This window comes from Phodopus roborovskii, unplaced genomic scaffold, assembly GCF_943737965.1.
Source record: "Phodopus roborovskii unplaced genomic scaffold, PHOROB, whole genome shotgun sequence".
Lineage (NCBI taxonomy): Eukaryota > Metazoa > Chordata > Mammalia > Rodentia > Cricetidae > Phodopus > Phodopus roborovskii.
Window position 1 is genome coordinate 1,798,213 of NW_026125546.1, and position 72,089 is coordinate 1,870,301.

The following is a 72,089-nucleotide window of genomic DNA, read 5'->3' on the forward strand; positions in this document are numbered from 1 at the left end:
CTCCTTTCTTAAGTGCTTTCTGGTTAGTAAACAAGATACTCAGTTCTGGTCCCTAAGATTCTTCACTATGTATCATTTCTAACTGCAGTGTCCGATAGAGAAAATGCATGCCACTGAAAACTTGGTCTCTCGATGAATTTTCAAGATGTCCCACTATCAGTGGATGAAGAACCTGAAGATTCTGACTTCCCTGCTCATTCTTAGGTTACTTAAGCTTGTGGGTGTCTTCTCAGTTGTTTGTAATACTTTTACAAACATTCTCTTCTGTATTCTGTGGTCATCTAGAAAAGACTTTAGTTTAGACATGTCAGGATGTGGAATATGGGCTAAAGGAATTACCCCAGGAGGAGTTACAAACTATTCTGTATGACCATTTGTGAGGGACAAAACTGATGACACAAATAACTTCACAGAACTGAGTGAATTTCTTATATTTTTAAACAATTTTGAATACAATTAAGTAGGTACCAGTTCTCTAATGTGTGAAGTAGGGCACATTTCTGCCCTGAGCATTAACACAGGCATTGGCGGCCCATATCAATACATCAGGACCAGCAGACCCTCTCTGAGAACTCTAGCTCACCAGCATGTATGCTGTACCAGGAAGTGACTCTAGTTTTGGCAAGAGTCAATTTTTGATGGGGTATTTTATTAGTAAAGTGGTTTTGATCACGTATCTTGACTTTCCAAGTACTAATGGACCAATATTGTATCAAAGCATATGTAAGCATTAATGTACACATACATAAAGGACAATGAAATAAAAACAAACAAAATATCCCCACACACCAATGGACTATTTGAAGAGCAGTACATAGAACATGGCTGAGAAGGCAGAAATTACTTCTGTGATGATCTAGGATTAATTCAAAGAGAACAGGTTCATTAAGTAAATTCCAGACAATAAAGGTGTACACAGTCATTGAATAGAACTTACCAGGAAAAAATAAAAAATAAAACAAAACACTCAACTGGTCAAGAGTTCTTTTCCTATTGCCCCTTTATTAAACTTACAGTATATAATAGTGATTAATAATCTGTTTCATTGACTTAAAATGTTGATCCTGCTACTTGTTATCGATTCAGACCTGGATAAATTACTTCATCTACTACCAGGACTATGATTGAATATTATCATCCAGTAGAATAATATAAAGTAGCTAAAGTAGACTGGATGTATAATCCTAGTGTGTAACTACCTTTAACTTTTTTTTTTTCCATTTTATTCCTTATAGAAAGTAAATTCTCCGAGACGAACAACAAAAGAAATCATTTGCCTATTATATAGTTAGGTGCTTAACTTGGAGAGACACTCAAATATTGCTTAAAATGTTTGATTAGGAGCTGAATTTGTGTGCAGAGTTAAATATTTGGGTAATAAGTATCAGTAAACAATAAGGGAATGACATGGTAGGATCAGACTGTGGAAGATCATAGCATCTTTAAGTACACTGTGATAATGGAGCTGGGCTAGGTGCCACAAGCTTGTAATTCTAGCTGATTAGGAGATGGAGGCAGGAGGAGCACAAACTTCAACTCCACCTAGGCTACAGAGTGAATATTTAAAAATACAGTACTATAGGTGTAGTAGGTTCAATATCTAGTGAAAAAAAATGAGGTAATACAGCACTGAAATTTTGAGAGGACAATCTTAGTGCCAAAGACTTTAGTCTTGTTTGTCTACAAAGGTTTTTCTCTCCCAATTGAGATAGATTACAATGCATGTGTATTTTTGTCCTTTATACCAAGAGATGTTTCACTCTAGGAAACAGACATTCTCCTTTCTGGTTGTTGTTGTTTGCCAATTTCCCCCAGTCTTTAAGATTAAACTTAACCTGCTCCATGATGTTAGATAGGGCTCCAGGCATTTCAGGAAAATGACAATGTGCTAATTAAAAGAAATGTATCTGAACCAATGAAACCAATGCACAGCTCCTTGAAACCAGACGGACCGCAAGGCTAATTAGATTTCAAATTGCTTCCCTTGAGAAGTTGCACAGCTCCCTTCCCATCGCCTCGCCTCTATATTCCTCAGCCCACCTGGGCTTAAATCAGATACCAGGCCCTCTGTAATAGCCAGAAGACAACCTCAGGCTTCTTGCTACCTTCCCACCTTCTGTCTGAAAAAGCTAGCCATGCTTCCTTTCAGCTGGGGAACAACTGCCTCTCAAACTAACAGGACTGCTGATAGTGACAGGAGTGTCACCTTCCTGAGACCCCTGTTTCAGAATGCCAATCATTATTTTCCAATGTGGTGTGAATGTCACCTCCAGCAAACCAGAGAATAGTCAGCGTCATTGTTTCAAACAAGCGGGAAAACATGTCTGATGGTGTTCCTGTGAGCTCCCTTTAAACACAGTGCCGATTTTGCCAAAGAAGATGGTATCAACTGTAGTTTTAAATTAAGTTTATCTCACTGGGTAGTATGATTTTAAGTATACATATGTTCACTATGTGAGTTTTAGAGACATTTCTGCTGGGAAGAAGAAACTCTAGATCCTATTAGCAGGTATTCTCAGCCCTCATTCAGTGACATAGGGAAGCTGCTTAACTGCATTTCTCATTTAACTACCTAATAAGGTATAATTTCAAAACCAATCTTCAAAATATTCCTGCTGATAAGAATGGGAAAGTTATAATGTTAGCAACGAGAAGACAGCAGGGGTGGTGCTGGTGGAGGTGGGAACAGGGGGTGAGGTTTTAAGGAGCAGAAATCAAAAGACCAAGGGTAAGGAAATTCAGCTGGGCAAGGCTTCTAAAAGTTGCTTTGTAAGTTATCTCTGGCCAATTTTTCTAAACATATACATCCACCTATTGAGAAATCTGGTTGAGGAGACAAAAAGGGCAAGTTGTTTTAATATTTTAAAGAGAAATGGAATATTTAAAACAATCACAACCATACTTGTAGTGGTTTGAATGAGAATGCCCCCCCCCCCCCCCCCCCGCTCATGATGCTTGGTCCCCAGTTGGTGGAACTGTTAGGGAAGGATTAGGAAGGTGTGGCCTAGTTGGAGGATGGATATATGTCAGTGGGAGTGGGTTCTGAGATTTCAAGACTCCTGTAAGATTCCTAGATCTCTCTGCCTTGTCATTGTGGATTAAGATGTGAGCTCTTAGCTCTTCTTGTCACCATGCTTTTGCTCTGCCATCATGGGCTCTAACTAGATATAGTAGTTTGATGAGAATGGCCCCATTTCTTCATGTTTTGATATTTAGTCCCCAGTTAGTGGAACTGTTTGGGAAGGACTGGGAGGTGTGGTCCTGTTGGAAGAGATGTCCCTGGGGGTTGGCTTTGAGGTTTCAAAAGATGTATACCATTACCAGTGTTCTCTCTACTTCCTTTTTTTTGGATTAAGATGTGAGGGCTCAGTTATTCCTACTACCATGCCTTTGTTCCATCATGGACCCTAACCCTCCCGAACCACAAGTCCAATCATGTGCTTTCTTTGTAAGTTGCCCTGGTCGTGGTTCTGTCACAGCAATAGAAGAGAAACCGAGACAATACTGTCTCATACACCCATATTATTAACAACACAAGAACAAGATGACTTTGTGTAGAACAGATGGAAATGTTAAAATGTTGAATCATGCTCTCCCTACTTCTGGAATTTATCACTATATTTCCACATTGTAGCAATGACAACATCAGTGGAAAGTAAAAATCCATCCTGGAATTTGATTCTGTTACTACACAGAGGGGGAAGGGCAATGGAAAGTGTATCTATGAGGTGTACAAAAATCCAAACAAGGATTTTTGAATGGCAAAGTACTGTGACTCTTTAACTGGGGATTCATTAGGAAACTCAGACAACTAAAGATCTAGGGCTTAATTTCATTTAAAAGTGTGGGGAAATTTTTGTTACTACAACAGAAGGTGTATTCAGTTGTACCAAACAAAGATAAACTTTCAGTTATGGAAAAAAATCAGAACACAAAACAATAAAAACCTCAAATCCCACTAGTAACAGAATGTAAGAGAAATAGTTTTAAGACCAAAGTTCTTAGCAATTGCATAAAATTCACTCATTAGTAAGAATTAATCAAACTGTTGGAAACATACTTCCATGTTACTAGTACAGAGTTATCTGAAGAATGCTAAAGTTGCTGAACTTAACTTTGGTTGTTAAATGTCGGTTAGGCCTTAAAAAGAATTTCTATTGCATAGTCTATACTGTCAGATATACTAAAAAAATTTCTACTGGATAGGCCATAGTGTCTGATATATTAACAATGTATTGCAATATATCTTTAAGGTAAGGCTCCTTCTTTTAGAGATGAGATATACTCAGTACTTCTGTATTATTTCTAGTACTATAAAAAATTGAACAAAGTAAACCTGTATGTATTTATATAAATACTTAAAAATGACTTAAAATAGCATCACAAATTTATTAATTGAAATATTTTGGCATCTGAGTAAATCATTACAACCAAATCACCACAGTTACAAGGCAGTATGAGGGTATGTATCTCTACCTTTCCAAGGCTGCTACCGAACACACACAGGTATGTATGGCAATAATGAACATATGGCTAGTGGGATATAAATGAGTTACACTGTTTGGACTCAAGGGCTCCATGAGCATTTGCAATGTTTGCCTAGCAAGAATATGAAGTCAGTTTTGATTTGACTTAAATATCGTGGACCAATTTAACATTAGTAGACCTGAGCCTCATATGAATTCAGACCACAAACACAAGTACGCTGGGCCATCATCACATCTCAGTGAGCTCGCACATGTGTCCAAAGAAGTCAAGCAAAGATGGCAGCCTATTTTTATATACCAAGAACAAAGAGGGCTGGAGGGATAGCTCAGCCATTAAAGGCTAGGCTCACAACTATAAATATAAGAGTTCATTCCCAGCACCCATTGCTGTCCCTCCGGCTACCTTTATTTTTTGTCTGGCATCGGTGACACATGCCTTTAGTCCCAGCACTCGGGAGGCAGAGGCAGGCAGATCTCGGTGAGTTTGAGGCCAGTCTGCTCTATAAAACTAGTTCCAGGACAGGCTCCAAAATAATACAGAGAAATCTTGTCTCAAATAAAGAAAAAAAAAAAAAAATGAAAGGCATAGACAACTTCAGAAACTCACAAAATGTCTGTCATTCATGTTAGAGTTAACTTTCTCTGAGTTGAGACAACTGTTCAGAATACTGCTTTTTTTTTTTTTTTTTTTTTTTTTTTTAAATCAGTCTTTGTTCTCCCAACACCTATTCCCTCTACTGGCTTATCTCCTGGCTTGAGAATGACAACTGGAAAACAGGGAGTCTTCATGTTCTACTTGCCATTGTATTTCTGTTGATAGTTGGCATAATTATTTAGTGAATAAACGAATCCCTCGGTTTACACGAAAGATAAAAATAATTAACAGGAAAGTGATCTTTTTCCTCTCCTTCCTTGCGGTCTCTCATTATCTCTCCCCCTCCCCACTTCCCTTCTTTCCTGGAGCAGTGAGTAGACATTCTAATTTTAAAGATTTGTCATGTGTGGAATACTTTGTTTCCGTACATAATATACATTCTAGAACAATTAGGGAAGTTATACAAACGGAAAAGCTTTGATAGAGAAATCCCCAAAACTATCCATAAAAGGTATCAACCCCCTTATATCAGTTAAAAATACGCAGATGAAGCAATTTTGAACATGGTCATTTATTTTGTTTGAATCCATTGTTTAAAAATTTTCAAAAGGCACTTTAAAAAACATTTAAAAATACATTATTTCTGACTTAGGGGTGATCACTTAAAATAAGCAAGTCACCAGTTAAACCCTTCATTGACACTATTACTTTAAATAATTTTGAAATTCCCAAACACAAACATTCACTGTATAATACAACACACTGCTTAGCAGTGAGGTTAGTTCCCCTCTGATATATTTCCTGTAGATCATCCCGTTATAGCGCCCTGCCCCTGCAAAGTCACTCCGATGTAACTCCTGTACCTGAAAAACTTAGGAGGTGAGGAGTGAACTGAGTCCACTCAACTCAAACGCTGCTTTTAAGTTGCTTCTCTGGAGAGGATCTGTATGACGTCCTCATTTCAATACAGCTCTGATACATAACCGTAAGTCATCTTTAGTCAATAGAGGTACATTAGTGTGAAATAGACCACAGCTTGTCTACCAGATTTCCCAAGTATGTTTCCCTCCGGCCTAATACAAAATGAGAAATGAGGGTATATAACTTTACTTCCTTTAATTATTGATGTAAAATTGTTTTAGGTTTACATGTTCAGTTAGGGTATGTAGCCTGAGAGTCAGCAAATACTACTGTTGTACTTTTAGTCTCAAGGGAAAGCTAAATGTAGTAGGCATAAAACCATCACAAATGATAGACACACTCTCATCACCCAAATCCACAAGGAGACAGCACTGTAAGGAGCTAGAAAGTGGAGGGTAAGTACAAAGGAAATACCAAGACAGAATAATGACCTCACCAATTCAAAGAGCAAGTACGCAGCTAGGTAGGAGCTGACAAACCAAGTGATGTCTTTCAAGTGTAACAGGGCCTCGATCTAGCAATATAGTTTGACAGGCTAAGAGGGTAAAAAGTTCAAACTCAAGAAATAACTATAAAAATAAGTAGTTAGCAACTCAATGCTCAAACCCAATTACCACATTCAAAACACAGTATGATTTATTTTGTCATCCTTTATAGTAACAAGTTGATCTCTGAAATTTAGATATGTTCAAATGTTCAAATAGTAAAACCCTGGGTCAAAAAAAAAAAACAAAAAACCCAGCTTTGTATCTATGAATTTCCCACTAGAAAATCATAAGCATATTATTAATAGAGAACATAAGACTTTATTAAATCTTATGCCTTGAAACCACACTACAATCAATTATTCACAAGGCAGATCTTAATCTAAAAGATGGCAAATAAATCATTATCACCATAAAAATCTTGTTTAATGTGCTTTATCATACATACACTTAGAAGAAAGATTTAGCTTCATTAGATCATCGTATAGGCAAATGATGGTTGAAAATGATAAAACTTAAGCTGATGGCATAAACTAGCAGAAAATACTTGGCATATTATGAAGTAGCATTTTCCTATTTCTACTGGAAAATTTTAGCAGCTAGTGGACATTTTTCATGATATTAATTTATATGTTTTAATGAATCCATATATACATATTAACACTTATTGAACCCGTTCTGCTCTGTGTGGAATGACTAAACTTGGAGAATTATAGATTTTGAGGATCATGGTAATAGTCACTATAGGGAAGTAAAGAATTTTGCCCAATCCAATGATGCATTGACCCTTTAAACTCCATAGCATTTTACTTTTAATATGGTATGTTCTAGGACTATACTGATTTAAAACATGTTTTAGTCTTTGAAAAATGCCTCTCTCCTGGGCAGAAATCCTGAGTGTGTTTGTTCCAAAGACTATTTGCACCAAAATCACGTAGGTAAACAGGCAATAGTTCTCAACATAGTATTAGAAAAACCAACCTCCAGGACCTCTTTAAACCAAACAGCTAGCCTCTATCTTGGAGTTTTTGACTTAGGCGATCTAGGTGGGGTGAACAGGGGCTACAAACTCCACCAAGCTGCCAGGAGTGCTAATTTAGTAATTCTCACTAGAAGGCATCTGGTTATGAATACTCCAGGGCCTCATGCAAAAAATCAACACTTAAGATCTTCATCTCAAACTCCAGGTAAGGCTGTGAGGATCACAATTTAAGAATCACCATACCAATTTAGCTGTTTGACCACTTAGACTATTACTGGAGAAAAGTACCAGATGTTATGCATGTCTGTGTGCATGTGTATACATAACTCATTAATCCATCCATCCATCCACCCACCCATCCACATGACTAACCCTAGAGCTGACATAATACAAACAACATACAGGTTTGGATTACAAATCCCAGCCTTCTTACTTACTAGCATTGTGACAGTGGAAACATTATTTGAATTCTTTGAGCCTCAGTTTCCCCATCTAAATATAGGAATAACACTCAATTTTTTAAGATTAACACAATTGTACTGAATAAGATCAGTACCTGACATAGAGCAAGCACTAGATGAATAATACATATTACTTATTGTAAGAAATGCACAAAGTATTTCTTTGAGATATAATTTGATCATTTCATTTATCTGAATCAATTATTTACACTCCAAGGTAAATGCTTAAGACCATGTCCTATCCTGAGACAATGTTCTCATAACCTTATGCCCAGTCATTTATATACTCATTAATATCTTGTGAGGTAGGTAGCATCCTTGTCCCTAATTTATAGATGGGGAAACTGAGGCACAGAATAAGTAAATTGTTCAAGGTTACATGTGATGGAGGAGGAACTTAAAAGCCAGGCTGCTTGGCTTTGTAGCCCAGAATTCACTGCAGCATTCATATGAATAAAGGTTAAGGTTTTTGAAGAAAGCATTTACTCTGCCAATAAAGAAGAGTAACATAAATGGAACACATGGTAAAGAGCTGTTAAAGGAATAAACTAGAAAGCCTAGGGTATCAGAAGATGACACTACCATGAGAACAACCCAAACCAAATTAGGACAGAGTGATCCATAACTAGTCAATGAAATAAATACCTCTTCAAATATATCATCTATAGAGGTTATGGTTTTGACACAATAAATATAAATTACTTATATTTATTATTTAGCTCAACTATAATCAATGGTGTAATAACCATGCAAAATTAGCATAATAAAATGTAAATCTTTTACAATTAAAAATAATTTTATGGAAAAATCTGTAAAATATTCTGCTCTACACTCAGAAGTTTTTCTACCCTCTCAGAGACTCAGCAGCAACTGGAGTTGGAATGATACAGATTATTCTGATAGCAGTTCTGAATGGGACTCTGTTCTTAGACTTATACTGGCAAGACAATTATCTCCAAATAAGAATTCAGCATGAAATAGTTATTTATAAATAAAGTGTATGATATGTTAGCTTGTCTAAATGTTCTTTATTTGCTAATGTTTTGAATTAACTCTGGCCAAAAGCCACATACAAAAATTTTTGCCAGTGTTACCAGGCACATCAGACATAAAAATTAATTTTAAAAGTGCTTTAAGCAAGTTATGAAAGGCACAACAAATTTCATCTCCACAGGATGAAAATAAAAGGAACAATAATTATGTAGTTGGAAAGACTTTGAAATAATCAATTTGCAATGTCATGAATAATTCGCGAGAGTGGTACCAATACAAGAAAAGCTTGTCCAAATAGCATTAAATTCAATTAAGTTACCCACAATTAGTAATGGGTGAATTTGGAAACAGAATATTTTTAAATGCCCGTTTTATAGAATGCTTCAAGTAAATAAGCATTAATAGTGAGAATGGTATTCAAGAGTTAAACATTTAGGAAGGAGTCAATGGGGACTTGGTACAAGGTTGATTATATATAGAACTAAGCACATAATGTAGTCAAGGCCCATAATAATCAGAAAATGTGGTTTATTAGTGAACTTCTGGGTAAGTGTCATTCTTATTCTACTTCTTCTTGAGGAAACACTGCCAATTATAAGTAATATAATCACAGAAAATTTCTCATTCGATAATTGGGAGGCTGGTTTGTATCATATACACGTGAGCAAGGTGTATACTGAGCAACAGTTATTTCTTTCTAGTTTTAAGGCAGATCTGTTCAGCATTGTGTTCTAACAGTGCAATGCAGCAGGTGGTTCAAGCTGAACCACTTCAGCGTTAATGATAACACACGCTGTCAGGAACAGGGACAGAGTCTTTCCAGCTCTTCTCTCTTTCACCATTTTAAAAACACAAATTCTTCATATACAGAGAGTTATATATTACTGTATCAAAACACATTTTAACAGACTTCACAGCTCTTTAAATGCTTCAGATTATAGTCATCCACTGGAAAAATTTCTATATGGAATGTTCACTGCAGATGAGTTCCTCCCTGGTATTTCAGGATTCTGTCAGAAAGGCAGGAGTCCTGCAGTGCAATGAGACCATTCAACCTCAGTTCACTCCCGTTCTGCTTTCAAGGGTTGCCTAATTTTACTTTTGAATCTTCGTTTTTGTTTGCTTGATTAATTTCTTTTAGTATATCCTCAGGTAAGGCAGGTTGATATCTATATAAATAACCATATGGACGAAGATGATAAACGAGGTATTCTAATTCATACATAGTTGTGGAATCAACGTAGTGAAAAGAAACTGCAATATCAGAACAGCAACCAGGACCCTAAAAGATAACAGAAGTGAACATTGTTAATAAGGGGCACAGTGGTATACAGTCACACTCATTACAATACTCAAGCATCAAGGCTTGAGAGAGAAGGCAGTGGTGCCTAGCCCATCAGATGGTATAAGATGCTAATAGTTCTCTCAGTTCCCAAGAATTTAAAACCCAACCTGGAAGTGCCTAAGCACTTTCAACTAAATCTGAGTTTTCTTAACATTATTTAGTGCTGGTCCATTTAAAATTCTTGATTTCTTCAAGTTAAAGGGGAAGCTATACAAAGAATAAGGCTTTAGTCTGACGTTTTTAGTGGACAGCTAAAATATTGCTCTTAAGTATTATAAATAAAATACAGTAAGTAAAAAAGAAATATAATTATTGGAAAGAAAACAAAGTGGCCCCTTGTAGGAGACTATAAGTTACTGGAAGATGGCAAGAGTTTCAAGTGGAAAAAAAAAATCACCAGCTATAAACAATGTCACAACAGATGGCTTCAAAACTACTTTTAAACTCAGATGAAGCAGATATAGTAATGCTAATATATCTCAATGTGAAAAAAAAGGAAATTTGTAAGAAGATGTGTTACAACTGAATTTCAAAATCTACAAAACAATGCTGACTCATTATGCATGTATCAACATACACGAAAAATATAAAAGTTCGCATGATAACGAATGACATGTAATTTCTGGCTTAGTTTAGGGGACAGAGATAAGAGAAGTAGATTGAAAGGGTACACAGGACTCAACTGTCTGCAAGACTGTTGTTCTCAATGTGGCAATAGATTTATATTTGGTAAAGCTGGATGTGCACACGTGAGATAGTTCACAAAGGTACAACTCTGAGAAATATACATTAAGATACAAACTAAAGCCATGCTCATCATTAAATACTGTCATAGGCTATAATACATTGTAAATACAAGTAAATACAGACAGATTACACCCTTTTTGCAAATGAAGAAATTGAGGCTTCAAATCTTGTAAACCAAGATGATCCAACTATGAAGTGGAAGAATAGTATATGAACCTAGTCTTTCTGAACATTTTCCCCCCACTCCTCCCCAGATAACTATAAGGTATGGTTCAGGGTCACCTCTGTACGGCAGCCCACTCCACTTCAGGTTACAGTCTCCCTGATTTTCTTTATGGCAATGGTTCTCAACCTTCCTGATGCTGCAACCCTTTAATACAGTTCTTCATATTGTGACCCCCCCCCCGACCAAAAAATTACTTTCGTTGCTACTTCATTAACTGTAATTTTGCTACATTATGAATCATAAATATTTTTGGAGATAGAGGTTTGTCAAAGGGGTCAGTCCACAGGTTGAGAACCACTGCTTTAGAGCACCTGGCATTGTCCAAAGCCTCATCTTTATAAGTATGCCCATTTATGCTGTAGTTCTTTGTGTAGAAAATAAACCTGGAACTTGATGTATTGACTTTCTGTGTGTTAGCAGCTGGCATGCAGAGGTCTCAACAGATGTCTACTAAATGACTGGCTGGGCCTCTATTCTCATCTGCTTTGTTATACTGCCAGTCTATACACTAAACACATTCTAGTTATTGACACTAATAAAACACATACATATTAACTACTCTGTTCTTTATATTTTTTTAGGTAAACAAAAGTCAGACCCAAGTTATTTACATAGTAATTATAATTTCTAGACTTACCTCTACAGGAGGATAATAGTTGTAATTCCAGTACCAAAATGTTTTTGGTAGATAACCTTTAATTAAGTGGTGTTCTGGTACAAATGGGTGGAAAGTTTCTTTCCCAGTGGTATCTCTGGAATCTCCAGCTTCTACATTTATAATTTCCATGCACCTTCCTAGTGCTAAGTCTTCGATGGAGGAACTATGTGTACATTTTTCTGTTTTAAATGCATCAACAAATCTTCTCAAGGCTTCTTTGCTTAGTACATATCCTGCCCCTCCACTCATGTAACCCTGCTTCACATAGGGCTTAAACCTTCTCCCAAAGTAAATGGGTTGTTCAGGGTTATACTTTGACAGAAGCCATCTCAGATTGTCCAGGATGACATATGTGTCATCATCTGCTTTCATAAACCAATCAGCATCTTCTAAATAATGGTCATGTACGTACTGAAAAGCTTTGATTGTTTTCCAGTACAGTTGCTCTCTGCCTTCTTTGGTTTTCAGTCCCACAGTGGGGAAGTCTTGATTTTCTTCTGAACTCATAAATAACACTTTATTACAACGCTGGGCCCATGTAGCTTTGACATGTTTGGCCTTTTTCTCTAGATTTTGAGGACTTGTCATAACCCAACAAAGAATTTTAACTCTCTGATAGAGCTTCTCAGCAATGTCCGTGTTCTCATCTATCAAACAAACATTTTTAAAAGTTACATTTACACAGATGTAAATCCTAATAAATCATACCAAAGAAACTTTTCATAAATTATTTCCAAAGCTCTATTTATTCATTTGTTATTAATGACTTTGAGAAAAACACAACCTAACATGACTTGACATTCTAATTTCCAGTTAGTTTTATCCACAAGATCTCTAAGTGTTACCAGTTCTTAAGTGCTTATTACTCAAAGTGACCAAAATACCATCTTCTGGGAGTTGGCTGGGTACAGTAGTATATCAGGTTCCACCCCAAACCCAGCAATCCACACTCAAAGACCATCTCACACTTGTTATGTAATACTACAAAGAAAGGAGCAGAACATTCCTGGGAATTTCTCACTGCTGTGCATGAGTTTCCATCTAAAAGACAGAAGAATAAAAAACAACAACAACAAAAAAAAACATGCTGCTGAGGTAAAGTTCATGTGGCAATTGTTATGGATTTCGCAAGTACTCTAAGATGTTCTCGAAGACTTTGATGATAACATCAGTTCAAAAAATAGGAGTTAATGTAGGATTGAGATTGCTCAGATAATACTATGTACTTCATTCCAAACTGCAACCAGAAATAGAACAGAGCAATGGGTAGTCGTTGGATTTCTGAAGTTATCTAGAGCAGTGTCTCTGTAAGCTACCAGTCTACAAAGACACAGGAGGCTCATGTCAGAATATACAGCAGAGTACCACCATTTGATGAAAATGCCTATCACACAGTAATGAGCTTGAGAACTTAAACTGACTGATTACCTGGGTGTAAACAATTCTCAAGCTGTCAGCCGTCAATGTGAGCATTGCCAGTCTAGAGGAAGGGTTTGTTAGAAGATCTAGACTAGTGCTTTTTAAAAACAAACTTTTCTTTGAAAGCTGTATACAATTATACAGTGTATATTGGTCATCCACCACTATATCCCTCCAACTCACTAGTGTCCCACTCCTTCTTTCCCCAAATTCATGTCCTCTTTGTGTTTGAATTGTTATTAATAACTGGAGTTTAATTAGTACCATGCATATGTACATAAGTGTGTGGCCATAGACCAGGGCTTTTAAGATAATATGTGGTAAGCAGCAATGTGTTACTTCCAATTGCTAGAGGCCTATACTTTTATAAACATGATAAATAATAATCATTAGAAAACCCTCAACTTTGGAATATGTAAAATACAAGCCCTACATCTCTATTTTTAGATCTAGACAAAATTAGTTTGTAAAGCACTGTTTCACTCCTGATTCCCATCTTTATTTAGTTATGGACCAGTATGACTCTATAAGACACGCTTGATAAGAAAGTTCTAGGCAATTCTAAGAAGGTCCAACACTTTTAAGGGTAAAGGTCAGTAAATTGTTTAAGTCTTGGTCCTGTAAAAGATTAACAATGAGGTACAGTTAAATAGTTAACTGACTGAAAGAGAAGAGAAGGTGAAGTGGGCAAGAAAGAAAGAATTATCATGCCACAGGATACCCAGAACTCAGTCCAGGAGGAGAGCAGCCGACTCAGCAACCTGTAGTTAGGAAGCATCCACTGCTTGTGGAACTAAGAAATCAATCTCTTCCTCACACAGGCACACAGAAGTGGACAGCAAAAGTGGCACATGTAGAACAAGACAGCTTTATGCCCACAGCTGGGATCTGGCAGACCCTCTCACTCTTCCAGTCATTAGTTCCTTTGTACCAGCTATGTGCTAGCACAGAAGGGGAAATTATTTCCTAGCAGACGAGAACTCACAGTTTAGCAGGGAACTTCCCAGGTAGACCAGAGATCATTGCATAGGAAGAAATGCAGTGACAGGATGATTTTTTTTTTTAAACATATTTATTTAAAGCATATAGGTATGAGAGTGTTGACCCACGAACGTGGGCAAAACAGGAGAAGGGAGAGCTGAAGTGGCACTTGACTGCTGAGGACACGGGTCTTCAGTAAAAGCTCACTAAACCAAAGGACAGGAAAAGGCATGGGGAAATTGGATCGAATGTAGATATGTGCAATAGCTGAAGCTTGTTGCAGGTGACCCTGCTCAGACAGCCCTTGGGGGAAGGGGATGAGAAGATGCAGCACCTATGACTCAGGAGTCAGTGAGTCGCAGAATGTGCTGCAGACTTGTTTATTAAGGGACTTAGGCCTGCCTTTATACCCTCTCACAAGGTCCCATGGGCTCAGGAGCTGACTCTGCTGCCTCGTCCTCTCCTCATTGGTGTCTCTGGGTCAGGTGCCCTTTAGTCAGCAATCTCTGGGCGTACAGACAGACTTAGCTCAGCTGGCCTGGGCACGGGTGGGCTGGGTGACTGCGGCTTAGGTAGGCTGGCCACAGTTTCTCCTACAGAGCTGACTAGGGGAAAACATATTTAGATTAAGAGCAAGAGGTCTTAGAAAATGGCAAGGCAGTATTGTTAGAATTAAATAACAACTGGAACCAACTGAGACGAAGAAATAACTGTCCCAAAGTTTCATAGTTCTCATCTTACACGGTTGTTAGATAAAAAAGAAAAACACAGAAATATTATGCTGAGATTGAGAAGGAAAAGAAGTTCAATTTATATATTTTGAGAGTAGTGTAAGTAAGTTTTTGGCATTACCCACATTTTGTGGCCTATAAAGATAACGAATATTTATCAAACATATATGCATACAGTGAGGTCCAAAACAGCCTCTCTATAATTCATAAGTTTGGCTCCAATTAATCATCTGAAGACTTGGAGTTGTGCAATAAAGTAAATACACAGCAAGTGAACTGCTGTAACAACACAGAACACCATTGGATCACTGTGCATAAATTCATGCAACACGGTAACTTGCTACACTACGAAAGTGCAGTATTAGTTGATGACATACAACCAGGTTTTGATACCCTGACCCTTAGTGAGAGGTAAAGAAGACGCAATTTACTACTGGGAAGATAAAAGAACCATCTCTCAACTAGAGGGAGCTTTTCCATTTTGCAATTCCAATTATTCCTACTTGTATTCTGTTCTGCCAAACAAACCAGTTTCAGAGATGTTTGTATTGTGTTAATAATGTCTTCTCTCAATGTCTGGAGATAGGCTGAAGACAAACTCAGTAAGGGAAAGGTAGAAATAAGTGACATCATATAGAGAGAGCTAAAGGACAGATATGTAGAGAAACCAACATTCAAGGGATATACAGAAGACTCCACTGAGAAAGTGTCTGGTTTCAGTTTTCAGAACCAGGAGAAAATGAAGTCACTGTAACAAGTACTTACATTCGCTACTTCTAAACCTCTTTGACCCTCAGCCCCCAAAAATGATTAGTTAGCCACTGATAAAAATGCAAATTAAAATATATGCATCTTATGTGTTTCTCTAGGGTAACAAACATTAGTTTATATAAATCATAACAAAACTGACACTAAAGAAAATTTCCCCAAACTCATGTCTTTCTCTATATTATGGTTTATGAAACATTTTCACTTAAAACTAGTTGAAAATTATTAACTTCTTAAATAAATCTTGGGGTTTTACTCTCAAGGCAAATAAATCAAAAATCACCTTAATATCTGCCACATAGTGCTCATTTCAATCAATAGGTTTAACAGTAATATAATGAGATTTATGTAACTTCCCATCACTTTCAACAGTTAAATACTTCTTACAACACACATCTTACCTTTATGTTGGCTAGAGTCTGCATTGAAGTTCACTTGCCCCTTGAGGTGGCTGGGCTCATTATCATCTAAATGTCTAGCATGAGGGTCATTATGAAGCATATTCGGCTGGGTGTCAACCTGTTCTCCCAATAAAATACTGAATAGTTGAGAACACAAAAAAAATCCTATTGCTGATCCACAGAGGAAAGTTAAAAAATTCAGCCAAGATTTAGAGGCCATTTCCCGAGAGTGTATTTCTGTAAAAAAAAAAAAAATAATAATAATAATAAATAATAATTTAAAAATTAGCAACCTGTTATGAAATTGTAATGTGATCTACATCATCAAGAAAAAATTCTGAGGTTTAGTTATCATGGGAAGTTGATACCTTCTGTAATAAAATATTTTTAAAATGTTTATTTATTTATTTAACTTTTATGTGCACTTGTGTTTGGACTGTATGTGTGTCTGTGTAAGGGTGTCAGATACTCTGGAACTGGAATTTATAGGCAGGTGTGAACTGCCAGTGAGTGCTGGGAATTGAACCCGGGTCCTCTGGAAGAGTAGCTAGTGCTCTTAACTGATGAGCCATCTCTCCAACCTAAGAAGATATTTCCAATAGTATTTACCTTCTCCTCACCTATGACTACTCTTTCTGTGAACAATTATAAGCAAGTAATAGGTGGACTTGTATTTGCTGGCACAGAGGATCAGCCTCTCACCATGAACCAAGCTTGTTTGGCAGGATCACTTTTATTCTTGGCTCTTAACTGTAGCTCCTTCACTTTTGTAGCAAACATCACTTACTCTAGTCTTCAATGTGGAGTTAGCAAACTCTGAAGAATTAGAAATAGAATTCTTTGGGCTCTGTGAGCTACATACTGGAGCACCAGGAAAAGAGAGACTGAGCATTTGCAGAAACAAACTGAGCAGCATGAGATGAAACATTTAAAACATTAGATAATTAAATGCATGTGCCCCCCACACACAGAATGGTCTGTATCATTACCCACTTATATAAAAACATAATTCTGAGTAAGTAATACTTGGTCTGTGCGCTACTAACTGATGAGAAATTATCAACAGTTTAAGGGAGAAAAAAAAAAAAAAAAAAAAAAGGCCTAAAACTTGGGGAGGATAGGGAATGGCTACAGTTAGAGTCAGCAATGTTTTGAGACTTGGGTTGTTTTTGCAAATGAAGCCCACACTTTTAATCCCAGAACTTGGGAGGCAGAGGCAGGAGGATCTCTATGAGTTCCAGACCAGACTGGTCTACAAGAGCTAGTTCCAGGACAGGCTCCAAAGCCACAGAGAAATCCCGTCTGGAAAAAGTAAAAAAAAAAAAAAAAAAATCTGATTCTTATCCATTTTGTTACAGTTTTAAAGAACTGTGGCTACATTGGTCATGCAATTTCAAAGATTTAACATGTAAATTCGATTCACTTGAATGTGTAGAAAGGAAACAAAATTAATCGGAAAAAGTATTTAGAATGATCTTTCTCTAAATAAGTGATCCTTTTATAAGATACAGAAATCAAAACAGTTTTATAACATATATTTGAATTATAGGCTGCATTATTTTTGTGACAAATGTGGAAATCTGTATATATACATATGCTCACATTCAACTTCATTAGTTTTATTTGGCAAATGTTTGTTTTGAACTAACTGTTTTACTGCTTCATATTGGAGCTATATGAAATTGAACTCCAAGTTTATCAATAATTATTTTTTTACCAAAGCTCTCCTAATCCTAAATCTTCACTCCTGGAACTCAGCAACTAGTTGTGCTAGTGCTAACAGATGCTACAACTGGAAGTCCTGTAGGCTCGAGAATGCTTACTACTTTCGCAGAAAAAGTGTAACTTGATTCAGTACAATTTTTCCTCCAAATTTTGTAGTTATTACGCCATGGTCTTCTCACATGGGTACAGCACAAGTTTTTATCCCTTGAAGACGTTTATTTTTCACTCCCTGTAGACCCAGGTGTATGTTGAAGTACTGCCTTTGCAGACATCCGGTTCTTGATCAATGGGAGACTGTGGCCATCTGCACTAAATGAGTCTATTTTTCCAACAGCATCTGCTCGCGCTGTATCACTGTCACAACTGATCTGGAGACCTGGGGGCGGGGGGGGGCACCAAACCAGAGGGAGTAGTGATAGAAACCACACTGAGGGCCTCACACATGCTGGGCAAGCCTTTTCAGTCCTTATTCTGAGACAGTCTCACTTAGTGGTCCAGGCGGACCTGTAACTCATTCTATATCCTGAACATGTAATCCAGTTGTCTTGGCATCCCAAATGGCTAGGTTTGCAGGCCTGACTCACTGTCATTAACTATTACAGTGACCTGGAATCAGTGATCTTGCTATCAGTATTACTACTGTTGGGAACACCATGAAACACACCTGTATGAGACTGTGAACCTAATAAAGTTCTATGTGTTCTGATTCATTCACTAACTTCTTGTTCTCCAGTCCCGCCCCCCCCCCTTCCTAGGATATAATACTGAAACCTTAGGTGTTCAGGTGAAACAAACACTCCAGACACCAGTTTAAATCCAAAGCTGGAAATATTTAGTAAGAAAGGCATGACAAGCCACGTTTCTTATGCCAACTAGCTAAGTAGTAAAGGAAAGGAAAAGTTCTGGAAACAAACTGACATTGCTACTGCTGTGTACACTCAAATGACACAAGGACTTAACAGCCCCACTGATGACATGGTGAACTGCATCAAGGATTAATTATGGTATCCCAAAGCCAAAATCTAATTCAGAGCAAGGCCTTACCTTAATTCTATACAGGCCAGAGGTGAAGAAAATGATAAAGCTAGCAGAAGTTGGTCTATGAGGTCTAAAGATACAAGTGCAAAGTGAAACAGAAAATCTGAGGTAGAAACGGCAGCAAGTTATCCCAATGATCTAGCTACAGACACTGCCGAAAGCGGCTACATTACATAACATTTTCAGTGTAGATGAAATAGCCTCACATTAGGAAAAACGATGTCACCCAAGACTTTCATAAACAAAGAACAGACAATGATGCTGGCTTCAAAGCTTCACAGAATAGGCACGACTTTCTTGTTAGGGGGTGAATGCAGCTGAAGACACTAAGCTGAAGCAACTATTATTTTATCATTCTCAAAATTATATTCCCCAAATTCCCTTTAGAATTCTACCAAATTTACTCTCCCTATGTTGTGTAACTGAAGTAACAAAGCCTGGTACTTCCTTTGGCACAGCTTACTGAGACCTGCTTCTGAGGGAGAAGGCTTCTTTTCAAAAGATTACTATTCATTGTCATGGCACCCAGCCACCCAGGACCTGTTGGAGACGTGCAACATGCTTAATGCTGGTGTCACAACTGCTAACATATCATCCATTCTGAAGCCTGTGAATCAATGAGAAGCTTCAAATCTTATTTAAGAAATACATTTTTAAGAGTGCATCTGCTTTAGGCAGTGGATGGATGTGGCCAAGAAAACTGAGAACCACCTGGAAAAGATTAGGGATTCGACTTTCTTGATGTGAATGTGAGTGAGCATCTGTGATTGTGGAAGGCATCTTATAAGACCGTCATTTGAACCCTCTGGTAATTCCATGGAACTCAAGACCAGTGGAGGCAGCAACTGTAGGTCTGGAAAAGGATAGCAAGGGAACTAAAGTGTGGTCAGAGGTTACTAAAAATTCATGTTGGAACTGCAAATGAAGTCCAAATATATAACTGAGTAGAATTTCATCATAAAACATTAATAACTGAAATGTTAATTCTTACAGAAGGGCATAGAGAGGTTTGTTTCTAGAAATGGAAAACAACCCTGACAAGAACAGTGGACACTGCTCAAATGACAACATCAGATTCAGAACATCCATCCACAAACACAGCAGAGAAAGTATGGCAAAGATTTGAGAGGGTTTGGTACAATTTTAAGGGAAGTCCAATAAGCACCAATTGCTATCCCACAGCTTCCTTGTGACAAAGTGATCTTTCACAAGAGGAGGCATCAATTGATGGGGCAGTCTTCATTTCGCTTTCAGAAATAGTCGCATTACCCTTCCCTAACCTTTGGCAACACACCCCCAACCAGTGAGAAGTCAATATGAGTCCTCTCCCATTGATAGTATCACTAACTGAGGGCTTAGGAGACTCTTGTTTGCTAGCAATAGTGATAATCCCTGCATATACTTCTAGAAAACAATGTTACTGCTCAGTTGTAGTACTATGTAAATGTAACATATCCTGACAGAACCAAAACTTTTTTGATTAATTTTATGTGGTGATATTTGCTTTATTGCATAGGTCCAAAATGGAACTCAGTATCTCTGGGGTCCACTTTCATTGTGTCCCTTCTGTGATGCTCAGTTTTCAGTCACACCAGATCACTAGCACCCATCACAAGGACCTAATTTTACTGTCAGACAAATTCCTCATCTCCACTTCTCAGACTCCAGTGTTCACCAAAGTCCGTAAGACCCTATTTTATGTTTTGGAGTAACTCAAACAGACTCTCTCTTTACCAGTTTATACCCTGCTTTCTCCTAAGTGCCAACCAAGGAAGTTAAACAAAAGATCCCAAGTGAGGTGAGGTGGAGGGCCACTTAACTCAGGCCCTCAAGGCAGAACTGGTTCATCACTGCTTGGAATCAGTCTTAGGAAGAAAATGTTTCAGCAACTTCTATAGCATGTATAATGGCAATGCAGCTTCAGAATTAGGGCAGCCACACTCTACAAAGAACAAGAGGAAGGGACTAGATGTTTAGAATGAGCACCAGTGGCAGAACAAGACCTTAACTGGCCTTTGGACAGAGAGTCCTGGCTTCACCTGCTACCATGATTTTGAGGTAGGGAGAGTTAAAAACTAGTTTGGATTAGTACTGACCAATGACATACTCACATTAGATCATCTTACACTTAAGGTTCACTGGTGACTAGGCCCAAAAACATGTCCAGAGAATACAATCAATTTTTAGCACCACTGTAAGTTATGAAGTCATCTAAGAATTAGCAGATATTTAGGAAAAGCTCTATGTAACTCATGAACCTAAGTAAGAATCACCCCAAGCCCACAGTTCACAGTAGGAGCTGGCTAGTAAGCAGCTCCCTTGGATGGCCTCTGTATCAGCCCTGGCCTCCAGGTTCCTGCCCAGACTCCCTTCAACATTGAAGGTTGACATGAAGTGAAATAAACCCTTTCCTTCCCAAATTGCTCTGATCATGTTTTGTCACATCAATAGAAACCCTAACTAAGACAGATGCTCAACTTATGAGAGTTATATAGTTCAATAAACCCACTGTAAGTTGAAGCTATTTGAGTAAGGGGAAAAGCTATTTAAAATACACCATAAAAAGTTTAAGAACACATTGGACCATTTAAAAGCCTCATGCTGGAATAGCTCAGTGGGTAAGTGCTTGCTGCGAAAGCCAGAGCACCCAAGATCGATCCCTAGAACTCACAATGGAAGAGAAAACTGACTTCTGAAATATGTCCTCTGGACCTCCACGCATGTACTGCAAAAGGTAGTACTCATGCATCACGCACAGCAGTAATTTTCTCAAATTTCTGTATCATTAAACAAAACCCTGATGAGCACTGACTCCCCATGGGGTTATATTCTGATAAGAATGTCATAAAGACAAACAGTTAAAAGCCCTGGGTTCTACCATAACGGCATAACCACTGCAGAACTTCCTCCTGTCGACAGTAAAGACTTCCAGATATCAAAATATAGCATCTTGTCTGCCACAGTTGTTGATGATGATCCTTTTCTCAGGACAGTCTGTTCTTCAATTTCAGCCAAAAGGAAGCAAACTACCTGGCTCTGTTGACTGAAAACAGCACTCCTATTCACACTCCATACCTTCTATCTAGCCATACCTTCATAGCTCTACTTTACCTTGTCATCATGACAATTTCTCACCTTAAGTTGGAAACTTCAACCTTTTCTCGATTTTAATGAGCACATCGAGGCTTCTCTTTGGCATGCTCACATTGCCCCTACTGACACAGTTTGGAACCATTATTAACTTGTTTGAACACAAGTGCTGAAGACTATGACAATGGCGCTGATAACCAAGACAGCTATGAAGAGACCAACAGCAGCATGTGTAGCATGAACACCCTGAGACAGCTAAGACTGCTGAGCCTTTCCAATGCCACAGGTGTTAGTCCAACTGCTAGACCTGGCAACAAGATAGCTCTAGTTTATCTGCACTGTTTTTAAAGCTCATTCTTTTCTCTCTCTCATATATTAATTATATTGCGGCTTCGGTTTCCCTTCCCTGCACTCCTCCCCGTCCTCCCTCCCAGATCCACTGCTCCTCCAGGTTCCTTCAGGAAAGATCAGGCCTCCGGGGATATCAACCTGAACATGTTAAAGCCCATTCTTAAAGTTTGCCATGAACTTTTATATGGATGGCTCCGACACTTCCATTTTTTCCTACCCTGAATAACCTTTCCTATTTTATCTTACGGACAGATGTGTAGTTTTCTTTTAGCTTTAGTATTATGGTACCCATGGAAAGTATACAACAAATTAATCTTATCTGTAAAATCCCAGAGCCAGAGCTGGGTGGTGATAGCGCACGCCTTTGATCCCAGCACTCAGCAGGCAGAGGCAGGTGGGCCTCTGTAAGTTCAAGGCCAACCTGGTCTACAGAATGAGTTTCAGGACAGGCTCCAAAGCTACAGAGAAACCCTGTCTCAAAAAGTCAAAAAACAAAATAAAACAACAACAATAACAAAAACAAAAAACAGAAACAAACAAATCAAAAAATCTGAGTAAGATATCAGGGCAATAACCTCAAAGGTCAGAGAGAAAGATAAGCAACCACCAGTGCCCACTTACCTCCTACCAAAAGGGCCTAATCCCATCTCACCCTACCCTATCACTTCCTGTCTCTACCTCCCAAGTGCTGGGATTAAAGGTGTGAACCACCAATGTCCAGCTTCTATGGTTAACTAGTGGCTAGCACTGCCCTCTGACCACCAGGCAAGCTTTACTTGTTAGAACATAAAATGTCATACAACATTTCCCCCTTTTTGTCTAAATAAAAAGTGAAGATTTTAACTTAGTAAAACTATATACAATAAGTACAATAACTATATACAAATGTATATAGGCAATAATTACATTAATAAAGTCTAGTCCACATGCATTTGACAAATTCAGAGAAAATATTCCATTATCTATCCAATCTTGGTGAGTCCAAAGTGTTGTACTAACTCACTTTCTATCTTAATGTGTATTATAACCCCAAAATATATTTTTATGTTTCTCAACCTTATATACTTTATACCGCTTTAGTGAGTTTCTTTTCTGAGTTTGTTAACAAGTAAAACTATAGTGTTCAACTCCATCAGAGACCCATGAAGGAAATAATATTACCTGAGTAAAGAAAAAGTACAAACAACTTCTAAAAAATGTGAGAAATAACAGAAACAGCTGGCTGCCTGTCAATCATCCAATGTCCCTCTGCAACACTGGGGCATTAATCTTCGGCCTACAGGCCTAGAACATCTGACAGGCTTTTCTATGAAGCAGGACATTCTGAAGGGCTGTCCTACCTTGTCTTTGCAAAGTTCTTCAATCACTTTCTTTTGTGTCCTGCTTGTCCAATTTGAACACCATACTGTCAGCAGTCAAGGCAAGGGTAGTTTCTTGCCCAGTGGCTAACTTTTACCACAAAGAAAGTAAACTCCATATGGAATTTCTTTGATTTCCATCATCTCCTCTGAAGTAGACTGGTACTGCCAGCAGACATGTCTCAATGTCATGAAAAAGGAAACTTATATTATTAAAGCATATTCATGCCATGTTCTATAGATCTCTGAAGTGTCTGAAGACCACCTGTCTCTCTAAAATATCTGTTTGATATTGAAAACATACCTAACATAACAAGTTTGACTGTAATAGGGGACTAACTACTAACCTGCATTTCTTTATATATCCTAAATAGTTTGTAATAATAACTTTCAAGGACTACAAATTTGCATTACATTGTTAAATGAGCTGTATAGATATGATACCTTGAACATGAGTAGAAATGTGTGTACATTTCTAACAAAAATAACCTCAAATGTGTATCAATATACAAAAATCCATACCAATGTATAATACTTAAGACTAGTAGTTGCTTTTTTGGTTAAAAAGTAGATTCAATAATCTACCCTTTTTCCTATCATTTCTATATCCCCCTTTTTCTTTTCAGAACAAGATCCCTGAATCTAGTCTCCTTTGGTCAATCTTTTTCCTGACTATTACCAATAACAACTTATAACCAACCCCCCCTAAAGAGGACAAACATCCATAACCCACTGAACAACCAAAAACTGCCTGCCCCACCTCTTTGGAATGTAGACGTCATGTTCTTAAAATTACGTCCTATTGTCTGGGGGCAATGGCATCTTTAGGGAACCCTGAAAAAAACTGAGATAATTACCAAGTCCTAGGACAACTAGCTGTATCATTTGTCCAGTCTCTGTGTAACAGGAAGGTCTCCACCCTGGCTAGAATAAGTAGTCTCTGAGGCTGGACCATCTCAGCTAGCCACCTTGAAATTGTCCTGAGCTGTTTATATTCCAAAGCTGCTCTTTGTCAGCACAGTGGCATTATCATAGTCTTGGTGGAATTGTCAACTTTAGGAAGGTTCCCTGTGGCAAGTTATATCTGATCAAATGAAAAGCATTTGTTAGTTTTATAAGTTAGTTTAGACTGAATGGTCACGCTGTTTAATGAACTATCACCTCTTCTAATCAAAAAGTCTCATTTGTTCAAATCTAATACTTATGATGTTTACTTTATGGTCTCTCCTAAATTTTTGTTTTCTCTTCTAAAGCTGTTCTATCATTCAAAGCAGTATTGTTTTATTTTGTTTTGTTTTTTATAATAGGCATTAGGTCCCTTAATTGCTCTAGGCAGAGTTTCCCCCAGGGTGACAGGAATGACTGAGTCAAATTTGACTTGGGGGCCTGTGAGAGCCACGCCCCCCCCCAGGAGTTTCCCAATGGCAAAGAGTTATCTTGTCTGTAGCTTGTTGTTCTGCATCCATTGGTCCAATGTTTGCCTTTGCCACACCTTCTATACACTCCAGAAGGCAAGGGCCTTCAGTTTAGATTAGAAGAAACACTGTTTCTAGAAATGTCCTGCCTATATAATCTCTTTTTAGGTGACCTTATTTGCCTCAATTAAAACACCTGACATTTTGATTTTTCTTCTCTGGAATTCATCTGTCCTATCCAATTATCATCATGGTTATGACATTCAATATTGACTATATCTAGGATTGGATCCATTCCTCTATGGGTACTGATCTTGTCTTCAAAGGATTAATTATTCGTTTGTATTCTGAATTAGCATTTTCAATAGGATCAGATTCAATTATTATTTGTCTAGCTTCTGATTTGGTATCATCTATTTACTGCTGAAGCCAATTTCAGTAAAATTTCAGTGAAGGTTTCTTTTGGGCCCTATATAACTTTATTAGATGACCCAGTTCTCTTTTGAACTTCTTCAATTCTGTCCCAAGCACTGAAAGCTGCTGCATGGCATAGAGCCAAGATATGGTCATTTAGAGACGACTGTCTTTGTATATCAGCATAATCGCCCTCTCCAAGAAGTTGGTGTTGGGAAACTTCAATACCTCTAGCCCTATCTCATTGTTCAATGGTCCTAGCCTCATCTTTCCACCAGGTCCTCCAGTGTAATTGACGGCTAGGCTCCAAACTGCTGTAACCAAGTCTTGTAGGACAATTCTATTATTAGGTGACCATGAATTTAACATCTGCTTCACCAAAGGTGAATAAGGTTAATGCATACCATATGAGACTAACACTTCCCTAAATTTTCTCCTCAAATCTAACATTTCAAAAGGAATCCAGTCATCTCTTACACAGCCTCGGGAATATCTGTCATTTGGCAGTTGTTCCTGTATGGTGACTGGATAAATTAAGTTTGGTTGTTTGATAATCTTAGGTTGTTTATGTAATGCTGAGGTTGGTTCTCCTTTAAATTCCTCTGTCTTTGTCTGACTATCTCTTAAGGCTTGTAACTTATCAGTCAAATGGCTTTTTTTTTTTTCCTCTAGTAACTTTTTCTAAGGCCAGTATCTTGGCACTTATATCAACCAACTTGGCACTCATATCAAACAACTTTTTTGGGGGATAAAAAAAGATTTATCAAACCAATGTTTATAACTGACATTATGTAAATCCCATCTAAGTTAATTATCCCCTCATTTAATCGTTGCAATTTTAAACTATCCACTGTATAATCAGCGACCTAACTCTCTCCATTGTTATATAGTTTCCCACTTACCATAGGAAAAGCACTCTTTTTTAAAACTAATTTCCCCCTTTAAGAATTCCCAACTGTCTCACTAAATCTGCTGCTGATGATGCTGGAGCATGAGCTGTGTAGCATCTGGCACACAGGCAGCACACAGCTTGCAGAGGGCAGCTGCAGCTAGCTGATAGTATGTAGCTGTGAGCTCTCCAGATCCTTTGACCAAAAGGCAGAGATCCTGTCTCCACCTCCCCAGTCCTAGGATTAAAGGAGTGAGCCACTACCATCCAGCCTATATGGTTAACTAGTGGCTAGCTCCACTCTGATCACCAGGCAAACTTATTTTGTTAGAACACACAACAGCCATGGCCCACCCATCCAAACTAAATTAACCACTCTTCCACAAAGCCCTTCCTTGTCCCTCCACTTATACCTCCATGACACTCAGACATTATCAGAAGACTGTACCTCTCTCTACAATTAAACTATGAGCTTCCTGTATTTGTTATTTTTATGGTAGTTGTGACAAAACGCTTCACACAAATAGCATATTTTGATTCACAGTTTCAACAGATTCAGTGCATAGTTGCTTGGTCCACTGTACCTGGGCAAAACATCACATCAGTAAGAACAAGTGTAAGAGTCTGTTCTTTCATTCCAGCAAACAGGAAGCACTCACTGTAATTTTACATACTAGAAGCCTCCCAGGAATAGCTAATATTCCTCTAAACCCCATCAGCTCTGTAGCTACCAGCAGGCTGAAACCCAATTCAGCTATGAAGACTTAGATTATTGTGGAAAGGTTTCTCTTTTTACTATTTCTATTTTCATGAGAACAAAATACCCTTTATCGGCAGTATTTACCAAGATATCTACCTTCTGAGCCTAATAAATTGCCACATCTATAGATACTTCTTCCCTTTCTACATCAACAGTACATACTAACTGAGACACTAAACTTGTAGAGCCTAAATTAACTTTACCAATTATGGTGAATGCATCCTTAGATCTTCTCCAACTAAATTAAACATTAATGCATGATAAAGGTGTAAGTTATTACCACCACTACCAATGCCATAGTATTATACCAGAATTATACACCAATGCAACTAAACAAACAAAAAAAGTGTGTGTGTGTGTGTGTGTGTGTGTGTGTGTGTGTGTGTGTGTGTGTATGTATGTATAAATAAACAGCACAAAAATTACCAAGCAACTGGTAATCTGGCCAATTGTGAAGAATTGGAAATATTAAAAAGAAATCATTTAAAGGTGGCTATTTGTGAAGTGTATCACATTTTTATATACAGATATTAAGTAACTATATAGAAAATAATTGTAATAGAAAGCAAAAAGAAAACTGTAAGTAACAGAGAATAACTATCACTTTAAAAGTACAAGGTCTACAAAAGGGAAATATAATCCCACTGAAGGGTCAAGAATAAACATGGAATTAATGGAAAGGCAAGACAACATATTTATGACATATGAACAATCAACAATATATTCTTGGAAAAGGGTGAACTGAAGTTATATCAGGAATCAGTTTTCCCATCTAGACATTATATAGGTAGAATGTGATGTTAACAATTTTAAAACTCTAAAAAACTATCAAAGGCTTCAAATTTCCCGGGAAAGACTTCAAAAGTAAGGTAAATTGCAAACAATTTCAGCTAATTTCACCTCTTAGAAATAAGTACTCACCTTTCCCTCAACTAGGTTTGCTTAGTAGGTAGCTATTTGTGGAGCACATATGACAGGGCAGTTGTTTGAAAGTTATGGGAACAAAGGTGGGCAATAAAAACCCGCCTTCTGAATCCTACAAACTGCTTCTGACCACAGACCTAGACACAGATGGGCAGTCACAGCTGATACACCTCACCTGCCCTTGTAAGCCCCTCCGTCTCTGGCTAAAGTGACTTTTATGGGAATTGAAAGGCTGATACCTTCCCCATCCCTTTATTTTCTCCCTCTCCCCCAACCCCCAACCCACACACCTTTTAGGAACTGGGCAATAAGAGCTGAGACAACTAAAAAGGCAACTGCACGCACAAGGGCAATTACCAAGCCAGTTTGCATAACCAGGTAAAACACAATCTCAAAACTATCTTGGTTATACTTATTCTTGACAGAGAGACAGACTGCAACAATCTAAAACAAAATGCCAAACACCAGGGAATGAGTATCTGATTTCATAATCACAGTATTAATTGGAAACATGGGTTTTTTTTTTTTTTTTCCCAAATAGCACAAGACACAGAGGTGAAAACTATGATTCAAAGCAACAAGGAAGTGAAACCTAACAGTCTCTAAGTTAGATCTGACAGCAATCTATTAAACAACTTTGCAAAAACAGAGGACCTAAAAAAAAAGAAAAACAAATAAAAAATCTAAAGTTTCAAAGCATTTTTAAATAAACAAGAAAAACAAAACAAAAACCAAATTTGAGCAGGTAGGAAAAAGAAAGAAACAGCAAGCCTGAGGACAGAATATTTGAAATGACAGAGTCTGAGCAGCTGAAGAAAAACGGTGAATGTGAGAGCAACAAGGTCTATGGGACACCATGAAGGAAGGAGCCCAGCGCACACACTGTGGGATTCCTATGCAGGAAGGAAAGGATAGCCAAAGAAACAACCACTAGCAATCCCCAGATTCACTACAAGATTTCAGTATTAGCACCCAAGAGGCTGAACAGACTTCAGGGAGGGTGAATTCAAAGATTTATACCAGCATACATTTTAATCCATCTGTAGGCCAAAGAGACAATTCTGAAAGCATGAAGAAATGATTCATGGCCTATATGTGACTGTCAGAAGATTATCATAATTCTCATCAGAAACTCTGGAGGACAGAAGGTAGTAGGCTGATATATTTAAAGTGCTAAAAAGGAAAAAAAAGTCAACCATGAATCCTACATCTGACAACATTTTTCCTTTATAAGTAAAAGGGAATTTAAGGCATTCTTGTATAAACAAAACCCAAAGCAGTTTATAGACCTGCTCTGCAGGAAATGCAGAATCCTGAACAGTAGATGATAAGAGTAAACAAGAATTAAACACACAGGTAAATAGAAAACCTCATACTATTATAACTTTGGTTTTCAGCTCTACACTTGTTTCCATATGATTTAACAAGCATACATTAGAACAGTTTGGACACACAATGCATAAAGATGTAATTGTGTGCAATCAACAAGTGACCTGGAGGAGTTATTTTTTTTTTTTTTAAAAAAAGGCAATTCTGTATGCTTCTGAGGTTAAATGAGTATGGACTCTAACTACAGTACTACAGCTTAAGGATATTAATTAGAATTCCTTTGATAACCAAAGAAAAGAGCTGAACAATATACTTAAAAGGAAATGAGAGAGCAATGCAGTAAAGAGGGAAACAACTTGGAGGAGCCCTCCTGGTTTGTAACTACTTTAAATAACAATGGATTAAACTCTCTAACCAAGAGGCAGAGCTAGGCAGAATGGATAAACATGATCCATCTATGTTTTATCTATGAGACTAACTGCCCACCCAAAGATAGGTTGAAAGTAAAAGTACAGAAAAGAGACACTGCATACAGACAGTAACCAAGAGGACAGAAGTCCATTATGTGTGTCTAAAAACAGACAACTAAAACATATGAAGCAAAAAAATCAGCACAAATATATTTCATGATCATGGATTGTAAGACTAAAGACTGATGTATAGTCAGTATAATTAACAAAATGACCTATAGAGTCAAGCAATCTGTAGTATAATTCCAACAATTTTTCTACAATAAGAAAAATTAAAATTTATATAAGATCCCAAGAGGCCCTAAATAATAGTCAAAACAATACTGAATTTAGCAGCAAAAACAAATAACAAAACCTAAAACTTTTTGCATCTAAAGACTTTATTAAGTTAAAAATCAAGCCACATAATAAACAAAACATTAATCATATTTATAATTTGGGATTTATGGGGCTTATGTTATGTGATGAACACCTAAAAAAAAAAATCAGTGACAACAAAATCAACCCAACTCAAAATGAATGTGTTGTGAATAGTTCCCCAGAAAATACACAAGTCAGTAAGTCAAACAATTCCTCATGTCTATCATTAGTGAAATGCCAGTTTATACTCATAACAATGGCTATTACCAACAATCAGAAGATAACTAGTGTTGGCAAGCAAATAAAGAAATTGTAAGCAACAGTCCTGCAGCTGTGGACAGCAGTTCAATATATCAGGTCCTAAAAAATTAAGACTAATCATCACTGAGTATGGTGATACTCAAATTTTAATCTCAGCACTTTGGAGGGAAAGGCAGGCAGACTCTGAGAGTTCAAGGTCAGTCGGATCTACATATTGAGTTCAAGGCCAGCCAGAGTTACACAGTAAGACTCTACCTAAAGGGGGAGGGGAGGAAATTATCACATGATCCAATAATTCCACTTTGGGGTGCATACTCTAAGGACCTGAGAGTAGAGTCCCAAAGAGCTATTTTTACCCCACTAGTAGTCACAGCAAATTAAAAATAACTAAAACGGTGTGTGGGGGGGATTAAAAATAACTAAAATGGTGGGGGGAGCTGCCTCACATTATCTGCCAGATAAATGAATTAGTAATTATGCAAGGGATTATTGTTCAATTTTTAAAAATGAAGAGAACTCCAATCTGTTACAAACAGATAAAAGGAGGACATTTTGTGAAGCAAAGCAATCTTAAGGAGACAATGTGTGGTTTCCCTTAATACTTTTCAGTAAAACTCAGGCCCGGGTAGAACTTTGGTTGATGGTTGTGGAGAGGTAGAATGGGACTCAGTGTTTAAGTGATATTGAGTTTCAGCTTCACAGGATGCAGAGCTCTGGAGTAGCACAATGAAAATGGATGTATCACAACACAAATGCAAATACCACTCAACTGTATAATTAAAAATGATGAGGATTAGCATTGAAGGTGTATTTTATCAAAACAACAACAACAACAACAAAAAATCAATGTTAAAGATGTCAGTTTTCTACAGATCAATCTGTGTATGGAATGTGATCCCAGCCAAAACACAGAAAGAACGTTCAAAATTAAATAACTCTAAAAAGATATTGTAAAAGTTTTGGAAAATGAGAATGTAAGTTTTTATTTATTTATTTATTTTTAAGATCACATTACTATGTAGTCTTGGCTGTCCTGGAATCCAAAATATAGTCCAACTAGCTAGGAATTCCCAGAGATCTGCCTGCCTCTGTCTCACAAGTGCTAAAATTAAAGACCTGTGCCACCACCATGCCTGGCCAAGGAATGGATAATTCCTGAATGTTGAATTTGTGGAGGGAAACAGACTGCATATTTTATTTTAAAATCTCATGGAGGCATGATGGCACACACAATCAATCTCAGCACTTGGGGGGTGAAAACAAAAGGATCTAGGACTTAAAGGCCAGCCAAGTGTCAGCCTGGGCTACACATCAGCATACTTTCTCTTCCTCATCACTAAATCAAAAAACAAAACAATCAAACCAGAGATTAACTGAAATAATTTAAAAATTAGGTGTTAACACTGACTGGCCAATCACAGTATCTGTAAAAGCATGTGAATTAGCTACAGATTTGCAGAGCAATTCTACAGATTGAGTGCCAGGAACCACATCATTTGAAATGCCATCAGTGAGATTGAGTCTCCACCTCTTTGCATGGATGACTGACCACTATGCATCCAAAGCAACCTCAATTTCCAATTCAGAGCTTCAGATAGCATCCCACAATTACCTTACCTCCTCGGTCTCCAAACACCAGGCCAGATGTTTAGTAACCTTTTGATACCCAGTCTAGGTGTGTTTTTAAAACTATTAAGTACTGTAACACTAGAATTCTGCCTCAACATCCTCCTCCTCCAAAAACCTACAGTACTGTTCCTTCCCCAGTGAAATCTGCTCCTTCTGCAGCTCTATAGCCTACTGCACTGCAGCAAACTAATCAACTACTCTTGTCGACCCCAGACAGACACTGAGCTAGTTTTTACCAGAAAGACTTAACAGAATGAAATGGTTTGTGGAAAAACAAAAAAACAAACAAACAAGTACATGTGCAAATGTATTACATAATCCACACAGCACTGGAAAACAAAGAAGGGATGGCTTATGCAAGGCATAGCATGAGAATACTTTGGAAAAGATAGAAGCAACCAGCTGGGGCCTTTTCTAATAATTAACAATTCCAAATGCTTCTAGGAGTTAAATATTTAAAAACAGACTAGGAGAAATCATCTTTCTGCATATTTATATGGAACACTGAGAGCTTCCTAACTTGGAAGCTGGGCTATAGGAAAAACAGTTCACTCAGTGGGCAAGTCCTAGAGGCAAAGCAAGAGGCTCATGGGACAGTTACTTTATAACATGCCTTTAAAGTGTGCAACATAAAGACAAATGATTAACAACATAAAAAAATGATGAACACAAGACAGGAAAACAAAGTAGTTAAGGCTATTCAATTTCACCAATGATTCAATGATTAAGGAAAGGTGAGAGAGTGGGGGGGGGTTCTAACCTAGCATAATGGCAGGATTTCCAGTTTATTAACATACAGTATTTATTAACTGGAACTGCACTGAAATTTACATTAGAGAGATATGCCACTCTTAACATTACCATGTATTTCCCCCAATACAACCTCACTTGTTTTTACTGTATAAAAGACTTTTTTTAAAAAAGTACTGAAGCCAACATAGCACAATGTCATTGTACTTTTTAAAATAGTTAATGTGTGTGTGCGCACACACACACACACACTCACATAGTCCATTCCCTATGTTCTCCCCTCAGAGATTTTTAAATCACATTTCCTTAATCTTGGCGCTAGTGATGCTGTTGTGCGGTTGTCTAGTAATTTGTAAGACCTTTAGAAGTGTCCCCTCCTCTGTTTAGTAGATGGCAGGAGCATTTCTAGTAGTGGTGACAACCAAAAACCTATCTAGACAAGAACCAACATTCTCTTGGAGGAGTAACTCAGCTTCAGTCAAGAACCATTCCACTAGGAAGAGGCAAGGGCTGAGTGAGGACCTAGGTTCAATCCACCACAACCCATATAAAAGAGCAAGGTGCAAAGCCAGGTGTTGGTGTGGCATGCCTTTAATCCCAGCACTAGGGAGGCAAAGGCAGGTGGATCTCTGTGAGTTTGAGGACAGCCTGGTCTACAGAGCTAGTTCCTGGACAGGCTCCAAAGCAATATAGAGAAGCCCTGTCTTGAAAAAACATAAACAAAACAAAAACAAAACAAAACAAACAAAAAAAAACAACAAAATATGGTGGAGAGAAACTGAGGAAGACCTGATGGGAGATGTCATTTTGTAAATATTTTTTTTTTTATTGGTTAATGAATTAAAGCCCTGTTGGCCAATAGGAAAGCAACATAGGCAGGACTAGGAGTCAAGGAGGATTCTGGGAGATGTAGTAGGAGATTCAAGATGTAGAGATTAGAGCGAGAAGAGATCTGGACCCTCTCTCTGGTAATATAAGACCACGTGCAAATACTTAGATTAATAGAAATGGGTTAATATTTAAAACAGCTAGCCAATAAGAAATGCTAGTACTGGCCAACAGCATTATATCTAATACAGTGTCTCTGTTCTTTGGGGCTGACACGGCTGTGGGACCAGGCTGGTGGGAAAACTGCTCACAACAAAAACCCCTGAAGTTAACCCACAGTGGCACAGCCACGAAACACACACACCCCTGCACTAACCTGTTGCAGCACAGTTTCTCATACATACATAAAACACCTCAGAAAGGATATATAGAGACTAATTGCAATATTGATTATCTTTAAGGAAGAGGGTTACTAAGGTAACCAGAGAAGGGGAGACGCTTACTCTTTATAATCACTGTCTAGTACTTCCTCTAGTTAGCTTCTCTGCTCTTCCATCCTGATCTCAACTTCGTCTTTCAATTACGGCAACAGCCTTTCAGCCGGTACTTGTCTTCCTCTCTCTTCTTTCTTTACACTCTTTTGGTTAGCATGCCAGAGTGGTCCTACCATCTGAAATCAGATCCTGTCACCCATTTCCTCAAAAGCCTCTATTGCCTGCCTAACGTCATTTTCAAAAGCCCAAACCTTAAAGTGACCTTTACACAACACTGCCTCACACTGTTTTCCCCAAGGTTTTGCTTTGGACTCCTTGCTTTGTTCACTAAACACGCAGGGTCTTCCTGCTTGCAGTACTTGCTGCAAACGGTCCTCTCTCAGACATTCCTGCCTTTCACTCTCTAGCTACTTGAGCTCTTGACTTCACAGAGGTCTTCCGCAGGCACACCTTAGCATTCAGTGTCTTGGCATCTGATCAGTTAGCCTGTCTGGAAGACGAGTTACAAGTTTCCAAATCAAGAGATCTTCAATGACTTTGAAAATTCACATTTCTAACAAGTAACCTATGAACTTGATGATCCTAGGGAGCCCATTTTTATAACTAATGTTGCAGAGCCATGGAACCTAAGTCAGAAAAGCTATGAGAAACACATTAGATTCTCTAGAAACTCTACAGCACAGCCTGGAAAGCTCTTACATGTACTCCTTTATTTTGATAGCCTCAGAAAACTAACACAGCAAACAAGAATGCCAATGACTACATGGAGCTGAATATAATTTCAATTCTATAGTTAAAATGTGTTGCAGCATTCAGCTTTAATTATAGAATAATCAGGTTTCCAAATTCACAATATCCCAATATTGCCTTCCTAGGCCCTCAATACACTTCATACTGCAGGTGCAAGGTAATTTGTTTCAGTTTCTTGTTTTCTCCCACCGTTTAATGTGATTCCCTGATTCATAAAGAACAGCTCCCTTTTTTTTTCACACATAACAGATACTGGCATGTTCCTGAGTATCCCACCCTTGCGGATCCCCACCCCAAGGAGGTGGGCATTAAAATTAGGTGCAAAAACTTTAGTATAAAGCCAGGCATTGGTGGCACACGCTGTTAATCCCAGCACGCAGGAGGCAGAGGCAGGTAGGTCTCTGTGAGTTCAAGGCCAGCCTGGTCTACAGAGCTAGTTCCAGGACAGGTTCCAAAACAATACAGAGACACCCTGTCTCGAAAAACCAAAAGCAAAACAAAAAAAGGTAAGTATACTTTGACATTTGTTTCTTACCAGATTCATAGATAAAATGTTAACTTCACATCTTATGGAACAAAGTCCCCCCCCACTTCATTTAAAAGAATAAAAGCAAAGTACAAAGAAATATGTATATCGATCTTATCTTGCATGTTAATTTAAATTTTTAATTTTTTAAAAAACCTTAATCCCACCAGATTTGGTATTAAAAATGTTTCTTTTAACCTTGATAAGATTTTCAGCTATCTGTTTTACTAAAATCTCATAAAAAAATATCTTTTAAAAACACTGTACTGAAAAACCACAACTTTTGAGTGTAAAATCTAAATAGGTAATAACTTCTATTTGCATTTTATTTATAAATACACTGTCACAAGAAAATTCCAACTAATAATTTCACCACAAAAGACTCAAATTTATATTACCATGCATTATAAAGTAAAGCCGCACATAACACAATTTTCATCTCAGCAACATCACCATACAAGCAGTACACAGCCAACATATGCACAGTGGGGAACTTCGGCACACAATGAGCCAGACATTAATTCATTATACATACTCTTAAATAAACTGCTTACAAAATTCCACAATTTCCTTAATATTAAATTTATTCACAACTATAGGCTAGGATGATTTTTTCAAAAACATAACTGGATTAAAAAAAAAGTTTAAGTGGACAGTAACCACATAGTATTTGTAAAATGCTGAGTCCTCAGTAAAAAGATACAAGAAAACATAAATTTCAAGTAAATCGGAGACACTGAATAGTTTTCCACTAGTCCTGAATTTTAAGTGAGTCATACTTGCCTTCCTAAATCACTGTTTTACTTAACATATGGTGAAAAAGAGTTAACTGTTTGGTAACTTGAAACTTTATATTCATTTAAACTGTACAAAAATATATAGTAAGGCTGGCAGAAAATAAAACTGATGGCATACAATGCTGAGAATACACAATATCATGTGCATAAGGCTCAGCTGACATTTCTCTACTAAGAGACTGGAAAACTGTCATACCTTCTAAAAACTCAGAGTTCCACTTCCAAACTTACACCAGAACCAAACAACTTGTATGTGCACAGCACTTTTTCTTGGCATTCAGGCAGAGCTATCTATGGTCTATGCTCAATTTCCAGGAAATTACCATATCTCTGTCCTTTACGCGTTGCCTAACTACTCAGTCTGATGCATAAAAGTTCTAACTTTGTAACTTTCTAATTCAGAATACGTTTTTTGGTCGTTATGTACTAAAAGGCAACATGGTGGTATCTACAATGAATGAAAAAGGCTAGACTAGAAAATAATTTTTTTCCAGAATGTAAAGAACCTTAAAAGAATATTCCCGCCGCTGGTTTTTAAACACTGAAAGGGAGATACAATTTTTAAAAGAAAAGAAAAAAAAAGAAGAAAGAAAGAAACCATTCTCACTCCTGAATCAGTCAACCTAGGAGAGCATCCACATTCAAAGCAGTTTAACTGGCCAGCATCTAGAAATCCCATCACACTTTTTCCCCCCCAAGAGAGGAGGAGAAAAAAAAAAAAAAATTAAATCCTCGTGCGCGCAGCAAGCCCCGAACACACCTGGCTAGTTTACAGTCAGCCAAGGGAAACTTCCAGCCAGAAGAAACCGGCGGCAGACAAAGCTGACGGTCCAGCCGGCGGCAGGCAGCCAGGCACCCGGGACCGGGGCGGCCGGAAGGTGCTCGCACCTGAGTGCAGGGCTGCCGGCCGCTGAGCGCGCGGAGGCCGGGGCGGGGCGGCGGGCAGGACCGCTAGGCGCTGGCCCGCCCCGGGCGCCTCCCGCCCGCCCCGCGGGGCAGAGGCGAGCGCAAGGGCGGCCGCTCGCCCGCCGCCCCAGACACCTGTTTGGCGGCGCTGCCGTCCCCGCAGTCGCCCCGCCGCGGGCAGCCGAGCCCCGGGACCCGCAGCTCTCGGGCGCCTCCGCCCGCCGTACCTGACATCGGCCGCGGCTCCCTCTCGCCCCTCCCGGAGGCGGGGAGGAGGACGACCCACGACCCTCGACCTTCGCTGCCCTGGCCGGCCGCAGCACGGGCAGGGGCCGCTAGCCAGGGCCGCCCGCGGCCGCCCAGATCATCCCCCGGCGGCGGCGGCCGAGGCGGGCCCGGCGCGCGCTCCCGCCGCTCGCTCCCGCCGTTCGCTCCGCCCCTCCTCGCCGCGCGGCCTGGCCGCGGCCCGCCGACGGCGCAGTCACCACCCAGGGCTCGGCGGAGAGCTGACGTCGCGACCGCCGCGCGAGCCCCGGGGAAGGGCGGGGCCCCCGGGCGGCGTGGGCGGGGACACGGCGACGTGCGGACGCGGCGATTGGCCGTTCGGCGTCCGCCCCGCCCTCCTGCGGAGGGGGCTGGGAAGTCCCGGCTTCCTAGAGGCGAGGGGTTGGACTGAGCCCCCTTGCAGTGGGGTTGGGTGAAGGGTCTGGCTCAAGATCATGCTCTCAGGGACAGCGCCATCAGCAGGGACTGCGAGGAGAGGGGGCCTTGTGAACTGTCACCTGCGGAAGAAACCCTGACGCCTTGCTGACCTCTAACTCACTCAGCCCCCTTCACACTTTTCTTCCTCTTGTCCTCTCACGGTATCTCTCTGTCCTTAAGAAATGGGGCGTAATAAAGTATGCAGTAGAGGACTATGTGAGCAGATGTGTGTCCCAGAAGGGCAGAGACCCCAGGTAGTGCTAACGGAAAGCCGCTTGACGGAACGCACGTGTGGCGCTTTACATCTGCCTTGCAATGGTCAAGTACTTAGCAGCTTTGCAAAAAAAAAAAAAAAAAAAAAAAAAAAAAAACCCTCTGCCCTTCGAAGATGCTGTGAACCAGGAAGCTATCTTTGCTACAGAGGAAGTGGGCTGCCACCTGTTGAGGCAGCAGGGAGTGGGAAGTAAGATCTACAGACTTTGCTGGCCTTAACCAGTTTCGACAAGGTCAGGGTCCGGGATGGAAAGGCTGTGTGTGTGTGTGTGTGTGTGTGTGTGTGTGTGTGTGTCTGTGTCTGTGTAAGGCTGTGTGTGTGTGTGTGTGTGTGTGTGTCCGGGATGGAAAGGCTGTGTTTGTGTGTGTGTGTTCTGCTTGATAAATGCTCAATTTAGGCGGTTGTGAGCATACCACAACATAGCTAACGAAAGTGAGGATTTTGAAATATGACACTAAACTTTATCCGAGTTCATTTTCTGCCTCTAATACTAATGATGCTAAGTTATAGAGGACAGGCATATTTTGGCTGATTGTAGACAAAGATCAAGGAGCTTCATGCGGTGACATGTTTGTTTGTCAAGCCCTGAGCTGAAACAGCAGGATATCGTGGCAGGACACAGAAAGCTTAAAAGAGACCTAGCCAAAGAAGATAACCCATTTATTCATTGACCCGTTAGTCACATGAGTGGACTGAGCCATTCCTAAGGGCAGAGTCCTAATCGGCACATTTACTTAGCCTCCACTTTCCACTATTTAATAATGGGATTAAATTTAAACTTGAGTCTTGGAAAGGACAAGCCACATTCAAACCATTGCAGGCTGAGATCTAGCTAATGGCCCATTCATTGTGTAATTTTAAAAAGTTACTGAACAGCATGTTTGAAAAGAATAATAAACAGGGTGTGTTGGCTGTTGCTCTTAATTTGCCGTTAATTTACTTGGGTTTGGCTTTAGTGCCATTTGCTAGGATGCAGACAGTAACAATAGTGTGCCCCCTATCCCCCCGCATCCCCACAAATCTCCCAAAGTAGGTTTAAAACTTGAAGCAAAGTTGGTGATTTTAATCCAAAGGCCTCTTTTTCATATGAGAAAAATAAGGACAAAGTAATAAACTGATGGGCCCAGGCCAGAAGAGAAGGGTGAGGTGGGCGTTTTTATACCCAGGTATGTGCCCTTTCTCTGGTCTAGGACCCTCCAACTTCTCTCCCACACATGCTTAGCTCTATCCCTTTCTTTCTTAACTCCTTCTTAGCCTTAACATTCCCTTAGCACAGTTTTCCACAAGGTCATTTTACCAGTCATAAATGGAAAGGAGAATCACCTGGAAGTCAAAATGTTCTAAATATAAAACAAACCTAAGGATTCTACGTGTCCCTAATTCTATTGAAAATGACTACATTTGAAAATATACTTTATATTTGGCGCTCAAAACTGACTGGACTCCCTCATTTAAAAACAGATAAATCCCAGCCACTATTGTTGTCTGTCTGGTATTTAATGTCTCAGAAAAATATATCAAAGCTCTTGGGAGCAGACTCTTAAGTCAAAGCTCCTTGGGATAAGACCGATATTGTCTAAACAATATCCTTTTTAACCTTTCTCGCAGAGGCATGATAGTTTGCAGGGTGCCAATGTATACAGCTGAATTTGTTTACTTCCTCAGACACTTAATAAGTTATGGCTGGCCATGTGTTTATTAGTGAAAGCCAGTGTCTCTAGAGCATCCGAAAAGTTTTTTGGAAGCAATGTCCTTTCAACAATCTGACCTACATTTTCTCACAACAGGGATGTTGTGATGGTAATTTTGATGATTAACTTGATTGGATTAAGGAACACCTAGGAGATTGCTGAAGCATACTCCCGGGGGCATATTTGAAGTAATTTCCTCAGGCAATTATATCCTGGCATTTCTGATTCCTTGATGGATTCATAATATTAGGGCATCATGGTGAGGAACTGAAAAGTAGTCAACAGGACCTTTGGAGGAAATAGGTCACTGGGGTGTCTTTGGAGGATGTGTCTCTCCCTGACCCTTCCCTCTGCTCTTTGCTTTTCATAGTCCAAAAGTGAAGAGAGTTCACTAACATACACTCCTGCTGTAAAGCACATGGGCCAAGCAGCTACAGACCGAACTCTCTAGAGTCTTAAAACAAAGTGGTATTTCCTCCCTCACATTATTTATGTCATGTATTATGTCACGGCGACAAAAAAGTAAGCCACCCATCTTCCCACTATAATTAATAAAAGTTACAAGCACTATGTTGAATGTGGGAAATGAAGGAAGAAACTGGGTTCATGCTTACTTTGGAGAGCCACCTTTTCAGGTCTGGCCTGCATCCTTGTGGACTGTTGTTACACAAAGAAAAACAAGTCTCTCCTATTATAGTTTTAAATTGGGTTTGTGTTATAGACATTGAATACAATTCCTAATTGACCTAATAAGATAGGTCATCATTCATTCATTACTATATAGAAACTTTAGCACAGAATTGTAAGATGAAAATTAACACATGCAATGCAGACAAACAACAGTAAGACATTCCCTTCTCTACAGCTTTACTTTTATTTTATCCCTGTATTAAATACTCTAACCTGGCCTGGTATGGGGGCACACACTTCATCCCAGCACTCAGGAGGCAAAAGCAGATGGACCTCTGTGAATTTGAGCCCAGCCTGGTCTACATAATAAGACCTTCTTTAAAAGCTAAAAAACAAATAAATAGATTAACATATGATTTCATAAATATGTAAGTTAACATTTTAAGTTACTTACATCCACTCAAATGGAAATTGTAAAATACACCCACAAATTCTATAATGCTTCTTCACAGACACACTTGGTGGCTGTTGTGACTACTCAGAGGAGTTTATATCAGATATTCTAGCTTTCTTGAATCACTTGCTGGGGAAAGAAACTGTCACATCATAGTTACAAAACTTCTGTGGCAACTTTACTCAATAAGTAATTAAGGCTTCCAGTCAACAACCATGCAGATAATCTCAAAAGCAGATCTGGCAGCCCCAGTTAATCCTCAGATGACTGGGCACATTCCTAACCAACATCTTAACTGTAGCCATCAGAGGGATTTTGAGCAAGAATCACTCAACTAATTCCTGCCCCACAGAAAATAGAAAAATCTGTGTTTGGATCAGTGTCTTATACAACAATAGGCACATAAGATCTGGGTATAGTAGAGTCTAGTATAATCCTGGCATGTAAGGAAGTATTTGCTCATTTGTTGTTTGAATGACTAAAGCTTTGGATGATGTAGATAGAGTATAGCTACCATACTGTAATGGGTCACATACAATGCTGATATTATCTTTGATCCCTGACATCTACATTATATAAAGTTTTAAAAATAAACTCGAGTTTCTGTGACTTTGTTCCTTCTCTAAGCACCGAGGCTCTGGTCACCGGCTTCACGCCAGTTCCCTCATGCCATGGTCCCAAAATGGCAATCTGCACTCCTGCCTCAGTCCAAGAAACCCAAATCAGTTCCTGCCTCGAAGCTGGAAGACAAGTCTGCCTCCCCTGGACTGCCGAAGGAAGGAAAAGAACAGCAAGAAGCAACTGAACACATTAACGTAGTACAAAATGAAATAGACAGACTTAACGAACAAGCCAATGAGGAAATTTCAAAAGTAAAACAAAAATATAACTCCGCCAGCCATTTTTTTTTTTTTCAGAAGAGGTCAGAATTGATCACCAAAATCCCAAATTTTGGGGTAACAACATTTGTCAACCATCCACAAGTGTCTGCACTGCTTGGGGAGGAAGACGAAGAGGCTCTGCATTACTTGACCAGAGTTGAAGTGACAGAATTTGAAGACATTAAATCAGGTTACAGATTTTTATTTTGATGAAAATCCTTACTTCGAAAATAAAGTTCTCTCCAAAGAATTTCATCTGAATGAGGGTGGTGACCCATCACCAAGTCCACTGAAATCAAATGGAAATCTGGAAAGGATTTGACAAAACGCTCAAGTCAAACAAAGAATAGGGCAAGCAGGAAGAGGCAGCACCAGGAGCCAGAGCTTCTTCACCCAGTTTACTGACCATTCTGATGCAGGTGCAGATGAGTTAGGAGAGGTCATCAAAGACGACATTTGGCCAAACCTCTTGCAGTACTATTTGGTTCCTGAATGGATGATGAAGAAGGAGAGAAAGAAAAAGATGATGATGATGAAGAGAAGGAAGTCTTGGAAGATACTGATGAAGAAGGGGATGAAGATGAAGGTGAAGAAGATGAAGATAATGATGAAGGTGGGGAAGGAGAGGAGGATGAAGGAAAGGATGACTAGCACAGAAGACTCATGGATTGCAGCATTCGTTTTAAAAATTTTCTTTTATTTTTAATTTTCTCCAGTCCCAGAAAGAAGTTGCAGCCATTTCTCTCCTCTGCCTAATCTCTCTTGTGCTCAGTTGCCCTGTTTTTGAGGTCTTTTCTCAATACCATGGTTCTCGACTTATTTGGGGTGAAATGCCTTGAGCAAAATACAACAAGAAAAGAATCTCCTCCACTCTTCTGTTCTAAATTCATTTTTTATCCTTGTCTCAAACTATGGATTCAACACCAATGTGCTCTGGCTCCCTGGGCTCTGCTGGAGGCTGGGGTGGGGGTGCTAGGCCCCTGTGTAGTAGTGCATAGAATTCTAGCTTTTTTCCTTTCTCTGCATATTGAGATCAAGAGATTATACTGTGTCTCTATGTGAATACAGATAGTTAACATTTACCAACATCTATCTGTCTACTTTCTCTTGTTTAATAAAAAGAAAGAGGGGGTATACAAGGTCAGCAAGGGTGAGTTTGAGGTGTCTGGGGGGGTAAGTGGGCATTGTGACAACACAGTTTTTCCTTTGGCATGTTTAATTGTGATGTTTAATGGACATCCTTGCAGTTTAAGGTAACACTTTTAAAATAAAATTCTCTCCTAATGATGACTTGAGCCTTGACACTCAATGGGAGAATCAGCAGAACCTGTAGGGTTTTATTTAGAATTGACATTCTCTGTTGTAACTTTATTTTTAATTTTTTAATTTGTTTTTTTTTTTGGTCTTTCACTGGAAGGAAAAAGATGCTCATTTTTTAAATGTTAAGTGTAAAAGTTGCTTTGTTACAATAAAACCAATGTGTACACAAAGGACCAGATTCTTTTCTGTCAGTGCAGATGCTCAATATGACAGTCCAAGTTTGACCTGCATAAAAGACATAATGTCAAACTCTATCTCCTTAACTTGGTACTTTTTGAAACAAACTTTGCAGGATGACTTCAGGGCTATGCAGACTGAGTGAAAGGGATTTGAACCATGTCTTAATGTCCGTAACTGGATGATTGGGTATAGTTTGTTGAAGTGGACTTGGACCCTTGATTTTTGTCTCTATTTGGCATTTTATAAATGGGCCTTTAGTTACCTGGATATTATGGCAGTACCTGTTCCTACAATGTCATGGACCTGTTACTCTAATGCCATTTGTATGAAGGACAGCTGCTGGCAAGTCTACATTGGCAGTGTGAACTGGTCAAGAAAGTGGGCTGTCAAAGTATTCAGTCCTTGGGGTGGTTGGGAGTGCTCTGCCCCAGGTCTGTAGCAGAAGCTCTCAGATGTGACTGGGAACTGGGTGGATAAAGAGCTCGTGCCTGCTCAACGCCATTGTGCAGAGAATAATGTTCTGGAAAGCTACCTGATACATAAGCTTTTTAATGTAAAATGGAGCTAAAATTAAATGCCACTTTTTCAGAGATGATTAATGGACAGCCTTGTCAAAGTCAAAGTTTTTTGATGTATAAAACTTAATAAATGGAACTATTCCATCCATAAGCAAACTGTAACTGAAATCTGTCTAGATGGGTAGTGTGTAGTATCTGTACAGGATTCTATTAGTAAATACATCACTGTACATATCAGGAATCTTGCTCCAATAAAGGAATATAAAGATTAAACAAATAAAATAAGTTCATAGAAATCAATTGTGAATCCGAGTGAGATCTGATATTGACAGTCTTGAATATAGCATGGCAAATAGAATATACTTGAAACTTATGATTACCTAAGTAACCTAACCCTTCTAAATCTCAAAACCCCTAGCTTTTAACTGGGGACAATAATCTCAGTCTTTCTCAAGAGATAGCTAATGAAATTTTAAGTGACTGGAAAGTATTCACATCCTTTTAATTAAGTTAGATTGACAAGGGGCTGGAGAGATGGCTCAACACTTAAGAGCAAGGACTCACATACTGCTCTTGCACAGGATCAGAGTTGCATTCCCAGCATCCAACATCTAACAGTTCACAGCTGACAGTAACTCATTCTTCCTGCATCCTCAGACATCAAGTACATATATAAGCTGCAGGTGCAGATAGGCAAACAAACACACACAATAAAGAAATACTTTTTAAAAAGTTAGACTGATGAAGTTTACTTTTTTAAAAAAATAAGGAGTCATTAAATATTGGGTGTATGTGAATATCATGGAGATTTTCCCTAAAGAGGAAACATCTTGCTTACTGATTCATATACATTTGTAAAATATCAGCATTATTCATAGAAAGATATTGAATTTAATTGTGTGGCAGGATGGTAGCTTATTATGTGGCAGACCTCATTTTATTAGCCTTTGAAAATTTATTGTGCTTTTAGAAGATACATAATTATGACTGGATGCTTTTTCTTTTCAAGAATTAATTTGTAACTGGGCTGTGTGTCTGCCCCAACCCCTCCCTTTGCAGCACAGTGCTGCTTAAATATTCCTCGTCAATAATGGTCCAAGGTTGCAACCAACAACAAGAAAGTAAGTAGTAGAATATATTTCTTCCTCTTTCACGGAGGAGGATAAATGGCGCACAGGGGTAGATAGTTCATGCTGTTACTGACAGTCCTCAGTTCTGTGGTGCTGAAACAATATATACCAGGGACCTGAAAACAACAGACCCCAAATAGTTCAAAGCTGCTCAGGCATCCCATGCTGGGAGAGGGGGGAACTAAAGCCCAGGTGATAGAGAGAGAACCTCCTATCAGAAAGGTTTCACATGAGTCAGAGGAATCAGTAGATGCCAGCATCCTGACTTATGTTCCACGTTTCTGTGCAATTGCACAAGAAAGGTGGAAGAACCATTCTTATCCTGGTTCTGGCCAAACTATAACTTAATTTGTTTTCCTTCTCAAAGTTTTGTTTCTATTTTCTTTTAAGAAGTTAAGGTGGCGAGGTTCCAGACCTAAGTGCCTGCTATCAGCATGAGCAAGAAGTAACTGTATCAGAATGCATAAGTTAGGCATTAATATACAGTACAAGTACTGCCCTTGCAATTCTTCAGTCTCCCTGGCTTTGCCAGTATAGTTGTCTCCAGGGAACATGTTTCAGAACCTTCAGTGCTTAACAGAAGTGGCACACAGTATCAAACCCTCTATATACTGTGTTTCTTCCACACATAAATAGCTACGATTAAAATTTTATTTATAATGTTGGCATTGTAAAAGTTTAATAATAGCTAATAAAAATAGAATAATTATATTAACATATAATTAAAAGCTGGTCTCTGTTCCACAATCTTATGCTACCTTTTAAACCTCAGTATATAATTCTCTTTTCATTTAAAGGAAGTAAATTCTGGCCTCTTTTTTGCGGAAGTCATAGTGTTAGCATCATTATCCTTGCACTTTGAAGCCACTATTAAATAAAAAAGAGGGTTCCTTCAGCACGAGCAATGTGTATGATGGCGAGCTGACAGAAGAGAGAGCTGTAAAATATGTAGTAAGTGAGTGGTGTACAGTGTTGATGTGCTAGACAAGGGGATTATTCCTTGCCCTAATGAAGTGGAATGGCATAAGATTTCATCATGCTAATTAGAATTATGCACAAGTAAGACATTTTAATAGCTTATTTCTGGAACTTTGCACTAGTAATTTTGGACCATAATTAAGAAGAGGTAAAGAGGATCCTCCCGCAAAAAAAAAAAAAAAAAAAAAAAAAAGAATGAAACTGAGTAAAAAAAAAGGTTGTTTTGTTTCTTTCTTACTTTATGCCTTTTAGCTGTGGCCACCAGCTCTGTTTAAACTACTGTCTTAACTAAACATTGGATTGATTGTGTTTGGAGGTGATTTCTGAGTAGGAAGAAGCATTTTAAGAAAGAGACAGAACCTCATGAACCTCTTTGCAATATCAAATTCAGTAATAAAAGATGAACTTGGGGAAGTGACGAGGCAATGACAGAATCCTTCCAACAGAGCATCTTTTCCCCTCTGGAAAATTTTGAATGGTCTTTGTTCGTAATAGCCATGTCTTCAGAAGATCTATGAAGACACCAGGAAAGGAAGGCTAGTGCCCTTTCTGAATTGACTGACTGAGGAAGGGCTAATGTGGAGAACAGGCAGGGCAGGGGATAGTGTAAGGAAGTCTAAAATAATTTTAACCTCAAGGGAAGAGGACTCAGCATGACTCACACATTCAAGTGAAAGCAAAGGCTGCCTGCCACATGTGTACCAGGAACTGGTGTCGTCTCTGGAATGTCTGCTGCTCATCAGTTCAGGTTCCCAGACATTACTCCATACTCTCTAACTTCCTGGTGTAAGGATTGCAGTATTCCTCTGGTGGCTCACCTAAAGCAGTGAACATTTGTTGCAAATGGAATAATTGAAGCTTGCTTTGGTTTGAAACGTTGAAGGAGTTAGTTATTTATAAATGCTCTTACTGTTTGTTATTGAGATATAGTCTCACAAATTGTAATGCTTAGCATGGGAAAGCTTTTTTTCTTTTGTGTTTTTAGATATAAAGAGGGACTGTAGTAGATGACTTTATTATCTCATTTATTTAATTACGTATATTTGTGTGGATATTCGTGTGGTGGCATGCATGTGTCATGTTATATATGTGGAGTTCAGAGGACAACTTGCAAGAGTTATTTCTCTCCTTTCAGCTTGATAGGAAGCTCCTTTACCTGAAGAGTCATTTAGCCAGCCCTGTAGTGGGCATCTTTAGGATTCCTCCACCTCCAATAAAAAGTACCCATTCCTTACCTCTTTTTCTCTAAATTGCATCCCATGATCATGTCTGTAGAGAAGACTTTCTTCCTACTTGCATTTCCCTAGCAGGCATATATTCCAAAATTGTTTGTTCTTGTTAAATTAATTTGAGTAGATAATTTTTCCACTCTTCCACGTGTATTTTACGAGGCACAGGGATTCACACCTGTAGTCACAGCACTTGGAAGACTAAAGCAGGGAGACTGAGAGAGTTGGAAGGTGGCTTGGATTATGTATGAAGATCCTATCTCAAAAAATATAAAGAATTTAAAAAGCTACACAAATTTTTCATGAGGATGAAAATATATCAGATCACTTCACTTAGGAGAGGTGTAAGTAGTTGTTTTTATGAGAGACAAGAAGTGGAAAGTGTTGGTCTAAAGAACAGGCTCAGGAAGAGCCTGGAAAGCCAACGGCAGCCAGACAGCACAGGAGGGAGCTGCAGGTCCTTGTTCCACTGTAGAAATGTCTGTAAAGCCAATTTTGTGAGGCTCTGGAAAGCCAGCCAGACTTTACAGAAACAGCTAGGCACTGACACAGGGAGCAGGTGCTTGACAGCACGTGGGATGCTCTCTGCTGATTGTGCTACCCTCCCTCAGGCTCTCCTACACCGGATAGCTCAGCAGCAGGAGACTTAGGGTATCAGTGGTGCACAGCCTCAGCATTGTAAGGCTGCTACAATCACAGAAGACAACAGCCTTAAAGCAGAAGCAACCCTGCTGCTGTGTGACAGCATTTACCAGGTTCCAGAAGGGATAAAACAGACTTAGTTGTCCAATGAATGAGTCTGTCTGCTTGAACCTCACTGGGGTACTATGAGCTGACTGAATAAGCCTCATCCCAAATTCACATGTTACAGGGCCTGTGGGGAAGCAACAGAGGTTGAATGAGGTCCCAAGGGAAGGATCCGCTCTGATAGAGCTGGTGCTGCTAGAAGAAGAGGGAGGGATGAGGAGACAGAAGTTCTTCCCTGCCTTTCCTCTCCACTTCTTTCTTATCCTCTTCCTCCTCCCTCCTTCCCTCCCTCCTGGTCTGTCTCCCTCCCTCCCTCCCTCTCTCCCTAGGCATACATATAGAGAAGACTGTGTGAGGATATTGGAAGACTATGTACAAACCATGCAGAAGAGCACTGAGCAGGAACTGAATTTGTCAGATCATAGACTTCTGGTGCCCATAACTCTAAGAAAAGGAACTTTTGTGTTTAAGTCACCCAGTCCCGGATATTTTGCTGTAATAATGGAGTAATGCAATAATAGATAACACTGTATAAATTCTGGCAAATTTAGACAATGAAATACTTTATGATTTAAATCTGCAATATCTCCATAGGCTTTGCTTTGAGTCCTCAGTCTCCAACTTCTATTGCCATTTTGAAAGCAGTGTGGTCATTAGGCAGTGCTGGAATCACAAGGGGTGGGCCTTTCAAGGCTATGGCCACTCTGGTTTTGGCTTTTCTTCCCCTGTGTTTTATGGTCTATGGCCATGTGAGAAGTCCTCACTATGTCCTCTCATCCCCACAGATGGATTCTGATACCCTGCTTCTCCCCCTACCCACAGTAGTAGGGGGAGAAATTTCTCTGGAACCCTGAGCCCCAGTAAACATCTCCTTCCTTAGATTGTTCCTGTTGGGCACCTGTCCGAGTAATGACAAAAGTGACTAGTACAAATATTATTCAACACTATAAGAAAATAAGGTACAAAGATCCTAAAGTAATGGAATCTTATGGGCATATTAAGTGAAAAAAAATCTGAAAAAGCTAGATGTTACATGACTCCAACCAGATGATTTTCTAGAAAAGGAAAAACTATGCAAAGTGACCAAAGGTTGCTGGAAGTTTGAAAGGAAGATGGCACAGATAGGTAGAATATAGGAGATTTGGGGCAGAACATTATGGTACTATAAAGGGAGTACACATGATTATACATTTCTCCAACCCCAGCAAAGATTTTTACCTAATATAGCGTAATGGACTTACTATAAAGCTTAAAAAGTATAAATACAAGTATCCTTTATGGATAGAGAAGGGAAAAGCCTGCAACAAAGCATTGATAAACTGAACCCAACAATAAAATATGATCAACCTGAACAAACAGCAGACAATGACTACAGTAGACATCTGGTAAGCACAGGAAAGATGTGTGATATCCTTAGTCATTGATGTATTTAAATCAAAGACAAAAAGGAGGTGCTATTGCCCACTTCCAAGTAGTTAAAAGGGAAAAATACAGAAAATATCAAGTTTGAACAAGGATGTGGAGAAGTTGGAATACTTGTGCATCACTAGTAGGCACATAAAATGGTCCAGACAATGTGGGAAAATGAATACGGTCTTTAAAAGCTAAGCACAGGCTGTACAGAATATGTCAGTTACCTTTGTGTTTTCTGACATAGGTTACCTGAAATAACATGTTAAAGAAGGAAACGGTTATTTTGACTCATGGTTTCAGAGGATTCAGTCCATCACAGTGGGGAGCGCCTGGTAGAGAGCTAATACCATGGTGTGTGCAAGGCACAGAGACAAGAAGGGGACTAGGAGCTAGTACCATCTTCAAAGACTGTCCCTGGTGATTTACATCTCCCAGCTAGGTTCTACCTTTCAAAGTTTCCTCTTTGTCCTAAAAGAGCACTGTCAACATTCAGAACACAACACCATACAATTCACTATTTTTTAGATAAGCTTTTAAAAGTGAAATCAGGGTTAAGATATCTGTACATGAATGTTCACAGTAACAGTATTCATAAAAGCCAAAGGTAACCTAAGCATCCAGAAAATGATTGCTAAATAAAATTGTTTGTCTGTTTGTTTGTCATGGTGAAATAGTAACCTGACACAAAATATTTAAGGGGATCCTGGTTACAGAGATTCCATTTCATAGTAGTCTGGATCTATTTTTTCTGGGCCTGCATTGTGACAGGAAAGCAAGATAGTACAGAACTGTTCATCTCTTGGCAGCCAGGAATTCAGGAACAAAATATAGCCCTCGATAACACTACCCAATCACCTTGAAAGCAGACTTCTAATTTGCCACAGCGATGATAATAGTGACTGTTGAGCGCTCAGCCCTAACACCCCTCCAAGGCTCAGGAAACTCCACAGAAGAAAGTTCAGAAAGAACCTAAGAGTCAGAGGCCGGGAAAGAGTTCCACAAAAGCTGTCTTCTAAACATGATATGGCTGTGGTACTGAGAAACTCAGCAGTGATTGCCTGTACAAGACCTGATCAAGACTGGACTGGTCATCAGTCTATAGTAAACAAGCAAGAAGCTCACAACGCTCCAGCCCTCTCTGATGAGCCATTGGCAGTAAATGGTTTCTAAGGGAAGATTCATATTTTTCAGTGGTGTAGCCACTGGTAAGTTGCCCTTTTCAAATAAATGACTTCCCCACTCAAGCTTATGTAGTTAATATTAGTTAAATGAAGTAATAGCCACACACCACACACCGGGTACAAACATTAAAATAGAAGAGCTTCTTGAGAAGAAGGGAGTTGTTGAGAATGGAAGGGAGATAAAGAATGACGATGATAATGATGATGATGGTGATGATGATGATGATGTGTGTGTGTGCACAAATGTATGTACGTATGTATGTATATGTGAGATTGTGAGAATTTTTTTTATTAAAAAAAAAAACACTCCCCAGTCATCTATTCCTTTAGCTAGTCCTCACCTTCTAAAGTAATGTATCCCAACCTTCCTAATGCTGTGACTCTTTAATATAGTTCCTCATGTTGTGCATACCCAACCATAAAATTATTTTGTTGCTACTTTATAGCTGTAATTTTGCTACTATTATGAATCACAATGCAAATATCTATGTTTTCTCATGGTCTTAGGTGACCCCTGTGAAAGTGCTGTTTATTCTGAAGAGGGTGGTGACCCACGGTTGAGAATCACTGTTCTGAAATGTTGGTATCTTTTTTTAAAAAAGTACTGCCAGCCAGGAACCAACCTCAGGAGGAATGCATCCATGAAGATGAGCAATACCAATGATGCTTCTTGCTTTGATCCTGTCAGTGACTTTTTTTGAAGGAGGACTGCAAACCTGTATAATTCCATGAGTGACATCTTGACTGAGTATGATGTTAAAGCTCATTAGCCATAGCAGCATTCTTTAAGCAATAAGCATATGAGACCCTATTAAGTTTTATAATCTTAACCTTAAACTTTCGTCTTCAATTTAACATTAAATGTATGTATTATTTGCAGTAAATTAAATTTTTGTTGCTGTTAGTGATAAGACGGTCTCAGCTGCACCTGGCACATGATCTTACAGGTATACCCTCTCAGAAAATCCATTCTGATGACTCATTAACACAGAGGTATAAAAACCAGGCCTCCAAAACTATGGTATTAGGGTCATCCCTGCTTTGGAGCTCTTGTTAAGACTGTATCACAGCCCAACTTTTGCTCCTGCCAAATGCTACTTTCTTTGCTTGCTTTCACAGCTATTGTCTGACCTCAAACTGCTATTTAATAAATAGTCTGTATATTAGTCTCCACTTCAGAATCTGTGGAAACCCGTGTATGCCAAAATCTGATGAAGACCTGCTTCTCAAACTTCTTGAAATTCAAACTTTAAGTATCTAAAGTCATTAGTTGACAGCTTTGAGTTACTTCTGCTTACACAGCATGGACTCTGTGAATAGCAAGTCCATTAACATCAATGTCCCATACAAAGTGGAAATTACTAAGTTATTCGCCATGCTGATCAGAGTAATTTGGGCAACTGTGAAAACTTTTAAACTTTTCATATTGAATCATAGAATTTCAAATTACTCAAACTATGTCAGCCTTCTTTGTGACCTGCTTGTGTCTATTTTTACCAATATTATCTGCACATGTATACACCTTTTTTGATTGAAATAGCACATACCATATAATGTGGGAAGTCCTCATGTTTTCTGAAGTGGACTTTAAAATTCTACCATGGCTCACTCAACCTGATGTATAATAGTGTGAGAGAAGATGGTGTTTCAATATTGGCTCTGCTACTCTGATTTCTGAGTTTCCTGGTCTTAACTACTAAAGGGCTAAGCAGAAACATTTGCAAAGAGTGCAACACATTACTGTAAACAGTAGCTTTATAAACAACTATAATGATGACAAATGGATTGACGAACGATTCTGAGGCAATACTTTTAATCAAACATGTCGATTTGCTATTTGGTCTCTTTGCAGAAAGCACTGAGTAGCAAATATGGAGATACTCACTATAAAGATGCATATTGGAAATGGTATGATTTTTTAATCCAAGGAACAATCATCATCTATATCATCTATATGATAAATGAGTTAGACAAAGTGATTTCTAAGCTCACTTTTAGCTGTTAGAATCTTCACTGTCTATGAAGTAGAGTGGCTCTCTAAAAATAGCAAAAGTGAAAGATCTATACCATCTCAAGAGAAGCCAGAGTGTAACTCTTCACTCAAATTGAAGCAACTGCTTCTGAGAATTTGCTTTGAATTTGAGTCTGACCTCCTTAATAAACAAAAGGAACAAACAGTTATTAATATGAGTGCATGCACTTATGTAAGTATGATTCCTACATGATGCCATTGTAATGTATATGTAATACACTCGTGAGTGTGTGTATGTGTGTGCATGTCTGTGTGTGAGAGAGTATGTGTTTATGTGTGTGTGTCAGAGAGGAAGTGTGTGTGTCTGTGTGTGTGCATGTCTGTGTGTGAGAGAGAGAGTGTGTGAGTATGTGTGTGTGTGAGAGAGAAAGTGTGTGTGTGTGTGTGTGTGTGTGTGTGTGCATGCGTGCATGTGTGTGCATGTCCCAGTATCTATGAGAATTGGTTACAAGACCTCTAGATATCAAAATCTGTGTACACTTAAACTTATGACGTGTATATATCATTTAATGTATTTTAAATCTTTAGCTTACAATCTAAAAGTATGTAAAGAGTTGTTATTGTGTAGTGAATAATGATAAATAAAAATCTGCAAATATTCAGCACACATTTGAATTTTAAAATATATTTTGAAGGTTCAAAACTATATCATCAGTTAAGTGCATTTACTGTGTAAGCCTTCCAACCTGAGTTCAATTCCTGGGATGCACCATGAAATGAGAGCACTAACTGCCCAAAGTTGTCCTCTAACCTCCACACATCTGCTGAGCTGTGTGCTCACACACATATTGTACATAAATATGCAATGGTAAATAAAACCTTAAAAAAATATTTTAATCCATGATCAGTTGAACCCATGGATATAGAACCCACAGTTACAGAAGAATCACTAAATACAAATGTATATGTATACATTTATGTGATATGACATGAGGAATATATGCCACTAAAAATATTTTCATCACAGCTATGTCTTGCAGGAATTATTCTACTCAAATATGGGCATTGAGACACAGACAGATTGAACAGCTGACTCGGCCCATCTACTATTAAGCAGTAGAGTTAAAGGGCTGGAGAGATGTCTCAGTAGGAATGGTCTACCTTTGCTCTTTAGAGGACTTGGCTTTGGTTCCCAGCATCCTCATCAGGCTTATCACAAATGATTGTAACTGTTGCCTGTTGCTCCAGGGAATCTGACACCTTCTCTGGCCTCCATAGACAATGCACACATTTGACAAACATTGGCTCAGGCATGCTAATACACACACACACACACACACACACACACACACAGAGAGAGAGAGAGAGAGAGAGAGAGAGAGAGAGCTTTCTAAGCTCAGAGCTATGTCTAATGCACCATAGAGGATGATTTCTTATTTACCTTCAGGCAACACAACATGTAGCACACACTCAGTTTGGAATGCTGACAGAGTTAAACTAATCAGAGTCAAGTACAGTGCTCTGCAGTACATTACTGCAGGTCAGAGATGCAACCCCACCCTAGCCTCCCATATATATATATATATATATATATATATATATATATATATATATTTGTCATTAGAGAAAAGATCTCATTCTAGCATTCTAAGGGGTAGATAAAACTTTAAAATTTTCAGAGAAATATAGAAATTTCACTTTATTCTTTAGGTCTAGCAGGGAGAGAGTAAATGGCTTGAATATCCCAATTTTCATCTGAAAGGAATGTGCTGTAAAGTTAATTCAGTAGTAAATAAAACATGGAAACCATTTTCAATTTAGCAAGTCCTCTGAACATTAAAGGAGGCATTGTGCCTGGGGGTCCTAAAGAGCAGTATGAATCCTGTCTGTGAAGAGTATTAAGGCAATTCTCAAATGAAGTCTTTTAAAGGACGAAGAATTTCATTTATTGAATAAATTGCTTGAAAGGCACATGTCCATATTTTAACTAAGAGTAGCCAAAGAAAAAAGACAATATTTGAAAGAGGTTTATTATACTTAAAAAACAAACAAACAAAAAACTTTACATTATAGAAGCCAGTAAAAACTTAGCTAAGAGAACCAGAAACTGTATTACAAGTCAGCACAACCTCGGGAGCCCGACAGAGTTACAGAGTGGTGCAGAATCAGAGACCACTGACAGACTGCATTGCTAGGCTCATGACTTAAAAATAAGCCTGTCTTGGAGCAGGAAGATTGAGTAGGGGGAAGAATAGAGGAGAGCAAGAAAAGAGTTACCATAATAAAGGGAGCCATTATAGGTTTGAAGAGAAATCTGGCATGAGAGAAATGTCCAGAGATCTACAAGGATGAACCCAACTGAGAATCTAAGCAATAGTGGAGAGGCTGCATTAAATGCCCCTCCCTGATAATGAGATTGATGACTACCTTATATGCCATCCTAAAGCCTTCATCTAGAAGCTGATGGAAGCAGAAGCAGACACCCACAGCTAAGCACTGAGCCAAACTCCTGGAATCCAGTTTCAGAGAAGGAGCAGTGATGAACAAAGGGGTCAAGACCAGGCTGCAGAAACCCACAGAGACAGCTGACTTGAACAAGGTGAGCTCATGGACCACAGACTGATATCTGGGAAACCGCCCCAGACCCCTTGAACGTGGGTGTCAGTTAGGAGGCCTGGGAAGTCTATGGGACCTCTGACAGTGGAACCAGGATGTATGGTGCACGAAAGGACTTTAGGAGCACTTTCCCTTAGCCTAGAGACACGAGGGAGGGTGAGACTAGGCTCTACCCCAAATGGCTTGACATATTTTGATGATCCCTCCTGGAAGGCCTCATCCTCCCTGGGGAGTGGATGGGGAATGGGATGAGGGAGGGTGGGGGCATGGGAGGATGGGAGGGAGAGGAGAGGGAACTGGGATCGATATGTAAAATAAGAAAAAAAAATAAGCCTGTCTTTAGGTCAGGACAAAACCATGAATTGCCCAAAATATGTTTCTAAAAATAAAAATGAGTAACGAGAGTAGCACAAACCATAACCACCATGTTCTCCAGAAAACTAACTGAAAACGCATCCCAGTGAGTGTGAGAACACCAGAGGATTGTGCCCCACCCAAACCACAGGCAACAGTGGAGTCTCTCCAGGACAATAGACAGGGCCTCACTTGGAGGTTCTCAGCAGTTACTGTGAGAATATTCCCTGGAAAGGAGCTGGCACCAAGCCCCTATTTGCAGGTGAATGAAACAGACAACCTCAACCAAATGCAAAAGAACCCTCAGAAATACCTAACTAAACCTCATTTTTGTGGGAAAGACTACTTTCATTTTCTGTTGTGAAAAATAACCCGTGAAAAGAACTCAAAGTGAGGGTACAAGTATAAGGGAATGAAAAGAGTTGTTAAACACGGGGGAGGGGGAGTAGGTAGGAGTCCAGAGGATGCAGATCTCTGAGAGTGGCTGTCACTATGTGTAAGGATGGAAAAAATTAGCCTAATTTTCCCTAGACTCTGCCCCCTAGCAGTGAGTAGGCAAAAGGTCATTCTTGACTGTTTATGACAGGGCGGTTTACTGACAGTACCTGTGAGTGAATGTGAACAGGAAATGAGCCGTGCCACACTACCCAAAAGCCCTAGCGAAAGCAGACTTCCTGGACAAAGCACAGGCTTGGATAGTTCAAGTTGATTGGTCCGCACTGGATGCTGTGAGATGATTGGTTTGTAATGCGCGGGCTTTGTTGTAACCCTATAAAAGCTGTCTGAACCCTGTACCAAGGGTTCCCAGTCCTCTACCCCATGTGGAGTATGGCTGTGGACCCCAGTGCACTGGAATATAAAAGACCTCAAGCTTTTGCATCAAGACTGTTTCTCGTGAGTGATCTGGGAGGGCTGCCTTTCCTGAGTCTGGGCGTGAGGGTCCATGCCCTCCGCCGGTCTTTCATATGCAATACTATGGCTGTATGAGTCCATCTATTGATCATTCTACCTACCTACTTTGTGTTAGTAATAGGTGGGAACTTTCAGGTAACAAAAAGCCTCCCCAGTCCCCAACAAGGTAACCACGTCCTAACTGTTCAGCACACTTGATTATGTTTATGCACAGTAGAAAAGGTTTTCATGATTGCTAAGCTTCATTGCCAATGACAGAATCACCATGGACACACACTGGATGTATCTGTGATGGTGTTTCTATAAATGTTTCACTGAGCAGGGAAGACCCGCTCTGAATGTGGGCAGTGTCATCCTATGTGCTGGGGTCTCAAGCTGAATAAATAGGAGAAAGCAAGCTGAATGCTAGCATTTATGTTTCTCCGCTTCCTTTATGTAGATGTAATATGACCATCTGCATCATGCTCCAGCTGCCCCATCTTTCCCCGCCACTGTGGATGACACCTTCAAACTGAGACCAAATAAACACATCCTAAGCTGATTTTGTCTGGTATGTGATCCCAGCAACAACAACAACAAAAAAAAAAAAAAAAAAAAAAAAAAAAAAAAAACCAAAAAGGTAACTAACATAAATGTAGAACAGCAAAGACTTATGTTCACACAAAAGAACAATGAAACTACAGGTAATAAGAGTGTGCCAGAAAATAATTAATAAAAAAAATGGCTGAAAGCTAATATAACAAGGTAATCTAAAACTGAAGAAAACTACAGAGACTATCAAAGAACAGCATATATGGAGGACGAACATCAATTGGGGATTGCCATAAGCAGAGCTGGATTGAGTTGCTGTGCTCTGTGGAATTACAATTTACCCAATGCTCCCAGTTGACACCCCGGAGCGTTTTTAAGGATCTCCTCTACCCTGGGCAGAGCTGAACTCCAATTTTCACTCAGCTTCTTGAATCCATCACAAGTGCTTTTCAATTTCTCATCCTTTCATTTATTGTTTTCAAGTGGGCAAATGCCTCCATAGTAAAAGCAATGAACTCTGGGTTCCTTTTTCTTCTGAATCCTGGCCCCATGAATCCACACTGCATGGTTATTCAACACTTTCAATTTGTTCTTCAGCAACCTACTCCACAATCGCCAGAGGTAAAACGTGGAATTCATTTTAAAGAGAAGAATGAATAAATAAATAAATCTCAAGAGGGAAGGTGGCATAGAAGACAGGAAAAGAAATCCTAGCCTGTGTGTCAGTTACAGTGGGTGGGGCTAAATGGAAGCCATGAACAAAGCAAATACAAACTTCACAGTGCTTGGAAAGCCTCGTGAAATAAAAAAGAATACCTGTATTAAAAGATCACTATTGATCTTGGAATAATGAATCAAGAACACTCAGTCCTGAGCCATATTTAAACAAAAGTGAACAATTAAAAAGAAGCCCTCTATGTAGTTAGGCATTAAAGACTGTCACTATAAAGATAAATAAATCATACTTACATCTGACTTCATTTTCTCATAAAATGGTGGAACAGCATACTTACAATGCTAAAGAAAATATGAAGCCATGATTCTTATACACAAACTACTTTGAAGTATAAGTTACCCAAGAATCAAAGCAGTTATACAAGTATACATAGCCTGTAATTCCCTGAGGAAAGTACCCAGGAATGAAGCTTCCTTGAGCAAACTACAGGAGAGGCTCCAACCAAACTGCAGACACCCAAGACCCTGCTGACGAATGATATTTGAATAAACGATAGATGAATGAATTTATAAGTGGGAGGGGGGATAATTCATTTCAAGATTCAGATAGAAAGGAAAAGGAATAGGGACACTTTTGCCACTGGCCAGAATGTTACTATTAGAGAAAAAGAACTTAGATCCAACAATTTAGCACCCTTATTTCTTAAATAAGTAAACTGTTGTGTTGAGTGTTGTGGCTAAGACATACAGATGGTCCATGGCTGAGCCAGAAAATGGATCCAGATTTTTATGATGCTTGGTGAAGTTAGATTTAAGAGCTTATTCAATGATATTAAATATCGTTACTCATTCCCCCAAATAAACAAAAAAATCCTGTTCCTTGTAACTAATAGAAAAAATAAAGGAATTAATTTAATTAGTTTGTTGCAGCTTATCTTTATTATAGAAACAATAGAAATAAAACCTATCGCATATTTCATTGCTCTAGAAAAAATTTTTATCAGTTATAAACATGATGTTTTGGGGACTTTTCTATTTTTGAACATCAGTATACTCATGTTTAAAAGAAAATTTGGAGTACATGACATATAGATTGGCAGACAATATATATCATAATAATTTTTCATCATCAGTAAATTCTGTATTAAATCACAGACTTCAAAAACAGATTTTATAACAATAGAAATGGAAATTTTATGTTGCCTTGTATTTTATTTTCTTGAGGCTTCTGGGCCTTCAGCTCAATCAATGTATTTTGAAATAACCCTTTCTTGTCTTTCTCTGACTGGTCTTTGGGTTTGGGTGGCATATTGGCATAAATTCTAGGCTTGCTAAGATGATCAATTGCAGTCTCCCCAAGCTTCATAGACCAGAGAGAGATAGGTTTTCCCTTGAGTGGAGAAGGAGAGGAGGGTGAGAAAGGTGGAAAGCTAAGAAGAAAATAGCTACCAGCAGATGGGCTAGACGTGAGTTTATTCTATAACACAGTGTTTCCTTGCAGGCCCAGCCTCTTATGGAGATGCAATAATGGGTCTTCTTCTGGAGAAGAGCAGTTTCTTTTTCATGACTGTGGCTGGAGAGGCCTAGGGCAGCCACAAGGAGCTGGCTAGCTCCATATTTGGGAGCTGCGTTGGTAGAGCCCTCCTTTCTCCAATCCACATCATATCAAGAATATTAAAGGAAAATAATTTTTCACAGAAAATACCAATTCCATCTCACCAAATGAAAATTTAGCTCTAAATGACCAAATGACATAATACAATTGTCCCTATAGGTGTTTAATGTGCCCCAGCGATTTCTTGATTTTTTTTTTTTTTTACATCAACATGTTTTGAAGGCTTAAAATTGGTTATCACATTTTGCGTCATTACTGGGAGCAGAATCAAAGGCATCTAAGGGCAACAAATCATTGCATTTGTTGCATTTTGCACTAGAGCATTATTTGATAAGAAATAGTCATTAAACATAGGCATCTCCCTAATAATGAGGACATTTACAAAGGAAATTAAGATTGGTAGCATAATGTTTGAATTTCTGGAGCCATATTGCTACCCAGCCTTGATTTTCCTATTTGCAGAATATCAAGAGCATTGACCTTAAAGGAACATTGTGATCAAATGATAGAACACTGCTAAGTGCTTAGTGTAGGTGCCAACAGGTCTCAGCAAGGGCTAGCTGGCATTCTGTCACTGCTGTTGAGATCGTGATTGCTATTACTGTGATCCTATGAGGAAGATGTAGAGGTCACAGTGACAACTCTGCCTTCTCATGGGTGATTGTAAATGGGTCTCACCATTGTCACTCGCACATGTGTGATGGTGGCTTTTCCTTTTCTTCTACTTTATTCCCTCTGCAGGAAAGATCCCATTATTTTTCCAGGGATCTTTGTGAATAGGCAACTGCCTAGCTAGGGCTCTCTCCCCTCTTGGAACACTGGTCAGCATCCTTGGGCTCTGGCTTGGTGTCTGGTATGTGACAATCTTCATCGTTGCTATTATTACTTGATACTATTGTTGCAATCTTAACTAAAACCTCATGGCTGTTGCAATTCACATCAAGGCTCTCAGAACCACGATCAATTAAATTTGGGTTATAGAAGATCACCAAGTAGAATAAACAAAGTTTGGGATTTAGGCCAACTTGAGTTCAAATCTTAGTATTAGTGGCTGGTTTTGAGGCTAGGATCACTTGCATGACCTCTGTGTGAAGAACTCTTATTAGCAATTAAATGTACAAGACAATGTCATCTCAGGAGGGTCTGAGAAGGGTGAAAGAGGGCAGTCGATATGCTTGGATTAAAGTGAATTCCTCAGATTGTTCACTTATACTTTATATATTTAAATATGCATCGGTCTTAATTTACACCTTTCCTTCTCTTTCTTTCACTATTCTAGCTCCATATTTGCATTAAGATGTACAGAACAGCTGGGAGGTGGTGGCTCATGCCTTTAATCCCAGTACTCAGGAAGCAGAGGCAGGCAGATCTCCGTGAGTTTGAGGCCAGCCTGGTTTACAGAGTGAGTTCCAGGACAGTCTCCAAAACTACACAGAGAAATTGTGTCTCAAAAACAACAACAACCAAGAAAATCTTTGTTGTTGTTTTTGTTTTGTTTTGTTTTTTTTGCTTTTGTTTTTTTCTGAGAGAAACAATAAATAAATGGGACCTCCTGAAACTGAGAAGTTTCTGTATATCAAAGGACATGTCAACAAGACAAAATGGCAGCCTACAGAATGGGAGAATATCTTCACCAACCCCACATCTGACAGAGGACTCATCTCCAAAATATATAAAGAACTCAAGAAACTAAACATTAAAAAGACAAAATAATCAAATAAGAAAATGGGGTACATATCTAAAAAGATAATTCTTAACAGAGTAATCTCAAATGGCCAAAAGACACTTAAGGAAATGCTCAATATCCTTAGTCATCAGGAAGTTGCAAATCCAAACAACCCTGAGATACCATCTTACTCCTGTCAGAATGGCTAAGATAAAAAGCACTGATGACAGCTTATGCTGGAGAGGATGTGCAGAAAGGGAAACACTCCTCCATTGCTGGTGGGAGCACAAACTTGTACAGCCACTTTGGAAATCAGTATGGCAGTTTCTCAAAAAATTGAGAATCAATCTACCTCCAGACCCAGCAATACCACTCTTGGTCATATACCCAAGGGATGAACACTCATACCACAAGGGGATTTGCTCAACTATATTTATAGCAACACTATTCATAATAGCCAGAACTTGGAATCAACCTAGATGCCCCTCAACCAAAGAATGGATAAGGAAAATGTGGTACATTGACACAATGGAGTACTACTCAGCACTAAAAAACAATGACATCTTGAAATTTGCAAGCAAATGGATGGAACTAGAGAAAGGCATCCTGAATGAGATAATCCAGACCTAGAAATCAAATATAATATGTACTCACTCACAAGTGGATATTAGTTATAAAGCAAAGGACAACCAGACTACGGCCACAACCCCAGAAAACCTAGGTAACAAAGAGGACTCTAACAGAGACACATGTAGATCTGCCTAGGAAAGGGAAAAAGACAAGATCTCCTGAGTATTAGGAGTGTGGGGTCAATATGGAAGGTGGGAGAGGAGAGGGGAAGAGGGGAGGGGAGTTGGGAAAAATGTATAGCACAATAAAAATAGCAAAAAGAAAAAGAGAGAGAAGAATATGTATAGAACAATGATTTCAAATTTATTTTCCAGGAACCTTTGAATGCAGAGGTATCTTTCTGGCTTATGTAAGTAACATGCTAATGCTAATACCTCTTTTCTTTCTTTCTTTCTTTCTTTTTTTTTTTTTTTTTGTTTTTGTTTTCTTTTTTCTTTTTATTACACCTTAGGCAATTACTTAGGCAAATTCTATGTATTTGACCTTGCCTTATTTTCTGATTTCATTACTTAACATAACCACTAGCTTGTTTGATTGCCTTCAATTAAGTTGAATTGGCACCTGAACATGGAAATACCCTTGTTTCCTCGTAGGCCAAGTTTCCCCTTTGCTGATTGCGACAATTTGGTCTGCCAGTTTTGCCTTTTACAAATAAATTGGTACTCCTACTCTAACAGCCATCTTAGAAGAAGTGCCAATTATAAAATATTTCATTGGAATGAGCATTACAATCATGATATAGTTTATAAAAATATATAAATGTATCTATAAATATATGTAGCATTAAAAATGGAAAATACTTTTTTCAGTTAAAAAGGAGCTCACTCACCCTGTGGTTGTCAAAAACTACATACTTCACTTGTCTCCATCTGCTTTATCCACTCCCAGGACAGAGCGGTATAGGTTACAATTAATTAAACTCCTTAGGCTCTGCGCCAATTGCCAAATCTCTTATTGTGGTTTATATGGTTTATGTCTCTCATGTGGTTTATATTTTTAATGTGCTCTATTGTACATATAGCTTTGACTTCTAAAAATCTTTCCGTCTCCCCCAGTATTCAAACAATATAAGACTAACAAAGTCATTGCCCATTGAAGAAAAGATGGGCAAGAAGACTCTAGGAGAGGAATTGTATGGGGGGGCATACATGTGAGTGTGACCATTCTCTTTCTGTCTCTGTGGCTCTCTCTCTCTCTCTCTCTCTCTCTCTCTCTCTCTCTCTCTCTCTCTCACACACACACACACACACACACACACACACACACACATCCTGAGAAAGAGTAAAAGAAGGTCTTTGTCCTTTCTAAATTCTGGGGCCTTTCATCCCCAGGGGAGTACAAACTGGCTTTTCTAAATTCTGGGCCCTTTGTCAAATGTATTGAGTTCTGGTTTCAGAGAAACAGGAAGCTTCTTGTATCCTACAGCTGAAGGGAGATGGGAATGGGGGCTTAGTATGAAACCAGAAGTGTCAGGTGCAATGCGGAACTGGGAGAACTCTTGTGACTATTGTCTTAACACCCATGTGGTGGTCTGAGTGGGAGGTCCATCCAGGCCTGGACTCCTGGAACCATGGTGGGAGTGTCAAGGTGTCCCACAAGGCAAATTCCCAGGCACTGCAAGAGGGAACCTTGGGAAGTCTTAAACTGCCAGTGTGTGTTTTCCTTGGAATCCATGGTGTCTAGAATGGTGACATCTTAGTGTGCTCAATAGCAAATACCCCTGGGGACTCATGTTCGATAGGAGCCACGGATTACTTTGCAGTCACACAGCCTAGGTTTATTGAGTCATCAGCATATGTCCAGTTCTTGGTTTGTAATTAGTCTTTCGAAAAAAAATCCTTTTCTTTCTAAAACTCCTGTTTCCATCTTGAAGCCAGAGGCAACAATGTTGGTTTCTGATTGGATGTAGCGTAAGCAGATGGTGTGAAAGATAATGCCAAGGCTTTTCACCTAAGCTACTAGAAAGGTAAGGTTTTATTTATAAGTAGATTGTAGAACTAAGGGGAAAACATGCCTTGGGTAATAGCACACATTTTATTTATTTTTTTAATAGTGTGTTAAGTTGAGGTGACTATTAGATATGCAGTGTAAGATATTTTATAGGTACATAGCTGGAGTTGTAAATTAGAGGTTTGCAGTGGGAGCCTGTGTTATAAGTGTAGAGACTTACTGAAGAGTAAATAGATAGCATTTATAGCCATTTGGGTGGTCAAAGTTCTTATCCTCAGAACCCTGACATTCAACCCTGACTTTGGCATAGAACCATGTACGTGTTGCAGGCCAGATCAGGACCACGAGCACAAGACATCCACCTGGTATCAGTATTACTTCGATTTAAATACATAATGAAATTTGAACACTTCCCAGAAGAAACACTCAGTGAGGATTGCAATAGCATGTGTTTGTCACAGAAAATCCAAATGCCCGAGGAACTGAGCAAAACCAGTGGTGAGTATGATTAGAGGACAGGAGAAAAGCTTTGCAGTTTTCATTGAGCAAATGGCATGCTGTCCCAGCTCAACTTTGGTAGAGATTCTATGAGCCCCACGTGAACTACAATGGGTATGTGAACTGCTGCCCAGAATAGCAGAAGCTGGGACAAAGGACCCAGGAGAAGCAGTTCTGGGAGCACTTGCTCAAACAGCCAATCTCCAGGTCCAAAGAAATGGGGACATGGCAGTTTATGATGCCTGATGCTGATCTAGACTCTTGCCACTGCACAGCACTGTGCACTTCAACAAACCTTCTGAAACCTAGACTAGGACTGCGTCTTGAATGCCTCTGTAAATTTAAGAAGAATGCTCACAATTGGATGGGAGCATGGAGTTGAATGTGTGGTTAGCCTTTTTGTTGGTCTTAGACCCCTCTTTCTCCTAGGTCTGCCTTTTATGTGGGTACTGGCTATTGGAAACCAGTCTGCTGATCCCACCCCCTTGACGATGGACGGGACAGGCACGGCCATGTCATTGCTATATCACTCATTAAGGGGCTGTGTAGGGACTCGGTTTCCCTTTTAAAACAAGCGCCCCCTTTCTCTCTCTTCCTCTCTCTCTCTTCCTCTCTGCTCTCTCTCTCTCCTGCCTTCGGTTGGCCACCAGCTATCCTCCTCTTCTTCTCTCCCCCCTCTCCCCTTCTCTCCTCTTCGGTTCCCGATGCCTCTATGTCTCTTCCCTTCTCCCTCACTCCCCTTTCTAAATAAACTCCTCATTCAAGCTCTATCTGCCTGGCGTGTTATTCCCTCCGTCTCCCGCCCTGGTCACCCTCACCTGCTAGGAACCTGCTATGTTCTCTCACGTGGTCCCTTACCTTGGGACCCCACTCACTTGGGACCCTCACTTGGGACCACCACGTCTCCACTGCTACTCCACCTTTTATTCTTATAAATGTAACCAAAGAACAACATTGGGGATCAAACTCTGCTTCTTATGCTTTCACAGCAAGCACTTACTGAACAGACCATCTCCCAAGCCCCTATACCTTCTTAAAATGGTAATAAACTGACTCACATCATGGTGGCATTAATCTGTCAAGAGGTGGTTTTCCCCATGACCTGAGCACCTCCCATTTGGCCCCACCTCTCAATAGCACTGCAATGGGGGGTCATTTGCAGCACATGGAATTTGGAGGGAGGTATTCAAACCATCACAACAGTGGGATTAGAAACAGAAGTAAAAGAGAAGACCTTCTGATAAAGAAAGATCAGAATGGATATGGTTTCTAATTGATTGGCAGGCAGGTACCATCAGCCTACCATGTTAGGCGTGTAAAGCATTAGCAGTAGGGGTGTCTTCATGACAGCAAACCTCAGTAGAACACAGTTAGCCCATGCTGAGTGGGCCACCCACCTGGTGGCCAGGTAGGAACTGGCCACCAGCACCCAAGACATCTGTTGCTCCCAGCAGACATTTTGAAATCAAAGGACGATTTTAAAAATGGACCTTTTTGATGGTGGTAGCATGTCTTTGGTTCAGATACATGAGTGATTGTTTCCTAAAACTGAAGAAGGCTGTTGGCCCAGTCATCAAGTATTTGATTCCAAGTGGGGTATTGTGCTCATAACTTTATAGCTCATAATGGAAACAAGGAGTTCATGGGTCTGAAATAAGTGATCTGTTTATCAGCCAATGCATGGGAATGTTGCCAAGCACCAGGATAAGCTCTGAAATGGTGAAATCTTTAGTTGCCAGTGTTACTGGAGTGTCCACTCTCCGTCTATCTCACACTGACTTTCCTGTACTCCTTACATGGTCACTCAGTTCCATCCACTACCTCTCTTTCATCCGTTACACCAGCCAAATAGATCTCTATGTCATGTTAGGACTGGTGTCACTTGTGGGCACAAGACAAAGTGAAAGCATAGGGTCAGTGGATAGAATGGCCCAGAAGTTCAGAGTGGATGTGAGCTTTAAAGAAAGCATGAGGTCTTTCTGAGTGGGGTGGAGCAGGTAACAGCTTGTCATATCCCCACTCACACGCTCTCTCACCAGTCCGCCTAATTTTCTTCGGGGCTCTGTTCATCAGGAGACCATTCTGGAATGCCTTCCCCAGAGGCCTATAAGCTCTCACCTTTGAATGATCTTCGTTATTGGACCCAATCGCTTTTTATGTCTTGTTTATTGTCTGTTTCCCTCCTCTGGAATAGAAAACCCAAGAGAACAGGAACTCTGTCTTGTTTATTGCTATCTCCCCAGGCTCTGGAATAGTGCCTGGCAATTATGCCTTTGACAAATATTTGCTGAATGGATGACTAAATGAATATCATTGCTTTACCTGATAAAATGTAAGCAATCTCATATTTTATTTTCTTCCCTTTGTAAAATGCTTCTAAAGTTACAAAAAAAAAAAAAAAAAAAAAAAAAAAAAAAACCCAATGCATCTTCTACTTCTTCTCTAAAGACAGTGTTTATGGTGTCTTCATCATTTGTAGTCTACAAAGCTGCATCATGAACAGGATAAGTGAAAGAGAGATTTGCAGATCCCGTGGAGCCTCGCAGAGCTTTGTACAGCAATTCTTTTTAAATATTTTCATTTCAAATGTGTGTGTGTGTGTGTGTGTGTGTGTGTGTGTGCACGCGCGCGCATGCATTTGTGTATGCCTTTGTGTGTGTGCATGATTTCTTTTCATTTGTACTTATTATTTGAGGCTAAAATGTGCAGTTTCCTTCTGGGAAACAACCCTTTTGGGTGGTGGTTTTCTGCATGTTACATACATATATGGCTGCAATAGCCTCCGGGGCTTACATATCCCTCTTTCTGCACACCACTGCTGCTCTTAGATCAGGGAAGATGGGTAAGACAGAGGAGAAGGGCAAGGCGCAGTAGATGCAAGAAAGACGAAAGAAATTTAATTTAAGATGCATCTCTGTCTCTGGAAGTTATTTGCTCATTTTCTAATAAAGGCTCCTCTGTGTGCCCCAAATGTAATTATTTAAACAACCCCAGTGACCATGTCTGGGACTCTTTTTTCATCAGATATCAAACACAGCTCATTCAATTTAAGCAGCACTATCTCCTTTTAATAATACCCATGTCAATAGGTTTCTAACCTTTCAGCACCAGTGATTACATATTGATTTCTAAACAGTGTTCTTGACCCTTGAAAACTAGCATTAGTTTTGGAGTAACCTGGAGGTTCCTTCCTTCCTTCCTTCTTTCGTTCATTCCTTCCTTCCTTCTATCCTCCCTCCCTTCCTCCTTCCCTCCCTCTCTTCCTTCCTTCCTTTCTTTTTTTCTTCTTTCTTCTTTTCTTCCTTTTTCTTTCCTCATTGGGTAGCTCTGTTAACTCTTGAGATTTAACAATCTTCCTTAGCCTTTTCTCTTTTCCTGATGCAGCCTTTTAAATCCTTTCTAACATATTAACCTCTCTCTTCACAGTGGTTAACACAGTACCCTTTATGAAAGAGAAAGCTGCCCCACTGCAATGTTTCCTGTTTAAGCTTCTCTTGACTCTAAAATTGGGATTGCCTTTTTTTCTTTGTATTTAAAATTTTAAAGGCAGACTTTTTTTTTTGTATAGGAAATTTTGTCTCCCTCTGTGTAGACTAAATACTTCTGACTGCAGTGCCATCATGAAAAAAAAAATACTTGCATTATTGCCTGATGAGAAATTGTGATAGAGAAAGATAGTTGGATAACCCCTTGTCATGTCGTCACACTGACTGGAGTTTGGGGCATGTAAATGAAACCTGGCACCTGGATATGGCAGCTTTAGTCAAATGCCCCCAAGTGGGCAGAGGCAACTTGCCAATTCCCACTCAAACTGTAAAATCATGACAAATAGATCACATATAAGCACATACTTCATAGTAATATTTATGCTAATGATGAACACATGGATGATGCTGGTGCCATGAACTAACAAAGCCCAAAACATCCCAAGTCCTGGGGACATTTGGAATGTCACAGTGTGGTACATTGCTCATGTGTTTGTGATCATGCTGATACAAACAGATCTACTAGCTTTCCCGTAATCTAAATGTATAGCACATGCATTTGATTACCATACACAGTACTTGATATTGATAATACAGTGCAGAAAAGAGGGTAAAACGAGTGTAAGAGCAAGAATGCCAAGAAGTCTGCTGCAAATCAGCCTCCCCTGGAAATGGCTGCATTAAACAAGACCATGGACATGTTAATATGAAAAAGGGAGTTTTTCACAGGGCCTTCCGTAGACAAAGAGCTAATAACTACCGGAAGAAGGAGAGTTAGCCTTTTCCAGGGATGAGCCCGTTGCTGAGTGCTGAGTGCTCATCCCTAAAACCATATATAAACATAAACTACAAAAAGAGGTTGCATCTGTATAGATTCGTACACACGCGCGCGCGCACACACACACACACACACACGTATGTAACAACAATAAAGAAAAAGAGGTGATCAATTGAGGGACCTCGAGGGGAATGGTGTTACTAGTTGGTTTCCCACCGATCTGGTCTCACCGCCATGCCAGCCCCAACTAACACACAGAGATCCTGTATTTGCTATTATGCTGTTGGCCTGTTACTTGTTTCTTATCAGCTAGCTCTGTCTCAAGTATTAACCCATTTCTATTAATCTAAGTGTTGTCTCATTTTACCAGAGAGTAGGGCCAGAGTTCTGCTCTCTCCAGTCTCTACATGCTGACTCCTCCCTACTACTTCCTCCAATCCTCCTTGTCTCCTAGTCCCGCCTACCTTGCTTTCCTATTGGCCAACAGTGCTTTATTCATTAGCCAGTATGAGTAACATATTTACAGAATGATATCTCCCATCAGAATGGTTCAAGGTAATGTAGCTGGGAGGAGCTGGAGGAAAGGGAGAGAAAGTGATGTAACTCTATTTCAATTACAGAAACTTTACTATAGAATAGTATGCTGTACGCCCTGTCAGCCACCTCATGTGTATCATGCTCACCGTGTATTTTGATGGCACTGTGAATGCAAACAGTCACACCTTCCTCTTACTCTGCAAGGCTGATGCTTTTTAAAAAGTGCCTTGGTTTATGATTTTCTTTGTTCTGTTACTATTAAAACTGTATGAAGCTGTTACCATGTGGTAACATTAAGTTTTGGGTAACATGAATCCTAGGTCATGGTCACTCATATTTGGCGTCAGAATAAATTGTCTATTACCCCTTTTGAAATGAGTTGTATTCTTTGTGCCCACGGTACCAAGGAGCCACAATGAATGATTGGCCTGTGCCTGTTGGAGACCTGCTTTGGTGGGGGTGGGGGGATAGGGATGAGGTGTTTAAGTCCCAAAGAGGATTTATGGAGCAGGGGTGGGGTGGGCAGAGTTTGAGGGTGAATCGGGATGGCTGCCAGTAGCATTTAATGGAAAAGGGACTATGCCTATTTGTTTGTTGGGGGGGGTTGTTTTGAGACAGGGTTTCTCTGTAAGACAATCCTGACTGTGCTGGAACTTACTTTGTAGACCAGGCTGGCTTTGAACTCATAGAGATCTGCCTGCCTCTGCCTCCCAAGTGCTGGAATTAAAGTCACGCACTACCACCATCCAGAGAGACTACTCCTTTTATACTCTGTAGTTGCATATAAGGTTGAAAAGGGGGCATGTGAGTTGGGGTGTGGCTTGAGACCCTGGGTTTTGAGGAAAGGACTTCAGGGGAACAGACTATACTACAGTTTCTTAGTGTTACTGTATGGACCTATTCCCCTCATACACTCCCAAAAGAGAAGGTCCTGATATCTTACTCTTTTCCCATTGTACCATACCTTTCTGATTTCTCTGTGTTCATTAACTGAGCTCTTGACCTTAATGGCCTCAGGTTCTGGATCTCAATTGCAGGCATTTCATCCCTGGGATCAGGTGTGTCTAGTAAATCTCTAACTTTCCAAAGAATTACTTTGTTTAGAGAAACTGCCATTGTATGTAGTTTTATTATTTACCAAAGCCCATACCAAATTTCCCAAAAGGAAAGACATTAATATTGAGAATCATTAAAAATGAAAGCGAAAAGGTGCTGGAGAAGTGTGGTCTGCAATGTCGAAATGCTGGAATTTGGTCAAGCAACAGTGGGTACATAGTCCACACCATGTGCCATTTGGCTTATGTATATACTTCATGATGTTCACATGGTGGCAATATTATTAAACTTGGGGACATAGTCTATGCCCTGTGAATCTAGGTTCAACCCTCTGTCCTAGATAAGTAAATTACAACAGTCAGATTAATAAACACACAAACACATGCACACACAGGAGATTCACTCCATGTAGTCACACTGGGATGAGGGACAAAGAGATCCAATGATTACTATTAAGTCCATCCTTGGAGACCTGAAGTTTAAGTTTTAGCTAGAAGGTCATGGATATGCACATCTCGGCAGCCCCAGTCAAGGTGTGGACTCAGCCACTATTGACTCACTGTTGTCTCTGTGCAGTTGTAAATCTCTTTCCTAAGGAAAAGAGTCTCTGGGTACTGTCTGCTCTGGCTGGCCCAGGCTTTCCTTCTCCCACAATGAGATTACTGGGTTTAAAGAGCTCCCTGCCCCCCCCCCCAGTCATCTGAGAGCTAGCATGCCTCTTTAGAATGTATTTTTACCAAGTGAGTTACAATGAAATCACCTAGAGAAGCCATTCTCAGAGCCTTCCTCCTCAACAAATGATGTGTGGTTGTAAATAGCTAAGTTGTCTAAGAGTAACTTATTCAATACCAGGAACAGGCCTTGCAGCCTCATCGTCACTGTCTTCAAAGCCAGCCACCACGTACAAAGCTTGAGTTAGATCGTGGAATGATGGCAACTCATGGTGGGAGAGTGAAGATCCAGCTTCCAGCCATCTTTAATCAAAGCTCTGGATGTGTGTGTTAAAGCACTGTTTAGACTCCGTAGTGGGGTCCAGCTGAATGCAGCTCCATGAAAAAAGCCTCAAGAAGAACAACCAAGACACTACCTAAACAGCTTATAGAATCAAGACTGGCTTTTAAAAATACATTCCGTGTGTGTGTGTGTGTGTGTGTGTTCCTGGGGAATCGGACTCAGTCCTGGGGAATCAGACTCAGACTTGGCAGCAAGTGTCTTTACCTGCTGAGTCATCGCCCTGGCCCTCATCATTGTTTTTAAGCCGTTAAATTTTGAGGCATTTTGTTATACGGCAATAGATAATAGCCACCCTCAACACAGCGGCCCTCCTCGGAAGGGCAGATAGCAAGGAACCGGTTTACAGTGTGTTTGAAGCTTAGAACTGTTTAATCCTTAATCGTGCACTTCTGCTGTGCCAGTTGTTCTACCCACGTTGTTTTCATCCAGTTCTTGTGCTAACACTGTAATGCAGATAATAGGGCAGCTGAGAGAGCTACATTTCAGGGGTGTGTGTAATTTACCAAAGGCTTCTCAGGTAGCACAAGCGCGTAGCATGGAACGCCACGTGCTGTATAGGAGTCCTCTGATCGTTCTCCCTATGGCTGCGGTGTGACTAACTGGTCTCTCACTTCTGCTAGGCTTGCCTTATTCCAGCAGATCCAAATCAGTCCTCACTAAAGCTAGTGGTATCAACTCAGTCAGTGCATCTGGTATGGAATGCTCTGACCCACCTACTTCCAACCTTTATTTATAGTGTGGGCAAAGCATTGGGAAGAACGTGCCTGTGGGATGAAGTGCAGAACATACAAGGCCTCTCTTACTTCTGCAATTCTCTCCCCTTCCTTTCCCTTCCATCGCACATTACTTTGATTCCCTAAGTGCAGCTGACCAAAGCACACTTGAAAACCCCATGAAACTCTGTTTCCCAAGTACAGCCTTAGTAACACGTATTATTTGAAGTTACTCTTTATTGCCCGGTCTGAGAGCACCTTGACCTTTACCTTACCCTGTGTCCTCTCAACACCCAGTCTAGCTGTTCTCTAAGAAAGGAAGTAGTTTAGGGAGGCCAGAAAAGAACCCAGAAAGGGCCGGTCATGTTGCCGAGGGCCGGAACCACCCTTTCAGCTAACATCCGAACTTTTAACGTCTCTAGCCCCAACCCCACTATAAGTATTACTACGTTACCTTCCTAGCATCCCCCCCCATTATGTATCTTCCAGGTTTTG

General features: G+C 39.5%; 1 protein-coding gene, 1 non-coding gene and 1 pseudogene across 3 annotated transcripts; 1 reads left to right on the forward strand and 2 right to left on the reverse strand.

Moving 5' to 3' along the window:
* Window positions 1–492: 492 nt before the first annotated feature.
* LOC127216509 (small nucleolar RNA SNORA3/SNORA45 family) lies at window positions 493–623 on the reverse strand. The gene has a single exon (XR_007834029.1). It is a non-coding gene; the product is annotated as a small nucleolar RNA SNORA3/SNORA45 family (small nucleolar RNA).
* A 5,011-nt stretch (window positions 624–5,634) lies between these two features.
* On the reverse strand, window positions 5,635–37,765 carry C1galt1 (core 1 synthase, glycoprotein-N-acetylgalactosamine 3-beta-galactosyltransferase 1). 2 transcript variants are annotated; one of them, XM_051177130.1, is made up of 4 exons: window positions 37,492–37,765; window positions 16,201–16,437; window positions 11,880–12,547; window positions 5,635–10,206 (listed from the first exon to the last, which is right to left on the reverse strand). In XM_051177130.1, exons 1-4 carry the CDS (start codon window positions 37,496–37,498, stop codon window positions 10,003–10,005), a joined length of 1,116 nt encoding a protein of 371 aa, XP_051033087.1. In that variant the 5' UTR covers window positions 37,499–37,765; the 3' UTR covers window positions 5,635–10,002. The 2 variants fall into 2 exon arrangements, with proteins under 2 accessions (XP_051033087.1, XP_051033088.1); XM_051177131.1 differs by lacking the exon at window positions 37,492–37,765 and adding an exon at window positions 37,119–37,280.
* A 3,921-nt stretch (window positions 37,766–41,686) lies between these two features.
* On the forward strand, window positions 41,687–42,547 carry LOC127216504 (protein SET-like; annotated as a pseudogene).
* Window positions 42,548–72,089: the final 29,542 nt, after the last annotated feature.

Excerpts from the sequence above, each read along its gene's own strand:
- C1galt1 (XM_051177130.1), bottom strand. Across the intron at positions 12,548-16,200 it reads AGACTCTAGCCAACATAAAG|ATGAGAACACGGACATTGCT; the intron begins GTAAGATGTGTG and ends TTTGTTTGATAG. Across the intron at positions 10,207-11,879 it reads ACTATTATCCTCCTGTAGAG|GGTCCTGGTTGCTGTTCTGA; the intron begins GTAAGTCTAGAA and ends GTTATCTTTTAG.